This window comes from Nicotiana tabacum, chromosome 20, assembly GCF_000715075.1.
Source record: "Nicotiana tabacum cultivar K326 chromosome 20, ASM71507v2, whole genome shotgun sequence".
NCBI lineage: Eukaryota > Viridiplantae > Streptophyta > Magnoliopsida > Solanales > Solanaceae > Nicotiana > Nicotiana tabacum.
Window position 1 is genome coordinate 47,670,640 of NC_134099.1, and position 72,089 is coordinate 47,742,728.

General features: G+C 36.8%; 1 protein-coding gene across 8 annotated transcripts; it reads left to right on the forward strand.

The window, feature by feature from the left end:
* Positions 1-13,672: 13,672 nt before the first annotated feature.
* On the forward strand, positions 13,673-49,648 carry LOC107814353 (uncharacterized). 8 transcript variants are annotated; one of them, XM_075241389.1, is made up of 3 exons: positions 13,673-13,925; positions 14,064-14,154; positions 47,079-48,775. In XM_075241389.1, the coding sequence occupies exons 2-3, from the start codon at positions 14,101-14,103 to the stop codon at positions 48,114-48,116; spliced, it is 1,092 nt and encodes a 363-aa protein (XP_075097490.1). In that variant the 5' UTR covers positions 13,673-13,925; positions 14,064-14,100; the 3' UTR covers positions 48,117-48,775. The 8 variants fall into 8 exon arrangements, 3 of the variants coding, with proteins under 3 accessions (XP_075097490.1, XP_075097491.1, XP_075097489.1); XM_075241390.1 differs by having other exon boundaries at positions 13,673-13,898; positions 14,062-14,154; XR_001654531.2 differs by lacking the exon at positions 47,079-48,775 and adding an exon at positions 15,355-15,865 and having other exon boundaries at positions 13,675-13,925.
* The last annotated feature ends 22,441 nt before the right edge of the window (positions 49,649-72,089 follow it).

Here is a 72,089-nt window from a genome sequence, read left to right on the forward strand (position 1 = left end):
CAAATGGGCTTTTGGTGTGTCAAAGTTCCCAAGGGCCTTAGGGACCCCAGGCAATGCTCACACCAGAACCTTTACAAAGAAACAGTATTGTAACGAGTTTGGAAGGCCAGCCCCAGTGCATCAGAGTTCGGAGGAGTCTCATGGACCCTAGGCAGTGCTCACACTGGGGGGTAAGACCCTAAATAACTAAGAGTAGAAGTTTGAAAATAGTGTATAAGGGTAGGGGACAGTTTCAGAAAGAAAGCAGTTTGATCTTTCAAAAATGAACAGAAATAGAACAGAACCATATTCCAGCAGATTAGTTAAGATATAAATACTAATAATTAACAATCACAACAAAATAGGAACACCTGAGTCACAGACAGAACTGACCACGCATATTCATAATCCCTAAACAACTTCTGAATAGGGACCAGGTAATCAAAACAAAGTTTACATTGCTAGAGTTAACTCGATTTACTGGTTATCCCTAGGTGGAATCATGCAGACATGTATTAAGTAGAGGAAAATATGTTGAAATTAAAATGACTAGCCAAACAACCATACAGAACAGGGTGGGGTAATAGGATTTAAACATGCTCTTTTCAGAAACAAGTAACAAGGGTCAAAGACTAAACAGAGACATGCCAAGGTAAACTAATCACACTAACATGTAGAACATGATAAGTTAACAAGAATTAAGGCATGCTAGTTAAGAGAGCAATAAATAGGAACATAGGATAAACAGAAGCATGTTAAAATTCATAATGAACTAACTACATAGCATATAGAGGAGAGCATGATAACAGAAATTGAGGCATACCAGTTAAGAGGTAGCAAACAGGAAGGTGAAGGAAAGTGGAATCCAAGAGTCTAGCCTTGGCTTTCAGCCGGCGAGTCAGAATAGCAAATAGAAGTAACAGAAAGAACTACAACTGTGAGTGTGTGAGTAAGAGTTTATGTGTGTGTAGGTGTTCCTTTCTGTATCTTTTTGTGTGTTTTAAAAATCAGAATGGGGCAGTTTATATAGCATTCAATAGAGTAAAACAAATAAGGCAAAGAAAATTAAGAGTTCACAAATAAGGTATGCAAAGCAAATCAACCAGTTAATTAAGGCTAAACTCAATTAATTAATATAACAAAATCCGGAAAATATCCCTTAAATTAGAGATAATCAATTAACAGCCAAGTTAGAGGTTTAATAAGGTAAACAAATAAATCAAAGACTATCTAGGGGTCGGTTAAAATAATCAAATCCCATAAATTAGGCTAGTAATATAATTAAGGTAAGTAGTACCAATTATGAGTCACAAATAAGGAAAGAATAAGTAAAATCGCGGAGAAATACCAATTTCAACAGAAAAATATAATTTCGAACCCTAATTAGGCAAATAAGAATCAATTAATCTCTGTTTATTGATAGGGCTAAGGAATAATGGGCAAATATCAAAATAAACAGTGAAATAATTAGAAAAAAAAACTAGGGTTAGAACATAGACACGAAAACCAGTCGAATAAGTAAAGAGAACCAGAGTTAAACACTTAAAATTTTTAGAACTTTTGCAGAAACGTAAAGAGATGAAACCCTAGTTTTAGAGGAATACTAAAATCGATTAATAATAAGAAAACACCATAAGATTTTAAAGAGAAATATCAGATAAATTTAAAATCATCTCAGATCTACAAAGATCTTAACAGACTCGAGTAGAAAGAGACTAGGGTTTTGAAAAATGGACCCAGGTGAGAAAAATCCAGTTTTAAACCAGAGGTTTAAGCCATAAACATGAAGATAACAACACTCACAAACGTAGAGATGAACACAGGCAGGTTCATCGAGAAAATGAAGAGTTGAAGCCAAGTTTGTGTTGAAACTCTTTGAGATTCCATCAAACAATAAAAAAATCGAATAGCCAGTAGAGATAGGAGGCCGGATAAGGCCTAAAATCAAAGAGAAACCCCATGGCCTAAAATCAAAGAGAAACCCCATGGATAGAAGGGTTTCCGGTGAGGGCGGGCTAGGGTTAGGGAAGAGTTTGAGAGAGAAGAGAGGAGGAGGGATTCAATGGCGGCGGGGCGAAAGAAAAATGATTAGGGTTAGGGTGTTAGGGGTTAATTAAAAAAGAAAAATGATCCTAGACCGTTGATCTTTTGAGATCAACGGCCAGGATTTAATTTGAGGGGTTGGGCGGGTTTAAAAATTGGTCAGGGTATTGGGCTTTGATTTTAATTGGGCTAGGAGTAATAACTTTGGCTAAGGTCCAAAATTAAACCAAATTAAAAGAGGCTATTTGTAAAATACCCAATTAATTGATAAAATAATTTGTAAAGATAGTTAATAAATGATAAAAATAATTTTTATGCATAAAATTATTTAAAATAATTACTTAATGTTATAAAAAACATATGGCTATTCATGAAATAATTAAAGCTTAGTATAAATATAAATGATAAAATTAAGCAATAAAATTATCATAAAGCTGTTTGTGATGCAATTAGTAATTGTTTATATAATAAAAATACTGGGATAAATTAATTAAAAATCTTTTAAAAATGCAAAAATATTAATTGATGTTCATGCAGTGTTTTGAAGATATATATGCATTTTGAAAATAATATAGGGAAAAATTGGGTATCAACAGTATGGAATAAAGTATATCTTCTGTTTGAAATATATATGAACTTATCTTTCATAAGTTTAGAACTACCATAAACAAGAGGCAGCTATAAGCGGAACGCAGGTACATATTTAAATCAAGCTCCCATCGAACACAGCAACATCAACAACCAACATCTGCACGCAAGGTACAGAAGTGTAGTATGAGTACAACCGACCCCATGTACTTAATAAGTAACAAACCTAAACTTACGTTAAAAGTAGTGACGAGATGGAACAAAGGTCGGAGTCCAACACAATTAGTCAACAATAGTTCATAACAATTTAATGAAAGTAATAAAAGAAGTAACTTAGAGATAAAATGCTCAGCTCGTTCACAGTTCCAGAAAATAGGTCTGCTTTTCAAGTTTATTAGTGAAAACCCAAATCTTTTACTGAAATCGCCAAATAATATGAGTAAGTTTGAAAACTGTAGTTTTTTTCAAAAGCTTTCAACAATAAATAGGATGTTTCATTTTCAGATAGCGTGAAGAAAGTACATCTCTATGCCCACATGTCACGATACAGGTAAAATCATGATTGTCACCAAAATCGGGTAGTAGAAGGAAATGCATCTCTATGCACGTATCTCAATAATGCATGTCAAATGTTGTGTATCTCAGTGATGAACTCATGTACTCACAATATCAGAGTACTCAATCTCACTGTCTCGCATTCTCTCTCACTATGCTCAACACTCAGCGCACTTAGTCACTCAGCGTTATACAATACCTACTGCAGCGTGCAGCCCGATCCACATATAGCCATAAGGCCCGTTGCGATGTGCAACCCGATCCACATATAGATAGCCATAAGGCTCATTGCATTGTGCAACCTGATCCCCCCCCCCCCCCCACACACACACACATATATATATATATATATATATATATATATATATGATCACTGGGAGTATGTACAGACTCCGGAGGGGCTCCTTCAGCCCAAGTGCTATAATAAGCCAATCATGGAATAACTCAGTAGGACATGCTACGGTGTGCAGCCTGCTCCAATCATAAACCAATAACATATGCTACGATGTGCATCCCCATCCCATAATATCAGTCACACTAAGGCTCTCAGTCTCACTTACTCATCAATCTCTCCAGTCTGTCGGGCTCACAATGCCATGAAACTATCCCAAAATGATGATATGATATGTCAGTAAATAGAAATAGAGACTGAGATATGATATGAAATGAATAAACATGTATGAGTATGAAATTGCAATTTAAACAGATAATTCACCAGCAATATGACCTCAGAATAAGCGTGTAGCCTAGACATGGTTTCTAACATGGATCACATCTCAAAAGCTCTAGTACGTAGATATTTTAGGGTTACAGATAAGATCATGTAACTACACAGTACCATAGAAATCACAGAGTCACAATTCACATGGTGTACGCCTACACGTCCGTCATCTAGTATGTGCGTCACCTCAACACCAAACACATAACACGTAACTCGGGATTTTATACCTTCAGCACCAAGTTTAGAAGTGTTACTTATCTCGAACAAGCCAAATTCAATACTGATCAAGTCCAACGATGCTCCACAAATGCCATCCCGCATGTACTAACCTCTGAATGGCTCGAAACTAGCCAAAAGTAACTCAAATATATCCAATAAGCCCAAGGAAATAATTTCAAATTATAAAGGTTGAATCCATAATCAAAAGCCAAAAATCATCCCAAAAGTCCAACCTTGGACTGAACCTCAGAACCCAACAAAACTCATAAAATTCAACAACACATTCAATTACTAGTCCAACCATACTAATTTCACTCAAATCTAACTCCGAATCGATGTTCAAAACTTAAAAATTCACTATATGAAAATTTAGACAAAAAATCCAATTTTCATCTCAAAATACTAATTAAATGATGAAAACAATGATATATTCATGTATATTAACCAAATCTGAGTTAGAATCACTTACCCCGATGCCAGACTTATTAGTTTCCCCCTTTTTGAGAAATCTTATGTTGGAAATCACAATATTAGGAACTGAGACTGTAACCAATATAATATAATGAGTTCTATGTAAGTGGTTTCAAAGCAAATTCATTAGTAGACATCAAACAATAGTGAACATCAGAAGACCTTCTTGACAAGATCATATAAATAATAAAGTTCAACTAATGTAATTACATTTTCATCATGTTGCAAAGACATGACATGCACTTGTGAATACATGACAAAACCAAACACAATAGAAAAGCTAACAAAGTGAATAGAACTTTTTTCACTTGTGGAGTTAAGAGGGAGGATAATAGCAAGTAGTCACAGAATGTGGGATGCTTTGTGAACCAGACTGCCCTTTATTTTATCCATCTTTGGACATCACAACATGTTAAACACCACTCTATTGCTATACAACATTTACACCTTTGAATAATTAAACAACTCTCAATCACTCCATAAAATAATAAATACGACACGACATCACCCTTTTGTGCTTTTACTCTTCATTTCATCATGAAACAATAAATACGGCATGTCATCACCCTTCATGCTTTAACTCTCTTCCTCACTATGTATTAATCAATAATTGCAGCAACAATCGGCACTGCATCATCCTTCGCGCTTTAACACTCTCCCTTACCATGTACCAATGAACATATAACAATTTGGGAGATAGAATAAGCAAGAATAAACCTTAAGTTAACAACGGTTCCACGATACCAACCTCAACTTCAAAAGCAATACTCAATTATCACAAAAATAGCCCATAAATACAGAAAGAACAATCAATTTAGTAATAAACTAGTCTAAGCATGGATATCATAATCAAAGATGGGAGTAAATTACAAGTAACAAGCCCGCATGCTTTAACCAAACAATAATACATAAATACTCGTCACCTCATATATACTTTGTACCCAACATTTAAACATGTAGCAAATAGGCAAACAAGTCCTAATCCCTCAAGTCAGAGTTAACCACGACACTTACCTCGCTCCAGAAATCAACTCAAAACTCAACCACAACTTTGCCTCTCGAACAAGCCTCTGAGCCCACCAAATCTAGCAAATTATCAACCAGACGATTCAAAATAAGCCTTAGGAACTACCGCGAATGAATAGGGTTCAATTTAGGTCATTATTAAAAAAGTCAACAAAAGTAAACTCCTGGTCTTGCTTGAACCAAACCCGAAATTCGGACTAAAACCCGATTACCCATTCACCCCCAGCCCAGTTATGCAATTTATTTCGATATCTAGCCTCAATTTAATGTCTAAATTCCAATTTTACAAAAATTTCTTATTCTACCCAAATCCCCAATTTCTACCATGGAAGAATAAAGATTAGGGCTAAAAATTAATGGGTGATATTAAAAATGGAAGAAAATGAGTTAAAGTGTATAAACCTATGAATTAGTGTTGAGTTTTCTCTTCAAATCGCCTCTAGGACGAGCTCTAATGGAAGGTTTATGAAAAATGGGAGAAATCCCCTTTTGGGACTGTTTTAAATCACTGGCGTCAGGTGTTTATCGCTTTCGCATGAAACCTGACGTGTTTGCAAAGAGCATTGCCTCACTGGCTTACGCGATCCCAAGAGACTACAAGCATTTGCGAAGGTTTAGCCGCCTCACCTCTATGTTCACGAGACAGGGCTCACGTTTGCATAGAGTCACTTCAAGTTCCAGCCCCCTCATCTCAAAGCTACGCGTTCGCGTGGGTGTGGAAGCATTCGTGAAAGACAGTCCCCACGTTGCTCCGATTCGCGTCCTATTCCTCGCGTTCGCGTAGGGTTATTCCCTGACCTGCCCAGACCACTCTTTGCGATCGCGTGAGTTCCTTTGCAATCGGGAAAAAGGAAATATTAAATGACACCAGCACCTAATGGAAACCAGAATTTTCAAAGGTCACAAGGTTTGTAGGCTATTCGAAACTCACCCGAGCCCTCATGGCTCCAAACCAAATATGCACACAAGTCTAAAAACATTATACAAACCCGCTCGCATGATAAAAGCACCAAAATAATATCTAGAACTACGAATCGAACACCAAAATGAATGAATTTTTTAGTAAAACTTAAGAACTTTCATTTTAACAACTGGACGTCTGAATCACGTCAAAACACTTCCGTTTTGCACCAAATTTTGCAGACAAGTCATAAATATCATAATGGACCTATACCAAGTTTCGAAACAAAAATCTGGACCCGATATCAACAAAATTAAACATTGGTCAAATTTATAAAGTCTTTAAACCTTTGAACTTCAATTTTTCGACAAAATGCGATAACTTGAGGTAGGGACTTCCGAATTAGATTCCAGGCATACACCCAAGTCTCAAATCATGATACGGACCCACCGAGACCGTCAAAACACGGATCTGGGACTGTTTTCTCAAAACATTGACCAAAGTCAACTCAAATGGATTTTTATGGCACGCATTCACATTTAGTTAATTTTCACATAAAAGCTTTCTAAGAAAATGTACGGACTGCGCACACAAATCGAGGAAGGCTAAAAAAGCTATTTGAGCCTAAGAAACACAAAATTAAGATTTAGAACTCTAGATGACCTATTGGATCATCACATTCTCCACCTCTAAAACAAACGTTCATCCTTGAACGGACAAAGAAAAGTACCTGGATTAGTGAAAAGGTGGGCATACCTACTCCGCATGTATGACTCGGACTCCCAATTGGTTGCCTCGACCGGATGAACTCTCTACTGCACTCAAGCTAAAGGATAAATCTTAGACCTCAGCTATCAAACCTGTCGGGCTAGAATAGTCACCTACTCCTCCTCATAAGTCAAATCCTCGTCCAACTAGACTGAATTGAAATCTAACGCATGGGACAGATCACCGTGATATTTTTGGAGCATGGACACATGGAACACTGGATCGACTGTTGACAAACTAGGTGGCAATGCGAGCTTGTAAGCCACCTCACCCACTCTCTCGAGAATCTCAAAGGGTCCGATATGCCTAGGGCTCAACTTGCCCTTCTTTTTGAACCTCATAACACCCTTCATGGGTGAAACCCAGAGCAACACTCTCTCTCCGACCATGAATTCAACATCATGAACTCTACGATCGGCATAACTCTTCTGCCTGGACTGGTTTGTGCAAAGTCGATCCTGGATAATCTTTGCCTTATCCAAAGCATCATGTACCAAATCTATACCTAACAACCAAGCCTCCCCCAGCTCGAACCATCCAACTGGCGATCAACACTGCCTCCCTTATAATGCCTCACAGGGAGTAATCTGAATGCTCGACTGGTAGCTATCATTGTAGGCAAACTCAGCATGGCAAGAACTTATCCCAAGAACCTTCAAAATATATAACACAAGCATGAAATATAGCCTACAATATTTAAATAGTGTGCTCGGACTGTGTGTCCATCTGGGGATGAAACGTTGTGCTCAACTCCACTTGCATACCCAACTCACAATGTACTGCCCTTTAGAAGTGTGAGGTGAATTGCGTACCTCTATAAGAAATGATAGACACGGGCACACCGTGAAGGCAGACAATCTCATAGATGTAAATCTCAGTCAACCGCTCTGAAGAATAGGTAACTGACATAGGAATGAAATGTGCTGACTTGGTCAGCCTATCTACAATGATCCATACCGCATCGAACTTCCTCTAAATCCGTGGGAGTCCAACAACAAAATCTGTAGTGATACGCTCCCACTTCCACTCAGGAATCTCTAACTTCTGAAGCAAACTACCAGATCTATGATGCTCGTACTTAACTTGCTGACAATTTAGATACTGAGCTACATATGTAACTATATCCTTCTTCATCCTTCTCCAATAATAACTGCTGCAAGTCCTTACATATTGGTGGTACCCAGATGAATAGAATACCGGAAACTGTGGGCCTCCTCAAGAATCAACTCATGAAGTCTATCTACATTGGGCACACAAATATGACCCCACATCCTCAAAACTCCATCATCTCCAACAGTAACCTGTTGGGCACCACTGTGCCGCATTGTATCCCTAAGGAGAAGCAGATGAGGGTCATCATACTGCCACTCTCTGATGTGCTCATACAAGGAAGATCGAGCACCCGTACAAGCTAAAACACGTGGGCTTTGAAATATCTAACCTTATGACCTGATTGGCCAAAGCCTATACATCTGATGCAAGTGGTCTCTCGCCGGCTGGAATCTACGCAAGGATGCCTATACTCACTAGCTTTCTATTCAAGGCATCGACCACCACATTGGCCTTCACGGGATGATACACAATGGTGATATCATAATCATTCAATAGCTCTAACCACATCCTCTAACTCAAATTGAGATCCTTTTGTTTGAACAAATAGTGTAGACTTTAATGATCGATGAATACCTTGCACGACACACCGTAAAGATAGTGCCTCCACATCTTCAATACATGAACAATAGATGCCAGCTTTAAGTCATGAATAGGGTAATTCTTCTCATGAACCTTCAACTTTCGCGATGCATATGCTATCACCCTGCCATCCTGCATCAAAACTGCACTGAGCCCAATACGATATGTATCACAATACACCGTGTAAGATCTTGAACCTGTGGGCAACACCAACATTAGCGCCGTAGTCAAAGCAGTCTTGAGCTTCTGAAAGCTCAACTCACACTCATCTGACCATCTGAACGAGGCACCCTTCTATGTCAATCTGGTCAATAGGGCTGCTATGGATGAAACCCCTCCACAAAACGGCGGCAATAACCCGCCAAACCCAGGAAACTCTGGAAAAATATTAGCTTTTTTCTTAAAAGCTTTACGAAAAAATATTAGCTTTTTATATTAGCTTTTAACATAAAAGCTTTATGGAAAAATATCCGGACTGCACACGTAATTCGAGGAAAGCTAAAATGAGGTATTTGAGGCTTCAAAACACAGAATTAGATTCTAAAACTCTTGATGACCTATCGGGTCATCACAAGTGAAAATAACATCAAACCCTCTATTTTTTTTCCATTTTCTGCCCAGCGACTTCCGCATCTGTAGCCTTAAGGTCGCTTCTGCGGTGCCGCACCTGCGGAAAAACTATCGTAAGTGCAGTTTAAACTAAGTCCAGGGCTTCTGCTTCTGTGGATAAGGGCTCGCATCTGCGGGACCGCTTCTACAGGGGAAAGGATCGCACCTGCGGCCACTAGCACTTCTGCGCACCTGCCATTGCAGAAGCAAAGGCGCTTCTGCGAATAATTTTTCACTTCTATGACCACTGCTGGGCAAGACCAGCTTCGCATCTATGACTCAAAGCTCGCTTATGCAATCCAAACCTGCGGCCAACCCCACCACAGGTGCGATGACACCAGAACTAGGAGCTACAACATTTGCACAAGTTCAAAATATGATCCGATCTCAATCCAAATCACACCCGGGGCCCCCAAGACCCCGTATAAATGTACCAACTAGTTCCAAAACACATAACAGACCTACTTGAGGCCAAAACCCACATCAAACTACGCTAAAAATACGATTCACACATCGATTCAAGCCTAAGAACTTATAAACTTTCGAATTTCGGAACCGACGCCGATTTATACTAAAACAACTCCGATTGACACCAAATTTTGCACACAAGTCCTGAATCACATTACGCACCCATTCCAACTTTCAATATTGTAATCTTACCCCAATATAAAAAAAGTTCACTCCCGGTTAAACTTCCCAAAAATTCCACCAATTTCCAACTTTTGCCAACTCGCATCAAAATGACCTACGGACCTCCAAATCAATGTCCAGACACGCTTCTAAGAAGAGCTACTAGAACCATCAAAACTTGTCTTCACACAAATCAACTTACGGTCAATTCATACAACTTAAACTTTCCATTTAGGGACTATGTGTCCCATTTCACTTCGAAACTTTCCCGAACCCGACACCATTCATCCCGGCAAGTCACATAACCACAAAATGAAATAGAAGGAGCAATAAATAGGGGATCGAGGCTAATACTCTCAAAACGATCGGCCGGGTCGTTACATTTTTAGCATTAGTACACCTACAATTTCTTTTCCTCTTTAATATGAGGCCAACACTATTTCTTGCTAAGTGTTACACCCGAATCGGCAACACTATTAATGTTGCTCAACCGCCCAACTCAATTGTCGCACTAAGGTGAGGTGAGACTAGTTGTGAATCATTCGATCATGAACTCGTCTGACTTTGATCACAAAAGCTAATTCATGATGGGAAGAGTTGTGAACCTAGTTATATGCTTATATTCCCGAATTGTTTTGCTTCTTTAGATTTTCCAAAATTGAGCATGTTTGCTCACTATCAAAATATTTTAAAAACTCTATTTGTTAGATTTAGCGGGAACTTTGATAAAAGAAGATTTAAGCAGTTTCTAAAAAAAAAAAGATTTAAGCAGAAACACTAGGAAAGTCCTGTCAAATTCCAAATTTTGGAGCACCAAAGACTGCACCACACATAAAAAATATTGGACAAAATAGCAGAAATTCTAAAAGTTGCACTTCTAACTATGAATAGTTAGTCCTTCGGGATGGACCAGTTGGTTAGGAGAGGGTTATCCATAGTGATGACTTGGGATCGATCCACACACAATGCCTTCTGGGTTTGAGCATGTCGCGCAGGGTTTGCCTAGTGCGGGTTTACATTTCATGTGTGGTTTGCAAGCTATTACATAGTAGGGGTTTACCCGGTGCACACAAAGCTCTCACCACAGAGTGCTCACCCGAAGGACAGAAGCTGTAGCGACTTCGGGTTTTTCTGGGGTTCCGAAAAAAAAAATATGAATAGCTCCCGTTAAATTTTACAACCATAGTTTGTTACTCTCTCCGTTCTATTTTATGTGCGACTCTTTGTTTTTTAATCAATTCTCAAAAAGAATGTCATCTTTTCTTATTTAGAATCAATCTGTCTTTAATATTTTTACTTTATCCTTGAATTGATTTACAACCACATAAATATCGGAAAATGGTCAGCTTTGGCCCTGAATTCTTAGATTTGGTCTAATATTGCCCCCCATTCACCTATTGGGCTAAATATATCTTTCTCGTTAAGGTTTTGGCTCACATATACCCTTTAAGTTAACAGCCTATTTCAAATTAAAAAAAATTATTTTTAATGATGTGGCATTATCCTACTGTTTAATTTAAAACTCACCCCAAATATGTCCAACCCACTCACCCGTTTAAGCCCGACCCTATATAACTCCTAGATTACCCACTAAACCCTCTAACCCATAGGGCCAAATACACTGATACTCCCTCAACTCATTTCCGAAATTCATACGACTGAAACTCCCCCAAACCTAATGCGGCGATAGCGATGGCTGCTTGCTGCAACTGGTTTTCGAAGGATTCAAGTTATCTAACTATTAAATTCAAGTTGAAGATTCAAGTTGACTTTCTCTTCTAAAAATTCTGATATTTCAGTTATGTTTCGGGTTTAAGTCAAAAACTAAAAAAACTGTAACATCTATGAAATCTTTCTTATTCTTTTACACGAACCTTTAACCAAATATTTTTAAAAGTTACCGATAATATCTTATAAAATAATTTTTTTTGTTCAAGAATATGACAATTAGAATTTGCAAATTTAATTGAATCGACCCATTGAAAGCTCTAATAAAGAGGAAAAAACAAAGAAGAAAATATCAAACAGATAAAAACAAAACAAAAAACCAAAACAAGAAATACTGATTGTTGTTTAGTGAAGGTTTAATAAATTGAACGAATAATCAACTCAAAACTGAGTAAACCAAATGAATGTGCATCCCTGTCTTCCAGGTAGTGAAGACATATTTCAGGTCGGGCTCACACGCGTGGATGGGTTTGACATATTTGGGGTGGGTTTTAAATTAACTAATAGGATAATGCCACGTCATTAAAAATAATTTTGATTATTAATTTGAAATGGGATGTTAACTTAATGGGCATGTGTGAGCCAAAACCTTAACGGGAAAGATATATTTAACCCAATAGGTGGATGGAGAGCAATATTAGACCAAATATAATAGTTCATGGGCAAAGCTGACCCTTTTCCGCATAAATATTTATGAGTTATTTTGGACCACAAGTTTTAAAAGTCTTACTTTCTTTTTTGAACTTGGTGACAAGTCAAACACCGCTATATAAAAGAGTATTTATATCAATGATGCTCACTTCTAACAAACTTAAAGAAACTTAGGGTATGTATGGTATGAAGGAAAATGTTTTCACAGAAAATGAGTGATCTTATAACTTATTTTCCCTTGTTTGGTTGGTGGAATTTTTTTTGAAAAAAAATTTACTAGTGTTTGATTAGAGAGTAAAAAAAATATATTTTGGAAAAATAATTTTTTAGCTGCTCCCCTCACCCCCTTCCTCCAACTCCCCATGTTACCTATGCTCCCCCCCCCACCCCACCAAAATATTCAGCATTTTCATGATTCTATTTTTAAGAATTAAATTATTCTTCTAAAAAGTCATGCAAAGCCAAAGGAACTAATGTGTTGCTTTATTTTTTTCACGAAAAAATAACGTTAAAATTTGTGCTCCATAACTAAAAAGAAAATACTTTTTTTAGTTGAAAAAGAAAGTACTCTTTCTACAACATGAGAATAAAATACTCATTTTATTTAAATAAAAGAAAATATTTTTTCTACATCACGAAAAGAAAATACTTTTTACTATGTCATTTTGTTAAAACGAAAGAAAATACTTTTCCTACATCATAAAAAGAAAATACTCATTTGTTGAAATAAAAAAGAAAGTATTATGTTTATAACATGAAAAGAAAATACTATTAATAATATTTTTATTTAGGGCGGATATTGGGGAGCAGGGGTAGGGTAGGTGGGTGGGGGTATGGGTGTGGATTGGTGGTTGTTGGTGGGGATGAGGAATAGGGTGGGGAAGGTTGAAAAATAGTTTTGGAAAATATTTTTTCTTCTCTTGATAGGGAAAACATTTTCCTCGAATTGAAAAAAAATGAATTCATGAGGAAAATGTTTTCCAAAACATTTAAGCTAACCAAACATGAGAAAATTAGAAAATATAACACAGACTATTTCAAAATTGGCATCCAACCATATTTTTGTCATTTTCTAATTTCTACCTAAAATCAAGGATCTGGTCCCCTTACCTCTTCACACGAATTTTCAACTTCTTATCTCAAGTAGTTGGTTTGTTGAAAATGGGAGAATTCATACATTATACATACACAAAAACAAGAGGAGCAACCATTCCATACTCTCTCTTGCCTCATTCTCAAGCCGTATATCTCAGATTGTTCATCTTCAATATCTATTAAAAAGGATAGCCAACCATGATCTTAGTCTTGATCAGCTAAAGGAAGTTTATTTAACTGAATTTTTATGTATGGTTATAGCTGCAAAAATGTTTCCTGCTATGACTTTTTTATGCTTCTTTAATTTCATTAGATCCTTTGTATTATTACTCCTTCTTCTTCTTCTTCTTTCTCCTGATTAGGTATTATGTATACTTTATACATCAGATCTTGAGAAATTGAACGGAAGGGAAGGAAAATTACAATGATGGAAAGAGGAAAAGGAGAAAGCGAGAAAGGGAAAGCAATCAAATTATCGGTATGTCACGATACAATATGTATAGTCATATTTAATTACTAAGACTAATATTAACTTGGAGGGTTATCCAATTAGTCCCCAAAATATAATATGTATGTATTATTTTATATATATATATACTAGTCTCTCTGTATGCGCGTTACGCGTATACCGCTTATTAATATAATATAAATATTTTTAAAGAATTACATAAATGTTATTAAAAATATGTTTGAGAAAATAATTAATTAAAGAAAAAAGTGTACCATCTTGAAAATAAAGCTGACTTAATAGAAGAAGAAACTCATACAAAAAAAATATTAAAACACGATTTTACAAGAGTAAAATAATATTTTGACTTGTATTCACACTGATATTAGTATTTCACCCCTTCCACATATAGTATTTACTTCTTTTTGTAAACCTGGAAATTCTAGGTGTAATATCACAAGCCTTCATAGCTCTAAGAAGACAGAACTGTATTTTTAATATGAGGAATATCACAATTATGATAACATGATATGGTAAATTTAAAATTTCACCGGTTATAGTTATTGTAACAAATATAAAAAAATAAATTAAAAATATATTGTAAATTATATTTTTCAATATATCTCTTTTAAAAAATAAAAAAATATATAGTAATTATCTTATGATTAATATATTGAAAGTAATATTTTATGATTAATATATTGAAAGTAATATCTATCACTCTTGGATTAAAATCATCACACATTTACTGATAAGGCTACATATTATTATTTATTTATTTTTATCCGGAAGGAGGACATATAATATTTTATGCCTCCTCCTGTTGTTTTTGGATGATGGAAACATAATGTTGTATTATGTCTAAGCCTCTAAAGTAAGGTTCAACCCCTTTCATTGCATTTTTTTTTGGAATACAACACCACCCAGACTTATATCTCGGTAAAATTCTGAGAGAAAAAATCGAGTTGCATGTATTATTTTAAATAGTATTGGAAAGTTAAAATAAAATTTTAACCATACTATTTTACACCAGAACAATCTAGGTTACTTAATAAAGTTTTATTGAATATGTAATATGTACCTTGCAAAATAAATTGATACGTTTATAAAATAATTTGCAATTAAATGGTATTCTTCTGCTTAAATAAACTAATAATGGTTCGAAGAATATCTTGCTTAATTGAGTCTCTTCGACTGAAAAAAAAAACTCTTTGATTGGATAAACTTCAGTGTAAATTTTTTCAGCCGAGCTTTAGCGTGGACATGTTTTTCAAGTCCAACTGCAAACACCGAAAATGGTAGTTCCTGACTTCTTGCTTCTTGAGTGCTTATAGCAAGACCGATAGCAATCACATGTAATGCTATATTCGTCTATCTCCGGTTATAATTACACAAGGCTCTTCTCGTCAATGATTTACCTAACGAGGGTTCATCATAGGTGTTGTAGAGTGGTTGGAACAGATATGATTGTTCCAAACTTGTTCATTCTATTAGAATTTTTCAAGTGCTAGAATTTCTAGTGCTGAAATTTCTCAAGTGCCGTAAACTCTTTTGACGTTGGAATTGTTTCAGAATGCTGAAAATTACACAATGATTTAATATTTGTAAGGAGTGAAAAAAATAACTAACACCCCTTTCTATGAAAGGTGCATCCTTAGAAAAGGATGACACCTTTTACCAATATTATTTAGTGTTTTATTTAATTCTTTTTAATATTAAATAAAAAAGTACATTACTAAAAGGGTATTTTAGTCTTTCAATTTTCTTGTTTAGAGCTTCTCACTTTTAAAATAGTGTGTATATATATATATATACATAAATAGTGTTAAACTTGGTTTTCGAAGGTTATTTACTATGCATGCTTGGTAGTAAGGAGTTTACTGTGTCAACCCAATGGGGTTTTGGGTTAAGAACTATATAGACCAGGCAGTTACCATCTTGATAGTAGACCTTGGTTAGGCCAACCTAACCGGTGGGGCTCATAAACCCGTTTAGGCAGGTGGCCGTTGAAGGGTTGTGAGGAGCCTCGTGGTTTAAGGATTACTGTAGAGTTTAGTAGCTGGCTAGGACTGGTGTTCTTGTAATTCATTCCTGAGCCCTATTCGGAAGTGATCCTGTACCCCCTTGGTATCAGAGCCATGTTAGTGGAAAACCTTAGAAGCTAAGTTTAACACTATTTTCTTAATGAATATCATTAGGAAAAAGACTACTGTTAAAAACAATAGAAAAGAAGAATATGAATTGCCTCAACAATTAGATCTGCTTAATAAGTGGACTATACCATTAGTCAAGCCTAAGGTAGTATACCGGTTAGGAACATTCGAAAGGATAGGTTTAAAACAAGTAGTTAAAACTACTGAAGAGACGATCACCGTAGATAGTGATCATGCTACGTTCAGATTATTATCTGAAAGTGATCTAGCCCCTTATAGGGATTCACATAGATTTATACACGTAGGCTTAATATAAGTCGCCTTTAAGCCACTTAGTTTAAGAGGCTTACCTGAACGTTTTATAGCAGCTCTCAGAGATGGCAGAAATCAAAACTGGAAAAAGTCTCTTATAGGGACTGTGCAAACCAGTTTGGCTTATGGCCCGGTTTACTTTAATGCTTACCCCAATTTGCAAATTTCTCTTAATGATGAGAATTTCTTAAATGCTTTAATACTTAGCATTAAATTACATGGTTATGACTATTTGCCTGGTACAGAAGTTATATGTATCTGCTATAGGATTTATTATAAACCATTGTATACTTTGAATCCTATGTGCAAAATCATGGACTTCAAAAATGAAACTATTCTTATAGAAACCAACTTTGGTAAATCCAAAGTAACTACTAGAAGACCTATTAAATGGGATGAAATTGATTTCCCTAAAGAATGGGTCATAGAGGAAGTTGTTGCACCTCAAAACACTGGTAATACTGAGATTACAGAAATAGAACAAACCTCAGATGACACTATAAAAATCAGGTTCAATGAACCAGTACAAACTGATAATATTAGTTTATCATCTAGGTTGACTAGATCAATTTCTTCATACATTTCTCCAATTGATTATGTGGTAGACTTTCCATCTAGAGCATCCATATCTCAAATTAGAGAAAGCAATAGAATAAATGATATTAGCATTAGTAGTGATAATATCATCAAGATTAATACAGATCTTGAACCCACTGCATCCGAAATAGATTTTTCAAATGGTATTAATAATGGTTGAAAACCAAATAGATTCTAGTCCAGGTTCACCGGCAAGAAAAATGATTTTAGAAGAATTTTTAAAACCCACATGGACTGTTTTCAGAAAATGGTTTCATGAAAACATGACTCCTGAATTGGTACAATTTTTTAGACATGACTTTTATACAAACATTAGCAAGAAAAATAGAATTATTGCTTTTGTTCCATGGTTTATGTCTAAGCATGTTTATAACTATATCTCTATGTTAGAAAGAGATTATACGCTCACAAATGGAAATATTGTCAAATCTATTTTTCCACCCCAACAATCTTTTCATATAGGGGAAAAGGATAAAATTATTTACTGCGCTGCTTTTTCAAAAATATTTAAAAATGTTGTTGCTGCAATAATTGCAAAAAACTTGAATACTATGTCTACTCAGAACAATCATACTAACATGTATGTAAGTATTCTGGGTGAACGGGTTATTAAGATCCATGATAAATTGGACAAGCTTATAGCTGAAGTCCAAAAAATCCAACAAAAGGATACTAAAGGTAAAGAGAAGATCGCTACTACTAGTATCCAACCACCTCCTGAGGTAAAAGACCTTAAATTGAAAAGTCTGGATGACGTAAGTCTAGAAAATATTGAAGAACTTCTTGCTAAGAAGTTAGGTGAATTTAGAGTTAGTCCACTAAGTTTAGAGCATGCATCTACCAGCAATCTGAGAATAGATGATGAGATTAATAAAATCTCTGAAAAGTATGCTCGGAAACCATACCAAAGAATGTTTTACTATCCAAGACCAACTCCTCAAGATGTCCTAATAGAGGAACAGGACAATGACCACTACCACCAAGGTTGCAGTGGGTCAGATATCTATGAATGGAACATAGATGATCTTGCTGAAAGACAAATCTATACGACAGTACATAGAATGCTTATGTATAGTACTATCTGTAAAGTTAATAAAAATACAGATAGAGCAATAGCAGAAATGATTATTGTTGGATTTACTGGTCAACTGAAAGGCTGGTGGGATAATTATATCACCCATGACTAGCGCTTTCAAATAATGAATGCAACCAAGACTGAAGATGATAAGACTGTTCAAAACTCAGTCTATTCTTTAGTCATGAATATCATTGAACACTTTTGTAGAAGATGGTCTGATAATAGTGAGACCATTAGAACAATGCTCCAGAATTTGAGGTGTAAAACCCTCACATCTTTTAGATGGTATAAAGATGTTTTCTTATCCAGAGTGATGAAATTACCAGAGTGTAATAGTACTCATTGGAAGTCTAAATTCATAGACGGACTCCCTCCCTTGTTTGTTGAAAGGATTCGAAATGTCCTTAGAGGCACATGGATGAGTATCAATTATGATACTTACTCATATGGTAAACTATTTAGTGTATGCACTCAGGAAGGTTTAGCTCTGTGTAATGAGATCAAGCTAAACCAATAAATTAAGAAACATCGTCTTACTGAGAGACAACAACTAGGTGAATTCTGTGAACAATTCGCCATTGATATACCATCCAAAAGAAAGAAATCCCATAAAAAGGATTTCAAGAAGAAGAAGGGTTCGCCGGAGAAACGACATGAAAAAACCCAAAGAAGAAAGGCTTTTCATAAAGCCAGAAAGGGTTTTATTAAATCTAAAAACCCTCAGACCTGTTATAAATGTAGAAGAGTAGGCCATTATGCAAAAGATTGCAAGATCAAAGATAAGATCAAAGAACTGGATTTAGATGATCATATCAAAGATTCTTTATGTAAGATTCTTTTGAATTCTTCTCCAGAAATATTTGATACTGATGAAGGATCTTCATCAACAAGTGAAGACCTAAGGGTCCTTAATGAAGAAAGTTATACTTCATCTTCTGAAGAAGAGCAAAATTCCTGTAATAAGGGACAATGCTCAAATCATTGTTGTAATACTGACAATGAACTTTTTAATATCTACTCCCAATTTAGGGACTTAAAGATCAATGTTCTGTCTAATGACAATTTGATTGATCTACTAAGGGTTATTAAAGACCCTGAACTAAGGTTCCAACTAATAGATAAAAGTCTTACGAATCCAGAAACAGGAATAGAGGTGGAAGAAATTCCATCTCAAAAAGGACCTCACACCATGTCTGAAATCAGAAAAAATAGTGAAAAATAAGTCCCAGCCTATAAGGCTTGCTACTTTCTATGATTTAAGTACTGAGATAAGTTATCTCAAGAAAGAAATCTCAGAATTAAAAGCTTCAAATGTAGCTTTAGATGAAAGGATTTTCAAATTAGAAAATTTTGGGGTAATTAATACAGATACCAACATTAAGACTACTGAGATAGATAATATTGCTAGTCCTTCAGAAGAAAATACTGCTAGTACTTTATTGGCAGTAATGGATTTTCCTGAAGATGAATTAGAAAAATTACAATATTTTATCACTCAAAAGTTTTTAATAAAAATAACTCTTTTAATTGACTACAATTTCAAAAAAGAGTTTGTTGCTCTATTTTATAGTGTGGAATGTGTAAAAGAAGGAGTTATACCCTCCAGATATTTTCATAAAACCACTCACCGTTTAAAAAATGCTAGTGGTGGTGCAATGGGTATTTCATATAAATTACCTAGAGCTTATATTTGCCAACAAGACACATGCATTCCTGAGAGTTTTGTTTTGGTAAAGACATTCAACAAGAAGTAATACTTAGTGTCCCATTTTTCATCAAATTAATGCCCTTTTTATATTGGGATACAAAAAGTTTCACTGATACTTACAATGGTAAGAGTATCACTTTTGAGTTTATAACTGAGCCTGTCCAAAGATTTTTAAATGAGATTATTTCTAATAATATTTCTTCAAAAGTCAATCAAATTGAGTTTTTGAAAAATGAAATTTGTTCCATTACGATTGACCAGGATTTAAAAAATCCCAAGTTAGCAGAAAAAATCAATTTTCTCAAAAACCAATTTTCTACTTCTATTTGCGGTGACCATCTGAATCAATTTTGGAGTAGAAAAAAGCAAATTATAAGTCTTCCATATGAAGAAGACTTTTCTAAGGATAATATCCCTACCAAGGCTCGACCTTGTCAAATGAACTCTGAATATTTAGAGTTATGCAAAAAGGAAATTGATTCCTTACAACAAAAGGGTTTAATTAGACTCTCAAGATCCAAATGGTCTTGTACTGCTTTTTATGTAAATAAGCATGCTGAGCAGGAACGAGGAGTTCCTAGACTAGTAATTAATTGTAAACCCATTAATAAGGTGTTAAAATAGATTACATATTCTATCCCCAATAAGGAGGTACAAGATCACTTCCGAATAGGGCTCAGGAATGAATTACAAGAACACCAATCCTGGCCAGCTACTAAACTCTACAGTAATCCTTAAACAACGAGGCTCCTCACAACCCTTTAACGGCCACCTGCTTAAATGAGTTTACGAGCCCCACCGGTTAGGTTGGCCTAACCAAGGTCTACGGTCAAGATTGGTAACTGCCTGGTCTATATAGTTCTTAACCTAAAATCCCATCGGGTTGACACAGTAAACTCCTTAATACCAAGCATGCATAGTAAATAACCTTCGAAAACCAAGTTTAACACTTACCTGTTTAGCCTATCATTTAGGCTATCAGTACTTGTAACAATAGAAGCAGGAAAGAGAAGAACAGTACCAGACTAGAGACCCTTAGTTGTGGCCAAGGGTGGCCAAGCAACCTTTTTGATTTTATGTCAAAATAGGAAATATTACAGAAAGGTTCTTTACAAGTGGAGAGAGAAAATAGAGGAAGGCAGAGCTAATGCTTTGGCTAACGCCTGCCTCTAGAGAATGGAAAATGATCCTTATATAATGGATCAGTCTACAAACAAACAAAACTAAAAAGTAGAATTGGTCGACAAAATAATTACAGGTGTGGCCGAAAAGATAAAGTCTATAATTACAAACAGACAGATTGTTTTATAAAAGCAGATTCCCTTCAATAATGGAGGGACCCTTTACTTTATTAAAGTTGTTTTTATTACCCCAATAATTCATTGTATGGAGCCTTCTTATCCTTCATGCCTTATGTCACACCTCCTTTTTCCGTCCCCAGCAGGGGGTGAAGGGGTTTTTCCAATTAAAGGACAATCGAAACGAGATTTGTTTGTTTATTTCAGAGTCGCCACTTGGGAGATTTAGGGTGTCCCAAGTCACCAATTTTAATCCCGAATCGAGGAAAAGAATGACTTTGTATTACAGTCCGCGAACCAGAAATCCGGATAAGGAATTCTGTTAACCCGGGAGAAGTTGTTAGGCATTCCCAAGTTCCGTGGTTCTAGCACGGTCGCTCAACTATCATATTCAGCTTGTTTATTTGATTTTATACAATTATGTGCTCATGAGAAAGTTTTAACTCTTTATCGCTTTTATTATTATATTTTTTAAAAGAATGTGAACATCGTTTAAAACATGTCTTTGGATTACGTCACATGAAATGCACCCACAATCCAGAATACATTTTTATTCGATGTTTTGGGATTTAGATTTGGGTCGCATGAAATGCGCACCCGAGTTTAAGAAGGTAAGATTAATTAAATCGCGCCTAAAGAGTCTAGCGCGTTATTATCTTTGGGGAAGGAAGTGAAATTCACTAAACAGTCCATCCCAAATTCTAAGTATTTATTCTGACCAATTAGTAAGGGCCCCGCAATCTGTGCGTTTTATTTGGCGAGGCTCGTCTCATTTTTATTTAAAAGGATGAACCTATAGTGACTACATTTCTATTAAGTTCGTCTCTAAAATAAAAAAAATCCCTCAATTAATTACATGCTGAAAAAGACGTAACTTATTAGTTATTAGTTTACGGCTAATGCAAATGGAAAACTGCAATCGAGTTTGTACAAAGAGAGATTGCTTTCGTTCTGTATTCTATTATTTAATAACACTAGAACATGAGATTGACACACAATAATATCAAAATAGATTAACTATTCTTTGATTAATTTAAACTAACATTATTAGATGAAGGAGTTATTATACATGCGACCCCATTATTCATTAATCAATCAACTACATTTTTATACAAAGAAAGAAAAAATTATATTCAAACACAAATCTAAACAAGAGGAATTCAACAGGAACAAAGCCTGGTCAATATTTCATTTCGCCTCAAGCCAAAAGTGTAAGAATGTGTACCTGGAAATGGCAATATAAGAAGAAGAGAAGTAGGAGTCAGCAACAGTAATAACACAGCAACGCAACAACAACCCAACATCAGCAATTCGAACCAGATTCAAGGCCCATAAAGATTTGAAGAAAACCAAACAAGCTCAATAGAGCAAACCCAAAAGTTTGTAAACAAACTAAACAGCAACAACCCACGCATGTATTAAATGCGAAACTAGACTCGTTTCTCACTTTGTTTTTGTTTTCTCTTTTTAAACTCTACCACACTCTCTTCAGATTTTCAAAATGTATTTCTCTCTCAAAAATAATCCTCAAAAATCTTTCAAGTTCAAGCCTAAGTCTTCCTCTCTCCAGTCTTAAAGCTTTCCTTTTATTCAAGTCTTAAAGCCCTTTCTCAAGTCTTAAAGCCTTCAAGTGTAAAAATCCTCCTCCCAATAATGTGTCAAATGACCCTATATATAACAAGACTCTTGTCTTAAAACCCCAACCCGAAATATTCCCCCAATTGCATGCTTTGTCCCTACTACTTAATGTTTTCCTTATTTTAAACCCTTGTCCCACATGCCTACATGCTTTGTCCCTCATGCCTAACATAAACAATTACAATATTCCCCCCTACATTATGTCTTGTCCCCCATTATATTAAACAATTATATCAACCTCACCCCATTACATCTTGTCCCCATGCTTAACATAAAGAATTATTCAAAATGTTCAATTCCAAAACTACCCCTCCGACCTTATTGCAAATATCATTTTACTCCTGAACGTACTGCAATTTACCAAACTACCCCATCAGCTATAACCAATTCACCTAATCAATCTCAACCAAAATATAGCCAATATGACCAATTTCTAAACAAATTCAACAACAAATCACATGAACACAAATTGAACAACATCAAATTAATGTGAATAAATTAACCATATTGGGAACCAATCCTGGTTAACTTAGACAAAAAATGAATGAAAAAGAGACAACAATATTAACAACAAAGATACATGATTCCAACTAAATCAACAAGTCAAAAACCAAAACATAAACTCTCATTAGATCACTAGATTAAAAACGAACTTCAAACAAAGATGAACATGAATTAAATCTATTTTAAACAAGAAACATGACGGATTCAAATGATTTAACCAAAATTAACAATTTCTGAAAAATACATAACACATGAAACAAACTGAAGAAATAATTAATTAAACTTCAATTTGAATCTAACAAACATTAAACTAACAATTTCACATGAACAAACTGAAAAAATAACAAAACAATGAACACGAACAAAACAAACATTTATCGATTTTAGATTTGAGAATATCAAAAACAAAATACGGGCAAAAGTGAAACTCAAAACCCACTAACCGGATCGAAACGACGAACAAAGATTGACCAACGGCGAACTCGAACTATGTATGGACTGTTTTGACGACCCCAACCAAAACTCGAACAAACGACGACGAAGACGATCCTAAGAAGCAAATGAAGGAGTTTATTGGGTGTTATTTGAAAACGAAGTAGAAGACATAGCCATGGTAGCAGTGAAGCAGTAGCAGCGGGCGACGAGGGAGCTGGACGCAGAGCAAATGCTCGACGAGCTTGACGCAGCCATGGTAGAAGGAAGAGAAGCAGCAGCGACGAGCATCGTCGATGAAGCTGGAAGAAGCAGCAGCGACAGCATCGTCGATGAAGCTGGAAGAAGCAGCAACGACAGCAGCCATGGCGGACAGTGAAAACGCAGCAGCAACTGGAGATTTTCGGCCTTGGGAGCTCAAGGGTGTTCTCCTGTTTTTTGAAGGAAATGAAGCAATGGTTGTTTGGCGTGAAGAAAAGGGTCGTTCACGAACAGAAACAACAACGACATGGAGGTGAGCTCGCTGGTGGACTGGTTCGTTGGCTGTTATGGAGCAGATGAAGCAGAAGGGTCGTTCATGGTGGTTTGGGGTGGTTCAAGGAGTGAAGGAGAAGCTGCCATGGCTTGGGCTTCGTGGCTTGGGGTGAGGAGACAAAGTTGATGGGGAGGTCATTCATGGCTTGGGCTTCGTGGGTGTTGGGGGACGATGGTGGGCGTGAAGGGGTAGCCATGGTTGGGGAGCTTGGGGAGTTGGAGAAGAAGAAGAGAGGGTGGGGGGCGGATAGTTTAGTTTTAGGGTTTGGTTTTTTTGTTTTGTTTTGTTTTTGGGGAAAAAATGAAAAAATGAAGAGGGGTTAGGTATTGGGGTTATGGGGCGGACCGGGTCAACACGTGTGGAGATGGACCGGGTCATGGGGAAGGTTGGGTATTTTTTGGGCCTGTGGCTTGAATTTGAAGAAGAGGCCCAATTCCGATTTTTTTTATATTTTTGCTCTCTTTTCTTCTTTTATTTTCTAAAACTAAATTCTAAAAATCCTTAAATTATTATATATAACTAAATTAAGTTATAAAAGCGCAAATTAACTCACAATAACGATTAACGCACAATTAAGTAATAATTAAGCATAAAATTGTATATTTGGACATTAAATGCTAAAAATGCAAAAGATGCCTATTTTTGTAATTTTCAATTTTTGTAAAACAAGCTTAATTACTAAAAATTGTAGAATTAAATCCTACATGCAAAATGCGATATATTTTGTATTTTTTTATTATTTTAACAAATAAACATGCACAGACAAATACAAATAATTATCCAAAAATGTCACAAAAATTCTCAAAATTGCACACCAAGGAAAATCATTTTATTTTGAATTTTTTGGGAGTAATTCTCATATAGGGCAAAAATCACGTGCTTACAGCTGCCCCTCTTTGCCCGAAGACACGAAGGGTTTTCGTGCAAAGATAAAGTGAGCGATTTTTGCCCATCCGAGTACTCCGTACGAAGCATTTTTTGAAAAAGATTTAACCTAACCTTTGATTCAAAGGTTTCCTACATATCCCCGGCTAAAGGGGAATCAGGTTAATGTAGTTCGGGAAGTTTTGGTAGCTGGGACTACCCTGGGACTGCAAGGTTACTGCTGTTGCATGCTATTACCACTGCTTACCGATCTCCTTGTTACACCGTGCTTATAAGAAAACAAGAAGCTAGGCTAGACTACGGATCATAAGATCTCATCTATCTTCAACTAGTTCTTGTTGCCTTGCTTTCTTGTCGGCTTGTGTTTCTTCCGGTGCTTTTCTTTCGAGAACTTGGGGATGCCACTGGCCTTTTGCCTTTCTGAATATCAGTTTCATCATTTTGCTCGGTCCGCTAGGGACATGGCTTTCTTCATTATGCTTTTCGGTGGTTCCTCTGGAGATACGACTTTCTTCATCAGATTTGTTATGTTGGGCATAATTTAATGTTCACAGGCCGCTTCTTTCAAAACACGTCTTTTCTTCCTTTTGACTCATGCACTTGAATTTGTGCTAGGACCTCTTGTTGCCACCTTCTGCTTTCCGGTGCTGAGATTTTTATTGTTTCCTGCTGGGGATTCCTGTTGTAACCTTCTGCCTTCCGGTGGGGTTACTGACTTCAAAATCTGCAGTATAAGACTGAAAAGTATTCCTCTCGTTATACAGGTGGGCGCCTGACTTCAACAAACAACTTTGAAAAATAAAACGCCTTTCCTCTCTTCAGGAGGGGGCTCCTGACTTCAACAACTTAGAAAAATAAAACGTCTTTCCTCTCTTCAGGCGGGCTCCTGACTTCAACAAACAACTCTGAAAATAAAATGTCATTCCTTTCTTTAGGCTGGCGAGATTTCAACAACTTTTAAAAATAAAACGCCTTTCCTCTCTTCAGGCGGGCTCCTGACTTCAACAACTTTGAAAAATAAAACGCCTTTCCTCACTTCAGGCGGGCTCCTGACCTCAACAACAACATTGAAAATAAAATGTCATTCCTCTCTTCAGGCGGGCTCCTGACTTCAATAACAACTTTAAAATAAAAATGACATTCCTTTCTTTAGGTTGGTGAAATTTCAACAACTTTTAAAAATAAAACGTTTTTCCTCTCTTCAGGCGGGCTCCTGATTTCAACAACAACCTTGAAAAATAAACGCCTTTCCTCTCTTCAGGCGGGCTCCTGACCTCAACAACAATTTTGAAAAATAAAACGCCTTTCCTCTCTTCAGGCGGGCTTCTGACTTCAACAACTTTGAAAATAAAATGTCATTCCTTTCTTTAGGTTGGCGAGATTTCAACAACTTTTTTAAAAAAATAAAAAAATAAAACGCCTTTCCTCTCTTCAGGCGGGCTCCTGACTTCAACAACTTTGAAAATAAAATGTCATTCCTTTCTTCAGGCGGGCTCCTGACTTCAACACATAACCTTTGAAAATAAAACGCCTTTCCTCTCTTCAGGCGGGCTCCTGACTTCAATAACAACTTTAAAATAAAAATGTCATTCCTTTCTTTAGGCTGGCGAAATTTCAACAACTTTTAAAAATAAAACGCCTTTCCTCTCTTCAGGCGGGCTCCTGATTTCAACAACAACCTTGAAAAATAAACGTCTTTCCTCTCTTCAGGCGGGCTCCTGACCTCAACAACAATTTTGAAAAATAAAATGTCATTCCTCTCTTCAGGCGGGCTCCTGACTTCAACAACAACTTTAAAATAAAAATGTCATTCCTTTCCTTAGGCTGGCGAAATTTCAACAACTTTTAAAAATAAAACGCCTTTCCTCTCTTCAGGCGGGCTCCTGACCTCAACAACAATTTTGAAAAATAAAACGCCTTTCCTCTTTTCAAGCGGGTTCCTGACTTCAACAACTTTGAAAATAAAATTCCATTCCTTTCTTTAGGTTGGCGAGATTTCAACAACTTTTTTAAAAAAATAAAAAATTAAACGCCTTTCCTCTCTTCAGGCGGGCTCCTGACTTCAACAACTTTGAAAATAAAATGTCATTCCTTTCTTCAGGCGGGATCCTGACTTCAACAAACAACTTTGAAAATAAAACGTCTTTCCTCTCTTCAGGCAGGCTCCTGACTTCAATAACAACTTTAAAATAAAAATGCCATTCCTTTCTTTAGGCTGACGAAATTTCAACAACTTTTAAAAATAAAACGCCTTTCCTCTCTTCAGTCGGGCTCCTTATTTCAACAACAACCTTGAAAAATAAACGTCTTTCCTCTCTTCAGGCGGGCTCCTGACCTCAACAACAATTTTGAAAAATAAAACGCCATTCCTCTCTTCAGGCGGGCTCCTGACTTCAACCACAACTTTAAAATAAAAATGTCATTCCTTTCTTTAGGCTGGCGAAATTTCAACAACTTTTAAAAATAAAACGACATTCCTCTCTTCAGGCGGGCTCCTGATTTCAACAACAACCTTGAAAAATAAACGCCTTTCCTCTCTTCAGGCGGGCTCCTGACCTCAACAACAATTTTGAAAAATAAAACGTCATTCCTCTCTTCAAGCGGGCTCCTGACTTCAACAATAACTTTGAAAATAAAACGCCTTTCCTCTGTTCAGGCGGGCTCCTGACTTCTTCAACTTAAAATATAACAACCTCCGTTCTACAGGCGGGTTCTTGACTTCTCCAACTTAAAATTTAACAACCTCTATTCTCCAGGCGGGCTCCTGACTTCTTCAACGTTTCAAAATATATTCAGCCTCCATTCTCCAGGCGGGCTCCTGACTTCAATAACAACTTTAAAATAAAAATGTCATTCCTTTCTTTAGGCTGGCGAAATTTCAACAACTTTTAAAAATAAAACGCCTTTCCTCTCTTCAGGCGGGCTCCTGATTTCAACAACAACCTTGAAAAATAAACGCCTTTCCTCTCTTCAGGCGGGCTCCTGACCTCAACAACAACTTTGAAAATAAAATGTCATTCCTCTCTTCAGGCGGGCTCCTGACTTCAACAACAACTTTAAAATAAAAATGCCATTCCTTTCTTTAGGCTGGCGTAATTTCAACAACTTTTAAAAATAAAACGCCTTTCCTCTCTTCAGGCGGGCTCCTGACCTCAACAACAATTTTGAAAAATAAAACGCCTTTCCTCTCTTCAGGCAGGCTTCTGACTTCAACAACTTTGAAAATAAAATGCCATTCCTTTCTTTAGGTTGGCGAGATTTCAACAACTTTTTAAAAAAAATAAAAAAATAAAACGCCTTTCCTCTCTTCAGGCGGGCTACTGACTTCAACAACTTTGAAAATAAAATGTCATTCCTTTCTTCAGGCGGGCTCCTGATTTCAACAACAACCTTGAAAAATAAACGCCTTTCCTCTCTTCAGGCGGGCTCCTGACCTCAACAACAACTTTGAAAATAAAATGTCATTCCTCTCTTCAGGCGGGCTCCTGACTTCAACAACAACTTTAAAATAAAAATGCCATTCCTTTCTTTAGGCTGGCGTAATTTCAACAACTTTTAAAAATAAAACGCCTTTCCTCTCTTCAGGCGGGCTCCTGACCTCAACAACAATTTTGAAAAATAAAACGCCTTTCCTCTCTTCAGGCAGGCTTCTGACTTCAACAACTTTGAAAATAAAATGCCATTCCTTTCTTTAGGTTGGCGAGATTTCAACAACTTTTTAAAAAAAATAAAAAAATAAAACGCCTTTCCTCTCTTCAGGCGGGCTACTGACTTCAACAACTTTGAAAATAAAATGTCATTCCTTTCTTCAGGCGGGCTCCTGATTTCAACAACAACCTTGAAAAATAAACGCCTTTCCTCTCTTCAGGCGGGCTCCTGACCTCAACAACAACTTTGAAAATAAAATGTCATTCCTCTCTTTAGGCGGGCTCCTGACATCAACAACAACTTTAAAATAAAAATGCCATTCCTTTCTTTAGGCTGGCGTAATTTCAACAACTTTTAAAAATAAAACGCCTTTCCTCTCTTCAGGCGGGCTCCTGACCTCAACAACAATTTTGAAAAATAAAACGCCTTTCCTCTCTTCAGGCGGGCTTCTGACTTCAACAACTTTGAAAATAAAATGTCATTCCTTTCTTTAGGTTGGCGAGATTTCAACAACTTTTTTAAAAAAATAAAAAAATAAAACGCCTTTCCTCTCTTCAGGCGGGCTCCTGACTTCAACAACTTTGAAAATAAAATGTCATTCCTTTCTTCAGGCGGGCTCCTGACTTCAACACATAACTTTGAAAATAAAACGCCTTTCCACTCTTCAGGCGGGCTCCTGACTTCAATAACAACTTTAAAATAAAAATGCCATTCCTTTCTTTAGGCTGACGAAATTTCAACAACTTTTAAAAATAAAACGCCTTTCCTCTCTTCAGGCGGGCTCCTGATTTCAACAACAACCTTGAAAATAAACGTCTTTCCTCTCTTCAGGCGGGCTCCTGACCTCAACAACAATTTTGAAAAATAAAACGCCATTCCTCTCTTCAGGCGGGCTCCTGACTTCAACCACAACTTTAAAATAAAAATGTCATTCCTTTCTTTAGGCTGGCGAAATTTCAACAACTTTTAAAAATAAAACGCATTTCCTCTCTTCAGGCGGGCTCCTGATTTCAACAACAACCTTGAAAAATAAACGCCTTTCCTCTCTTCAGGCGGGCTCCTGACATCAACAACAATTTTGAAAAATAAAATGTCATTCCTCTCTTCAGGCGTGCTCCTGACTTCAACAAACAACTTTGAAAATAAAACGCCTTTTCTCTCTTTAGGCGGGCTCCTGATTTCAACAACATCCTTGAAATATAAACGCCTTTCCTCAATTCAGGCCGGCTCCTGACCTCAACAACAATTTTGAAAAATAAAACGTCATTCCTCTCTTCAGGCGGGCTCCTGACTTCAACAATAACTTTGAAAATAAAACGCCTTTCCTCTCTTCAGGCGGGCTCCTGACTTCTTCAACTTAAAATATAACAACCTCCGTTCTACAGGCGGGCTCCTGACTTCTCCAACTTAAAATTTAACAACCTCTATTCTCCAGGCGGGCTCCTGACTTCTTCAACGTTTCAAAAATATATTCAGCCTCCATTCTCCAGGCGGGCTCCTGACTTCAATAACAACTTTAAAATAAAAATGTCATTCCTTTCTTTAGGCTGGCGAAATTTCAACAACTTTTAAAAATAAAACGCCTTTCCTGTCTTCAGGCGGGCTCCTGATTTCAACAACAACCTTGAAAAATAAACGCCTTTCCTCTCTTCAGGCGGGCTCCTGACCTCAACAACAACTTTGAAAATAAAATGTCATTCCTCTCTTCAGGCGGGCTCCTGACTTCAACAATAACTTTGAAAATAAAACGCCTTTCCTCTCTTCAGGCGGGCTCCTGACTTCTTCAACTTAAAATATAACAACCTCCGTTCTACAGGCGGGCTCCTGACTTCTCCAACTTAAAATTTAACAACCTCTATTCTCCAGGCGGGCTCCTGACTTCTTCAACGTTTCAAAATATATTCAGCCTCCATTCTCCAGGCGGGCTCCTGACTTCAATAACAACTTTAAAATAAAAATGTCATTCCTTTCTTTAGGCTGGCGAAATTTCAACAACTTTTAAAAATAAAACGTCTTTCCTCTCTTCAGGCGGGCTCCTGATTTCAACAACAACCTTGAAAAATAAACGCCTTTCCTCTCTTCAGGCGGGCTCCTGACCTCAACAACAACTTTGAAAATAAAATGTCATTCCTCTCTTCAGGCGGGCTCCTGACTTCAACAACAACTTTAAAATAAAAATGTCATTCCTTTCTTTAGGCTGGCGTAATTTCAACAACTTTTAAAAATAAAACGCCTTTCCTCTCTTCAAGCGGGCTCCTGACCTCAACAACAATTTTGAAAAATAAAACGCCTTTCCTCTCTTTAGGCGTGCTTCTGACTTCAACAACTTTGAAAATAAAATGTCATTCCTTTCTTTAGGTTGGCGAGATTTCAACAACTTTTTTAAAAAAATAAAAAAATAAAACGCCTTTCCTCTCTTCAGGCGGGCTCCTGACTTCAACAACTTTGAAAATAAAATGTCATTCCTTTCTTCAGGCGGGCTCCTGATTTCAACAACAACCTTGAAAAATAAACGCCTTTCCTCTCTTCAGGCGGGCTCCTGACCTCAACAACAACTTTGAAAATAAAATGTCATTCCTCTTTTTAGGCGGGCTCCTGACTTCAACAACAACTTTAATATAAAAATGCCATTCCTTTCTTTAGGCTGGCGTAATTTCAACAACTTTTAAAAATAAAACGCCTTTCCTCTCTTCAGGCGGGCTCCTGACCTCAACAACAATTTTGAAAAATAAAACGCCTTTCCTCTCTTCAAGCGGGCTTCTGACTTCAACAACTTTGAAAATAAAATGTCATTCCTTTCTTTAGGTTGGCGAGATTTCAACAACTTTTTAAAAAAAATAAAAAAATAAAACGCCTTTCCTCTCTTCAGGCGGGCTCTTGATTTCAACAACTTTGAAAATAAAATGTCATTCCTTTCTTCAGGCGGGCTCCTGACTTCAACACACAACTTTGAAAATAAAACGCCTTTCCTCTCTTCAGGCGGGCTCCTGACTTCAATAACAACTTTAAAATAAAAATGTCATTCCTTTCTTTAGGATGACGAAATTTCAACAACTTTTAAAAATAAAACGCCTTTCCTCTCTTCAGGCGGGCTCCTGATTTCAACAACAACCTTGAAAAATAAACGTCTTTCCTCTCTTCAGGCGGGCTCCTGACCTCAACAACAATTTTGAAAAATAAAACGCCATTCCTCTCTTCAGGAGGGCTCCTGACTTCAACCACAACTTTAAAATAAAAATGCCATTCTTTTCTTTAGGCTGGCGAAATTTCAACAACTTTTAAAAATAAAACGCATTTCCTCTCTTCAGGCGGGCTCCTGATTTCAACAACAACCTTGAAAAATAAACGCCTTTCCTCTCTTCAGGCGGGCTCCTGACATCAACAACAATTTTGAAAAATAAAATGCTATTCCTCTCTTCAGGCGTGCTCCTGACTTCAACAAACAACTTTGAAAATAAAACGCCTTTTCTCTCTTTAGGCGGGCTCCTGATTTCAACAACAACCTTTGAAAAATAAACGTCTTTCCTCTCTTCAGGCGGGCTCCTGACCTCAACAACAATTTTGAAAAATAAAACGTCATTCCTCTCTTCAGGCGGGCTCCTGACTTCAACAATAACTTTGAAAATAAAACGCCTTTCCTCTCTTCAGGCGGGCCCCTGACTTCTTCAACTTAAAATATAACAACCTCCGTTCTACAGGCGGGCTCCTGACTTCTCCAACTTAAAATTTAACAACCTCTATTCTCCAGGCGGGCTCCTGACTTCTTCAACGTTTCAAAATATATTCAGCCTCCATTCTCTAGGCGGGCTCCTGACTTCAACAACTTCCTCAAAATTTTAACACCTCCATTCTCCAGGCGGGCTCCTGACTTCAACTCTAATATTTTTAAAAATAAATCTAGCTCCTTTCGAGCTTTGGAGAAAGATTCATTGGACTAAAATTTGATATCTCAGGAGAAAATTTCATCAGACTAGGACTTTTATCCTAGGAGGAAAATGTAAAGATCAAAGGTTTGAGAAACTTACCTTTGTAATTCCTTTTTTTCTTTTCTTTTTCCCTTGCGCTGCTTTGTTCCTGTTGGGGAATAATATTATTGGGGAGTCTCCTTTCTTCCCCTTTTCTCCAAAGCTACTTCCTTCAAAACTTTTCTCTTTCAACATTACTGGGGATAAAATGTTATCAGCCGGGGATAACGCTGTTGAGGATAACACTGTTGGAAGATTTTGATTCCTTCAGAACTAGTGCTTCACTCTTCGGAAGGCTGCTGGGAATGATACTTGCCTTTTGCTTTCTCCGAGCACAAGTTTCATCCTTTTGTTCTGTCCGCTGGGGAACAACTTTATTAAAACTTGTTATGATGCGGTAAAACTGGTTCAAAGACCACTTCCCTTGAGACTGGTGCTATCTTTATTCTTCCCCAAATGGGTATCTGACTTTCAGAAAATTTTCTAAATGAAAGGAAAATTTCTGCCCCAGTTTGATAATCTCCCTTGTGGCATGCATTTCTGTCATCAATGCCATTTCCTTTACCTGTTTCAAATCAAACAAAATTTGTTAGTTTAAAACGCGGTGGTTGGTCATGATACTCCTACTGGGAGGGCTTTTCCCTTTCTCCTTCCCTGCTCTGCGTTCCAAAAAACTTGCGGGGATGATATTATTTGCTGGGAATGATCCCTTTCTGCTGGAGATATCCCTCTTCTTTTGTGGCATAGTTCGGAAACTTTCATTTTTCCGACCTTTTAGTCTCGCATGAATTTCCCAAATCATGCCCATTGCTCTTCTTGATTTGTCCACAGGCCTTGGCCTTGAGGTTTATAACCTTTGATTTCGGCAAGGGTATCCCTCTTGACACTCGTCAATCCTTTTGTCAATTCCCTCTTGCTGGGGATATATTTCTTGACACTGGCCTCGCGCTTGTTCCTTGCTGACTATACCACTTGGATGTACTAGTCAGATCTCATCTTGCATGATTGGAAAGTTGATGGCCTATTTTGAAGTCATTTCTCACTTGTTCTGACCAAACAGACTCTACTGGGAATGTTTCTATGAAAGGAGAAAGATAAACAAAAAGGGAACTAAATAAAAGACAAAGGAAAAAGATGACTCTTTAACAAGAGAAACTATAAATAAAAGTCTATCAAACGCAGATACCGACTCTAATAATCATGACATGCACATGTGGCCTATCCTCCGCCGTCAATCATCTTTCAAGATCTTCATTTGGCGATTTCCCATCTGATTCTCAATCTTATTTGACTTGTAGTGCCCAAAGGGTTTTCACTATCAAGCCTCTCTCATTTTGGTTTTTCTCTCAGCTTTCATCGCCTTATGGTGTCCGTAAAGATTTTCACCGATAAGACTCTCATTTGTATCACTTTCCAGCTGGGGATTTGGAGTGTTGCCGATATGACTCTTTTTGCTGGGGATTAGAGTCCTTTCTATTGTGGAATAGAGTGTTATGTTCACCGGTAAGACTCTCATTTGTCTGACTTGGAATCTTTTGAAGACTGATGTGGGTTTTGGATAGGCTAGAAAGAAAGGTTATTAAAGGCTCAAAAACAAATCAATTTGAGGTTCAAAATTACAACTTTCGGAACCATATTTGTTTACAACAAGCGCAACCCTTGCCCCAATTTCTTGCTTGGGGATTTTTTTTCTTTTTTTTTAACTTTTAACACCATGACCGAGCCGTGAGGCGCCTACGTATCCTCTTTGAGGAATCAGATCGAACGTAGTTCCCAATTCCTCTGTTTTCTTCTGACTTTCTTTTGTTTTTTTTGTTATCATTTTTCTTTTCTTCTTTTTTTTCATTTTTCTTTTGTCGTTTTGTTAATTTTTTTTTCTTTTTTGTGTTTTTCTTTTTCTTTTTCTTTTCTTATCTTTTTACGTTTGTGTTTCTACTATTTGCTACTGATTCCGAAAGAGGGGTATGAAAGAAAAAAATAAACAAGGCTCAAAAAGGGGTAACGAAGGATAAAGTATTTAGGTAGCAGAACGAAATGCCTTGGTCATTCCAGTCTTCAAAACATGCCAAGTGCAAACAACACAATTGAACATAGATTTATAGTCTCTTCTGATGGTGCTGGACTTGACAATTATATTCAACATTTGCTTTTCATTTGTCATTTCTAAAGCACCGTTGGGCGACACTCTCACTCTCATTATCATGAACGACCCTCATGCCAATTTGGCGAATCTTGCTTTTAAACGGTTTTCTTTGTGTTTTACTTGCCCTAGTTCCACATGACTCGAGCTTCGAATAATCTCAACCGTCCTTATTTCCTTTAAATGTTCTGATCACCTTTCCGGGGTTTTATGATTAACTTTTAAGATTAGTCCCAAACTGTGTGCGCATGTCATGTCACTAGAATCGGCGTTGAATAAAAATGATAAAAGGACTAAACAAAAAGATGACTGGAAATAATAAAAGACCGGATTTGCTTTAGACTACCGGTGGAATGGTTTGAATAACAAGACAAACAAAACAAACCAGAATAAAATCCTAAAACAAACTGGACAAAACTTAAATAAATCGCTATGACAAATGGAAAGATAAGGAAGTTTGACACAAGACAATATCCGGATTACAACCCTAAGAATAATCCGGTCAACAGAAATGACAACAAAATAAGCCACCACAAGCTTCTCTCTTGCTAACCAAAGAACGGAGCATCCTGGCATCTTAGCCACTGAGCCTCGCATCAGTATTGCCCAGACCATTGCCAATTTCAATATTATCAACCTTAGTCAACAAGTCCCCAATAGGATTCGAGTGCTGCTGTTATCAGGCCTGATCCCCGCAAAGTGTGCTTCTGGGTCTTGTATTTCCGGCTTACCACAAACCAACCACCTTAACTTTCTTTGTGATTCAAAGCAAAACAGGTTAGAATGGACTCCGTCGGTCCCCATTATTAACAAAATCTTTTTCTTTCTTTTTCTTTTTCTTTTCTTTTTTTTTCTTTCTTTTTTTTCTTTCTTTTTTTTCATTCATTTTTTTGTTGTGGTCGAATCTTATGGAGATTGCCTACGTATCATGACCCCGCATGAATCAGACCTTGCATAGTTCGGACAATAAAAGATAAACAATAATAAACATTTTTTTTTCACAATTTTCATATTAAAACAAACTGGGTTTCAAAGGTTTGAAGATGACCTACAAACTCGAAAATCAAACAGCCCACATATTCTAATCAAAAGATTTACAAACTCCAAAACAAATGGCCAGCTTCCTTTCTCTGTTTGACAAATGCAACCAAACAGTTATTTTTGCAAATGTGGCCCCTTCCAAATTTCACATGAATTTTGAGGTCGGGGAGCATTATTTTATTACACTTTACAAATTCGTCTGTTCTTTTACGAAAATAGCCTTTCGACAACTGAAAGATACTCTAAGGCTATTTCGGCAAGAACGGTTTAAGACGCGGCCGAAGCTAGCTCGACTTATTTTTGACTAAACATCCAAACGGTATTCATCTGACCGCTGGCTCTTTGTTTTTTTTTCCCCTCAAATTACAATAAAAACCTGGTGTTGCAAACACGGCCCTTCAGCGCCTCGGAGACGAAGATTTTTAAGGCTGTGTGGGTCAACTGGACCAAAATCCTAAACATGACCCAAAAAGTGGCTGTTTATGCAAAGTTAGCCTTCCGGCGTCCCTCTCGGGAACATTTGGCTATTTTTGACAAAACCAGCATCACCCGACTTATTTATGACTCTTTTTATCGTTTTTCAAATTAGAAAACTCAATATTGCAAACACGGCCTTTCAACGTCTCGGGGATGAATATTTTTAAGGTTGTGTGGGTCAACTGGACCAAATCTTAAACATGACCCAAAAGGTGGCTGTTTATGCCAAGTCAGCCCTCCGGCGTCCCTTTCGGGAACATTCGACTATTTATGACAAAACAGCAATCACCCGACTTATTCATGAAAAATTTTGACATGTTTTTTATTTATTTATTTGTTTTTGGCTATTTTAGCAAAAAAGGGGGGGTTGGACCCGATGAGGGTTGCCTACGTATCTCACATCCGGTGAGAATCAAACCCGCGTAGTTCGGGAAGATCATGAATAAGTAAATGAACTAACTTTTTTTTTTGAAGGAAAGACTTATAAAGAAGAAAGGGAGCATTTTTGCAAAGAAGGATTTCTAAGAAAATATTTTTGGAATTTTACTTTCAATGAAAGAAATGCTTCTAAATTTTTTTTTTTGAATTTTGACTTTTCTTTTCAATTTTGAAAGAAGAATGAAAATATTTTCTGATTTTTTGGAAGAAATTAAAAGAAAATATTTTTTTTAAATAATTAAAAAGACTTTCTAAAGAAGTCAATAATGGAAAATATTTTTGGATTTTTTGTTTTGAAAATTGGGGGTCTAAAAAACTTTTCTAGACTTTTTGGCAAGACAAATATTTTTTGCAACAAATAAAGATATATATATATATATTGGACATAAAGAAAAACTTTTTGGATATATATATATTTGCAACAAATAATAAAACTAAATAAAGAAAAACTTTTTGGATTTATATATATATTTGCAACAAATAATAAAACCACTTTCAACGCAAGACCCCTTTTTTTCATTTTTGACATTTTTATAAACAAATAAATAAAAAAAACATTTTAAAAACAAGACTCTTTTTTCATTTTCATTTTTCATGGCAAGACAAACTATTTTTTGTTTTCTTTTTTTTTTTTTTTCATTTTGAAAACAAGACAAAGTGAAGATTTTTTTTCGTTTCAACAAAATGACTAACCTATTCTTCAACCTAAAAATAAGAGACTCTTTTCTTTTTTTTCTTTTGCTTTTTTTTTTGAGTGAAACAAACTATATAAAAAAATATTTTTCTTTTTTTTCATTTTTTTCCAAAATTTCGGCAGAATTTCGCCAGTATTTGGGGCATTGGTTTTTTTTTTCTAAAATAGGCAATTAACTCTCTACACAATTACTTCCTTCTTTTTCGCAATTTTCCAATATTCCCGATTTTTGAAGCCGGTCAGCATGCAAGTCTGAAACAAGTAAATGCATAAAGCCACAGGATGCAGCAGGATGGTCTTTTCATTTCAGGTTGCTAGTCCTAGACGGACCCAACTCCTGTGTTGAGTCCCCTAAGTCAAAAATGCACATGATGCAGATAAGTGTTCCTACTAGGGATCCGTCATGTGGCTTTGTTATACTAGGTTCAGAACTTGGGTGTTTGTTCTAGACCTGGCTTACCCGAGTGGACAGCTCGAGCCGAGGGGGGGGCAGCGTACCGGGAATATAGAAGCTTCACCGGCTTAGCTACTTGTCCAAACCTCGTTCTAAATTGGGATTTGACACTATACGGAAAAGAAGTCGTACGAAGTACACCCTTCTTCATGATTCAGAAGACTCAGAGAGAAGATGAGTTTCGGCACAGTTTATATACAGTTCACGTAATATCAAAGCGGTAAAAGGCAACCAATTAGCACATTGAGCCAAAACATGTAACAAAATCAGATAAAACCAAATATAACAATTTATATAAGCTCGAATTTCTAACCCTGAACCAGTGGTTCTGGGTTATTTGATCCCCAACAGAGTCGCCAGAGCTGTCACACCTACTTTTTCCGTCCCCAGCAGGGGGTGAAGGGGTTTTTCCAATTAAAGGACAATCGAAACGGGATTTGTTTGTTTATTTCATAGTCGTCACTTGGGAGATTTAGGGTGTCCCAAGTCACCAATTTTAATCCCGAATCGAGGAAAAGAATGACTCTGTATTATAATCCGCGAACCAGAAATCCGGATAAGGAATTCTGTTAACCCGGGAGAAGGTGTTAGGCATTCCCGAGTTCTGTGGTTCTAGCACGGTCGCTCAACTGTCATATTCGGCTTGTTTATCTGATTTTATACAATTATGCGCTCATGAGCAAGTTTTAACTCTTTACCGCTTTTATTATTATATTTTTTAAAAGAATGTGAACATCGTTTAAAACATGTCTTTGGAGTTCGTCACATGAAATGCACCCGCAATCCGGAACACATTTTTATTCAATGTTTTGGGATTTAGATTTGGGTCGCATGAAATGCGCACCCGAGTTTAAGAAGGTAAGATTAATTAAATCGCGCCTAAAGAGTCTAGCGCGTTATTATCTTTGGGGAAGGAAGTGAAATTCACTAAACAGTCCATCCCAAATTCTAAGTATTTATTATGACCAATTAGTGAGGGCCCCGCAATCTGTGCATTTTATTTGGCGAGGCTCGTCTCATTTTTATTTAAAAGGATGAACCTATAGTGACTACATTTCTTCTATTAAGTTCGTCTCTAAAATAAAAGAAAATCCCTTAACTAATTACATGCTGAAAAAGACGTAACTTATTAGTTATTAGTTTGCGGCTAATGCAAATGGAAAACTGCAATCGAGTTTGTACAAAGAGAGATTGCTTTCATTCTGTATTCTATTATTTAATAACATTAGAACATTAGATTGACACATAATAATATCAAAACAGATTAACTATTCTTTGATTAATTTAAACTAACATTATTAGATGAAGGAGTTATTATACATGCGACCCCATTATTCATTAATCAAACAACTACATTTTTATACAAAGAAAGAAAAAATTATATTCAAACACAAATCTAAACAGGAGGAATTCAACAGGAACAAAGCATGGTTAATATTTCATTTCGCTTCAAGCCAAAAGTGTACAAATGTGTACCTGGAAATGGCAATACAAGAAGAAGAGAAGTAGGAGTCAGCAACAGTAATAACACAGCAACGCAACAACAACCCAACAGCAGCAATTCGAACCAGATTCAAGGCCCAGAAAGATTTGAAGAAAACCAAACAAGCTCAATAGAGCAAACCCAAAAGTTTGTAAACAAACTAAACAGCAACAACCCACGCGTGTATTAAATCCGAAACTAGACTCGTTTCTCACTTTGTTTTTGTTTTCTCTTTTTAAACTCTACCACACTCTCTTCAGATTTTCAGAATGTATTTCTCTCTCAAAAATAATCCTAAAAAATCTTTCAAGTTCAAGCCTAAGTCTTCCTCTCTCCAGTCTTAAAGCTCTCCTTTTATTCAAGTCTTAAAGCCCTTTCTCAAGTCTTAAAGCCTTCAAGTGTAAAAATCCTCCTCCCAATAATGTGTCAAATGACCCTATATATAACAAGACTCTTGTCTTGAATCCCCAACCCGAAATATTCCCCCAATTGCATGCTTTGTCCCCACTACTTAATGTTTTCCTTATTTTAAACCCTTGTCCCCCATGCCTACATGCTTTGTCCCCCACTACATTAAATAAATATAATATTTCCCTCACTACATTACGTCTTGTCCCCCATTATATTAAACAATTATATCAACCTCACCCCATTACATCTTGTCCCCCATGCTTAACATAAAGAATTATTCAAAATGTTCAATTCCAAAACTACCCCTCCGACCTTATTGCAATTACCATTTTACCCCTGAACGTACTGCAATTTACCAAACTACCGCATCAGCTATAACCAATTCACCTAATCAATCTCAACCAAAATATAGCCAATATGACCAATTTCTAAACAAATTCAACAACAAATCACATGAACACAAATTGAACAACATCAAATTAATGTGAATAAATTAACCATATTGGGAACCAATCCTGGTTAACTTAGACAAAAAATGAATGAAAAAGAGACAACAATATTAACAACAAAGATACATGATTCCAACTAAATCAACAAGTCAAAAACAAAAACATAAACTCTCATTAAATCACTAGATTAAAAACGAACTTCAAACAAAGATGAACATGAATTAAATCTATTTTAAACAACAAACATGACGGATTCAAATGATTTAACCAAAATTAACAATTTCTGAAAAATACATAACACATGAAACAAACTGAAGAAATAATTAATTAAACTTCAATTTGAATCTAACAAACATTAAATTAACAATTTCACATGAACAAACTGAAAAACTAACAAAACAATGAACACGAACAAAACAAACATTTACCGATTTTAGATTTGAGAATATCAAAAACAAAATACGGACAAAAGTGAAACTCAAAACCCACTAACCGGATCGAAACGACGAACAACGACTGACCAACGGCGAACTCAAACTATGTATGGACTATTTTGACGACCCCAACCAAAACTCGAACAAACGACGACGAAGACGATCCTAAGAAGCAACTGAAGGAGGTTATTGGGTGTTATTTGAAAACGAAGCAGAAGACATAGCCATGGTAGCAGTGAAGTAGTAGCAGCGGGCAACGAGGGAGCTGGACGCGGAGCAAATGCTCGACGAGCTTGACGTAGCCATGGTAGAAGGAAGAGAAGCAGCAGCGACGAGCATCGTCGATGAAGCTGGAAGAAGCAGCAACGATAGCATCGTCGATGAAGCTGGAAGAAGCAGCAGCGACAGCAGCCATGGCGGACAGTGAAAACGCAGCAGCAGCTGGAGATTTTCGGCCTTGGTAGCTCAAGGGTGTTCTCCTGTTTTTTGAAGGAAATGAAGCAATGGTTGTTTGTCGTGAAGAAAAGGGTCGTTCACGAACAGAAACAACAACGACATGGAGGTGAGCTCGCTGGTGGACTGGTTCGTTAGCTGCTATGGAGCAGATGAAGCAGAAGGGTCGTTCATGGCTGGTCGTTCATGGTGGTTTGGGGTGGTTCAAGGAGTGAAGGAGAAGCTGCCATGGCTTGGGCTTCGTGGCTTGGGGTGAGGAGACGAAGCTGAAGGGGAGGTCGTTCATGGCTTGGGCTTCGTGGGTGTTGGGGGACGATGGTGGGCGTGAAGGGGTAGCCATGGTTGGGGAGCTTGGGGAGTTGGAGAAGAAGAAGAGAGGGTGGGGGGCAGATAGTTTAGTTTTAGGGTTTGGTTTTTTTGTTTTGTTTTGTTTTTGGGGAAAAAATGAAAAAATGAAGAGGGGTTAGGTATTGGGGTTATGGGGCAGACCGGGTCGACCCGTGTGGAGATGGACCGGTTCATGGGGAAGGTTGGGTATTTTTTGGGCCTGTGGCTTGAATTTGAAGAAGAGGCCCAATTCCGATTTTCTTTATATTTTTGCTCTCTTTTCTTCTTTTATTTTCTAAAACTAAATTTTAAAAATCCTTAAATTATTATATAGAACTAAATTAAGTTATAAAAGCGCAAATTAACTCCCAATAACGATTAACGCACAATTAAGTAATAATTAAGCATAAAATTGTACATTTGGACATTAAATGCTAAAAATGCAAAAGATGCCAATTTTTGTAATTTTCAATTTTTGTAAAACAAACTTAATTACTAAAAATTGTAGAATTAAATCCTACATGCAAAATGCGATATATTTTGTATTTTTTATTATTTTAACAAATAAACATGCACAGACAAATACAAATAATTATCCAAAAATGTCACAAAAATTCTCAAAATGGCACACCAAGGAAAATTATTTTATTTTGATTTTTTTGGGAGTAATTCTCATATAGAGCAAAAATCACGTGCTTACACCTTATCTTTGCCTTTGTCGTTTATCCTTACAGAAGATTCTTCTGTGATTTCCTTCAGTTTTGCAAGAAAATCTTCAATTTTTTCCATGTTTACTTCTGTGTCAGAAGTACTCTGTGCTTCTCCTGCTACACATACTCCTTCATCTAAAGCAGTTGCTAGTGAGGTCATAGATATATCATCCCATATTCTTGCTTCAAATATTTTTGGAAGATTCTTCTTTATTTCCTCGAAGTATGAAGCGAGGATTTATTTTTTGATATGGCTCCCTTCTTCATTTGGAGCTTTTTGGTAACCTGTTGGAAAGGGCTGATTTCTCCTTCATTGATATCTGCCCTTTCTTGTTTGACATACACATCAATTTTGTCTTTAATTTATTGAATTAATTCTTCACCAAATAATTTTCCCTGCTAGTTTGTTTGAACTAACTTTGTCCAGAATTTGTTATAAACAATTCTTTGGAGACAAGAAACTCCTTCGCAGGTATAACCAATTTCTACATCCCATTTCATAATTCAAGGGATGGAAAATTCTATGAAAAAATACATAGAGACAATTCCATCGTAAAAGATATTATCCTTTTGTAATGAAATAATTTTGGGAGATATATCTACCCATTGAGTATATAAACTCTTAAATAGAGGAGGAAGTATTTCTAATGATGGACCATATAATTTTCACCATTTAAAGAACCAATTTGGAATTTGCTGGTTGTTCATATTAGAACATAACTTAACGAACCATGAGTGTTTCCTATTAGGATTCTCATAGAGGAAAGTTTTATTAAAACTTTCAACATAGTCCCAATAATTAAATTTGACTGAGACTTTTTGATTAGGATGAGTATATTCTCGATCCTTAAGGGTACTCATACCCCATTCATCTGCAGGTATAACCTTTTTGATAATAATTGTTGAAAAACTATAAGTTTTCTTGGTATTGGCAGGATAAAAATGTTGAATTTGAGCTGATCCTGTTGTTGAGAGTATAATCTCATAGTGCATCCTGTATTTATAAGCAGGAGTCGCGTATGACGATGTATCAAAGTATATGGTCATTAATTGCCATATGTTATCCTTCCATTTAAGGTCGGATTGTTCCAAAAGAATTATTAACTCTTTTGTATCCTTTCGGTTATAAACCTCAAGGTTTTCGTTGCTATCCTCTGATATAACTGAGGAATAGGTTGGTACATTAGATGATGTACCCTCATCTTTCTTGGATTGTATAAAATTCATGAATTCCTTATATAAAGGATGATCCGTATTACCTCCTGTTATATTAGCAGTAATTAATTTTTGGCTTCCCATTTGGGCGAGAATATTATTCCCTCTGCCTTCGGCAGATGCCCTTCCTCTTCCTCTTCCTCGAAGAGGTCTATATGTAGGCCTCATAACCTGTAGAACAAAATAAAGAACTATTAGTTCAAATATTCTCTTGTAAAAAAGTCAGGAAGGGTATTATCAGACCTTTTTTATATATTATCTCAAAATCAAAAGGGGTTAATAAAGCTTGCCAGCTTGCAAATATTTGTTTAGAAACATCATGTTTAAAGTCTTTATTAAAGGTAAACTTTGCCGCTTGACAATCAGTCTTAATGAGAAATTTTTGATTATATAAATCAGTTTGAAATTTCATAACACATTTGACAAGAGCAAGAATTTCTTTAGCTATAGTCGTATAATCTTTCTGTGAGTTATTCCATTTATCAGAATAAAATTGAAAAAGAAATTCTTGTTTATCTATTGGAGAACTCTGTGTAATGAGATCAAGCTAAACCAACAAATTAAGAAACATCGTCTCACGGAGAGACAACAACTAGGTGAATTCTGTGAACAAGTCGCCATTGATATACCATCCAAAAGAAAGAAATCCCATAAAAAGGATTTCAAGAAGAAGAAGGGTTCGCCGTAGAAACGACATGAAAAAACCCAAAGAAGAAAGGCTTTTCATAAAGCCAGAAAGGGTTTTATTAAATCTAAAAATCCTCAGGCCTGTTATAAATGTGGAATAGTAGGACATTATGCAATATATTGCAAGATCAAAGAACTGGATTTAGATGATCATATCAAAGATTCTTTATGTAAGATTCTTTTGAATTCTTCTCCAGAAATATCTGATACTGATGAAGGATCTTCATCAACAAGTGAAGACCTAAGGGTCCTTCATGAAGAAAGTTATACTTCATCTTCTGAAGAAGAGCAAGATTCCTGTAATAAGGGACAATGCTCAAATCATTGTTGTAATACTGACGATGAACTTTTTAATATCTACTCCCAATTTAGGGACCTAAAGATCAATGTTCTGTCTAATGACAATTTGATTGATCTACTAAGGGTTATTAAAGACTCTGAACTAAGGTCCCAACTAATAGATAAAAGTCTTACGAATCCAGGAACAGGAACAGAGGTGGAAGAAATTCCATCTCAAAAAGGACCTTACACCATGTTTGAAATCAGAAAAAATGGTGAAAAATAAGTCCCAGCCTGAAAGGCTTGCTACTGTCTATGATTTAAGTACCGAGATAAGTTATCTCAAGAAAGAAATCTCGGAATTAAAAGCTTCAAATGTAGCTTTAGATGAAAGGATTTTCAAATTAGAAAATTCTGGGGTAATTAATACAGATACCAGCATTAAAATTACTAAGATAGATAATATTGCTAGTCCTTCAGAAGAAAATACTACTAGTACTTAATTGGCAGTAATGGATTTTCCTGAAGATGAATTTTTAGAAAAATTACAATATTTTATCACTCAAAAGTTTTTAATAAAAATAACTCTTTTAATGGACTACAATTTCAAAAAAGAGTTTGTTGCTCTATTTGATAGTGGAGCAGATTTAAATTGTGTAAAAGAAGGAGTTATACCCTCCAGATATTTTCATAAAACCACTCACCATTTAAAAAATGCTAGTGGTAGTGCAATGGGTATTTCATATAAATTACCTAGAGCTTATATTTGCCAACAAGACACATGCATTTCTGAGAGTTTTGTTTTGGTAAAAGACATTCAATAAGAAGTAATACTTAGTGTCCCATTTTTCATCAAATTAATGCTCTTTTTATATTGGGATACAAAAAGTTTCACTGGTACTTACAATAGTAAGAGTATCACTTTTGAGTTTATAACTGAGCCTGTCCAAAGATTTTTAAATGAGATTATTTCTAATACTATTTTCTTCAAAAGTCAATCAAATTGAGTTTTTGAAAAATGAAATTTGTTCCATTACGATTGAACAGGATTTAAAAAATCCCAAGTTAGCAGAAAAAATCAATTTTCTCAAAAACCAATTTTCTACTTCTATTTGCGGTGACCATCCGAATCAATTTTGGAGTAGAAAAAAGCATATTATAAGTCTTCCATATGAAAAAGACTTTTCTGAGGATAATATCCCTACCAAGGCTCAACCTTGTCAAATGAACTCTGAATATTTGGAGTTATGCAAAAAGGAAATTTATTCCTTACATCAAAAGGGTTTAATTAGACCCTCAAGATCCAAATGGTATTGTACTGCTTTTTATGTAAATAAGCATGCTGAGCAGGAACGAGGAGTTCCTAGACTAGTAATTAATTATAAACCCCTTAATAAGGTGTTAAAATGGATTAGATATCCTATCCCCAATAAAAAGGATTTACTGGATAGACTTCATGATGCCATTATATTTTCAAAATTTGATTTAAAATTAGGTTATTGGCAGATTCAGATATCTCAATCAGATAGATATAAAACTTCTTTCAATGTGCCAATGGGCCAATATGAATGGAATGTTATGCCTTTTAGTTTGAAAAATGCTCCCTCTGAATTTCAAAAAATTATGAATGATATTTTCCTTCCTTATACGGATTTTATAATTGTTTATATTGATGATATTCTAGTATTTTCAAAAAATCTAGAAGCTCATTTCAAATATTTAGACTTATTCAAAAAGATTATTATTCAAAATGGTTTAGTTATATCAAAACCAAAAATGATGATTTTCCAAACTTCTATAAGATTTTTGGGTCATAAAATTGAAAATGGGAGGATTATTCCAATAAATAGAAGTATTGAATTTGCTTCTAAGTTCCCTGATATAACTACGGATAAAACCCAGCTCCAAAGATTTCTAGGAAGCTTAAATTACATTTCTCCTTTTATAAAGGACCTTGCTAAAGATCTGCTCTTCTTTATAAAAGATTAAAGAATAACCCTAAAGTTTGGACTGACAGTCATACTGAAGCAGTCAAGAGAATTAAACAAAAGGTTAATAACCTTCCATGTTTAACTCTCGCCAATCCTGCTTGGGCAAAGGTTGTGGAAACTGATGCCTCTGATATTGGTTATGGAGGAATATTAAAACAATGTTCTCCAATAGATAAACAAGAATATCTTTTTCAATTTTATTATGGTAAATGAAATAACTCCCAGAAAAATTATGCGACTATAGCTAAAGAAATTCTTGTTATTGTCAAATGTGTTATGAAATTTCAAACTGATTTATATAATCAAAAATTTCTTATTAAGACTGATTGTCAAGCGGCAAAGTTTATCTTTAATAAAGATTTTAAACATGATGTTTCTAAACAAATGTTTCCAAGGTGGCAAGCTTTATTATCCCCTTTTGATTTTGAGATAATATATAAAAAATGGTCCGATAATACCTTTCCTGACTTTCTTACAAGAGAATATTTGAACTAATAGTTCTTTATTTTGTTCTACAGGTTATGAGGCCTACATATAGACCTCCTCGAGGAAGAGGAAGAGGAAGGGCATCTGCCGAAGGCAGAGGGAATAATATTCTCGCCCAAATGGGAAGTCAAAAATTAATTGTTGCTAATATAGCAGGAGGTAATACGGATCATCCTTTATATAAGGAGTTCATGGATTTTATACAATCCAAGAAAGTTGAAGGTACATCATCTAATGTACCAATCTATTTCTCAGTTATATCAGAGGATAGCAACGAAAACCTTGAGGTTTATAACCGAAAGGATACAAAAGAGTTAATAATTCTTTGGGAACAATCCGACCTTAAATGGAAGGATAACCCATGGAAATTAATGACCAGATACTTTGATATAGCGTCATACGCTACTCCTGCTTATAAATACAGGATGCACTATGAGATTATACTCTCAACAACAGGATCAGCTGAAATTCAGCATTATTATCCTACCAATACCAAGAAAACTTATAGTTTTTCAAAAATTATTATAAAAAAGATTATACCTGCAGATGAATGGGGTATGAGTACCCTTAAGGATCGAGAATATACTCATCCTGTTCAGAAAGTCTCAGTCAAATTTAATTATTGGGACTATGTTGAAAGTTTTAATAAAACTTTCCTTTATGAGAATCCTAATAGGAAACACTCATGGTTCGTTAAGCTATGTTCTAATATGAACAACCCGCAAATTCCAAATTGGTTCTTTAAATGGTGGAAATTATATGGTCCATCATTAGAAATACTTCCTCCTCTATTTAAGAGTTTATATACTCAATGGGTAGATATATCTCCCAAAATTATTTCATTACAAAAAGATAATATCTTTTACGATGGAATTGCCGCTATGTATTTTTTCATAGAATTTTCCATCCCTTGGATTATGAAATGGGATGTAGAAATTGGTTATACCAGCAAAGGAGTTCCTTGTCTCCAAATAATTGTTTATAACAAATTCTGGACAAAGTTAGTTCAAACAAACCAGCAGGAAAAATTATTTGGTGAAGAATTAATTCAACAAATTAAAGACAATTGATGTGTATGTCAAACAAGAAAGGACAGATGTCAATGAAGGATAAATCAGCCCTTTCCAGTAGGTTACCAAAAAGCTCCAAATGAAGAAGGGAGCCATATCCAAAAAAGAAATCTTCGCTTCATACTTCGAGGAAATAAAGATGGATATTGCAAAATATTTTGAAGCAAGAATAGGGGATGATATATCTATGACCTCACTAGCAACTGCTTCAGATGAAAGAGTATGTGTAGCAGGAGAAGCACAGAGTACTTCTGACACAGAAGTAAACATGGAAGAAATTGAAGATTTTCTTGCAAAACTGAAGGAAATCACAGAAGAATCTTCTGTAAGGATAAACGACAAAGGGAAAGATAAGGGATGAATGATAAGAAGGCCCCATACAATGAATTTTTGGGGTAATAAAAATAATTTTAATAAAGTAAAGGGTCCCTCCATTATTGAAGGGAATCTGCTTTTATAAAGCAATCTGTCCGTTTGTAATTATATACTTTATCTTTTCGGCCACACCTGTAATTATTTTGTCGGCCAATTCTACTTTTTAGTTTTGTTTGTTTGTAGACTGATCCATTATATAAGGATCATTTTCCATTCTCTAGAGGCAGGCGTTAGCCAAAACATTAGCTCTGCCTTCTCTCTAGTTTCTCTCTCCACTTGTAAAGAACCCTTCTGTAATATTTCCTATTTTGAAATAAAATCAAAAAGGTTGCTTGGCCACCCTTGGCCACAACTAAGGGTCTCTGATCTGGTACTGTTCTTCTCCTTCCCTTTTCTATTGTTGCAAATACTGATAGCCTAAATGATAGGCTAAACATGTAAGTGTTAAACTTGGTTTTCGAAGGTTATTTACTGTGCATGCTTGGTAGTAAGGAGTTTACTGTGTCAACCCGATGGGGTTTTGGGTTAAGAACTATATAGATCAGGCAGTTACCAATCTTGACAGTAGACCTTGGTTAGGCCAACCTAACCGGTGGGGCTCGTAAACCCGTTTAGGCAGGTGACCGTTGAAGGGTTATGAGGAGCCTAGCGGTTTAAGGATTACTGTAGAGTTTAGTAGCTGGCCAGGACTGGTGTTCTTTTAATTCGTTCCTGAGCTCTATTACGAAGCGATCCTGTAGCCCTTGGTATATATATATATATATATATATATATAGAAGGGAAGAGACACAACTCTTTAAAGGTTTCTGCAAATTAAGAAGAAACCAATATGTTTTTTCTCCAGTCTATCAAAAGTGATTTTTTTCCTTTCTAATATCAGAAAAGAGAAACTATCTTCAACTACTGTGGAGGATTCCTTGAAGCGGCCTTCTACAGAATACTGGAACTATGTTCTACAACTGATCAGGTACGATTTTAGACTTTAAAACTTTATAGTTACAGTACTGTTGAAAACAAGTGTAACAAATTAAATAAATGGATCTTGGAGGAACTTTGTGTTCTTGATTGTGTTTTCTTTAGAATTATATTTGTATACACATGTTCTTACTCATTGGTAGAATGTGTAAGTAAGACCACCATCCAGATGCGGAGTTAGAAATTGAAGTTTATGGGTTCTGAACTTGCAATCGATCTCATAGCTCATTAGTTACTAGTTTCGCAATTGAGTATTTACACATATTTAATGAATTTTCTAATACAAATTCAAAGTTTAAACAAAAGCTACTGGGTTCATCCGAACCCGTACATAACACTCTCCCTCTGCCCCTGCCACCATCCAACAATATTTCTTAATATTCTCATAAGATGAAGCCTTTGAATTGATTATTGGGACTCTCAGCAGTAATTTCACTTGCCTAAAACACAAGTAATTTAATATATTTACCTAGTTTTAGCTTGTTTTTCTAATTAATTACATAAAGTAACCAAATATTTAACAAAATATATACAAATTCAGTCGAAAGCTACAACTTATATGCAAGTTGAATATAATTTTTTGTTGTACACTGTTGAGATGTTAAGGCATTATGGAAGTTAGGTACAACTGTTAGAAGTTAGTTAGTAGTACAGTTGTCAACATCTGCTACATTTTTTAGAGGTAAGCAGTTAATTAGTGAGTGCTTAGTCAATTGATTATGCATCTTCCTCTGCTTCACTTCTGATCTTTCACGGTTGAGTTTCTTCAACATGGTATCAGAGCTCGGCTTAACTTTACCAATGCTCATTGTCACACCTCCTTTTTACCTATACCCCGTAAATGGTATATAAGGGAGTTTTTCCAATTAAAGGACAATCGAAACGAGATTATTTACATTAAATTCAGAGTCGCCACTTGGGATAATTTATGGTGTCCCAAGTCACCGGTTAGAATCCCGAATCGAGGAAAATATTGACTCTGTATTACAGTCCGCGACCCAGAAATCCAGGTAAGGAATTCTGTTAACCCAGGAGAAGGTGTTAGGCACTCCCGAATTCCGTGGTTCTAGCACGGCCGCTTAACAATTTAGACTTGGCTTAAATTATTTAATTACATATTTAGAAACTACATGCATTTTACCTTTACCGCTTTTAATTACGTGATTTGCTTGTACTTAAAGAATTATCGAGTTACGCATACGTATACTCGTGTGGTTTGGCGTGTCAAGAGTCATGTCACGCGTACGTGTACACAATTCACAACACTTAGTTTATTTAAGAGAAAAAAAAACTTTGTCAAAGTCGCGCGGACGCGTACCTCAATTTGTTTTTGAAAATCGTAATTACGTCACGCGAACATGTACACAATCACAATGATTGGTTTATTAAGATGATATCTAAAAGCATACTATCGATTTGGTTATGATATAAATATGTGAAAGTAAGATTTTCATGGATCAACAGTGAACCTTCCTCATTCTCGCATTTTTGGATTAAAATTTCAAAAATTAAATACTTGTATTCTTAAGAACTATGTTAGCAGAAAACAAAAATATTACCACACAAAACAACAAATTTTGCTAACATAGAAAATTGAGCAAAACATAAAAAAATGAAACTTTATAGTCTTTTGATATTAAAACAAAACTCCAAACAAGCTACCTAAAATACCTTATGAATTATATATCTTAAGCACATAATCTTTCTCTAGCACATAATCTTTCTTCTCCCTTTTTTTTTAAAAAATAAAATATTACTACCAAATTAACACTTAGAAATTTTCAACTTTCATGGCTAGGCAGTTAAAAATTATAAACGTTTATTCAGAGAATAAAAAAAAACTTTTCTTTATGTAAAAGAAACTTACTATAATCTTATAAAGAAAATTTATTATAGTTTATGGTCTATTCATAAGAATAAAATTTTTTTTAACCGATTTATGACTTAGGGGTACTATATAATTATCTCATCCACGATTAACGATGCTCTATTATTATGGAAGTTTAGCCGAAGTTATACGAACGTATACTCTGATTTATTTATAAAGAAATCGTAATCGTGTCATGCGGACGTGTCCACAATCACGATAATATTTTAAACGGCCCTAAAGGTTTCTCTACGAATATTTATTATCTTTTATATCTACATTAATACGAGGGACATGGGAATTCGCTAAATGGCGCGCCTCGATTTCCAAAGAATTACGATTCATCAAGTGATGGCCATAGGTTATATGATTCAAATGTGTGAATGACACACCTCAAAACTATTCAACTAGAAGAATTAAGGAGATACACAATTAAAACTAATTTAAAATTAAATATCACAACCACATCGCAAAAACAGTACCCTTGATTTAATTATATGCCTAAAGCTTGATCACCATATTCATAAGTTGTTTGTTCTCTTCCTATGCTTGAGACCAATTGTATGTGTTTAAAACTTGCAAAATGGTTTACCTGTAAAGTTGGGAGAAACTTTAGCTGATATGCATACCATTTGTTTTATGAAATAGCCATCACCCCATCCAGAGCAAACTCAACTTTGTATATCTTTTTTTTAAAATGCCGAAATCAGTACTCATAAACCCAATCCTCTTCTACACATTCATTTCTAGTCCAAGTCCTAACTATTCTGTTAATTCGCTTATGACGATTGGGTTTTAGATGAACAAAATCAAACTAATTATTGTCCAAACTTATGGAAACTATTTACAACTACCAAATCTATACCTTGTAATAATGTTGACATCATTTTTGTTATAAGAAATGGGCTAATTGCGCTCCTAAACTAAAATAGGCAATTTATTGTTAAGAAAGAAAACTAGTTTACAAATTGATTTGATAGACAAATTCACACTACATATACCACGAATACACAACTGAACCTCTCAAAATACTTCAATACTTTAAACATAATGGACTATATAAATTTACCTCTAACTTATGGTTATCCCAATAGCTGTTATCATACAAGATTACATACAAACAAGAGCACTTATCTCAACTAGAATTGAAACAAAAATTCCAGATGTTTGGCGAAATATACTATTGTGGTTCCTTGATATTTCAATACTACCATACGCTTAGCTAACATGGCTTACACAAAACTTAGCTAATGGTCAACATTCTACCAAGTTCCACATCACAGCAATTCAAAACCAGCTATAACCAATGAGCTTCAGAAGTAAGTAAAATTACTGTAGAGCTATACTAACTTCAACAGAGGCAAGTTGACTAATAGCTCCCATGTTGAGCATATGACATGTCCATTAACTAAAAAAAAACTGAAACTAAACTAATAGATTTGAATGTGCAGAAGACACATTTGGAACTCCGAATTTCATTTCATTGCAATATCAAAACCTTGTGTGAGATAAGTCTAGAGACATGTACCTGAAATATGAAATCGAGAAAACAAATGAGAATCATTAGCCAAGCAGTACAGCAGGAGAAACTCAGCAACTAGTAGAGCCAAGTTGAACAGAAAAGTTATGTGCAGCAGGCCCAAAAAAGTTCGATCGAAAAGTAAACTTCAACACGTCAAAACCAAACTTTCAAACCCATCTTCATCTATTTTAAACCCCCGATGAGTTAAATTCTCTTTCAGAGATTAGAAATATCCAAAATGCAAAAGTGATCGATGAAACAGTAAAAACAGTACAACCTTTTTAATTTTAGATTATTTCTCTTCAATCTCTCTGTTTCCTTTTTCTATCTATCTTCCTCTCTCCTATTTCAGAATACCCGACTGCTGTGTATATCTCAATGCCTATATCTCTCTATCTATTACTCTCCGTTTTCTCTCACCCTCTTCCAATGTTTTTTCTCTCTGTCTGTTCTCTCTGTGTGTGTGTGTGTGTGTCTATATATACTTCATAAAATACCCCTTTCCAGCTCCTCTTTTTCTTTACAGTTGTATTGTTTTCCCTTTTTGAAATGCCCCCCATGTTATCTTATTTTCCAACTCTAAAAAGGGCATTAAGCTAACAACTATCAGTCTCCTTTTCATTTTTAATTCATTCAACTACTTAGTGCTTATAATTTATTAGTTCATCAATGCATTTCCTAGACCCTACCACTGGTTAGCAACCTCTTAAGTGGGTAAACACTTGAATCTATACAATCCCTAGACTACCCTTAAGACACAATGTTATTTAATATCTCCTAAAATTCTGAATACTTATAAACAGAAGACACACGAATCAATATAAATGCACTCCAAAATTAAGAAAGCACCTAGCAACTGAATCATATTAACTTATTTGAAGAATTAATCTGTTATAAGAACTCTAAATGGAACTTTCAAACATGCTAGAAGACTGATGATTTCCAAAACACATTCGAATAAACCTCGACCAATTCAATTTGAGAGCCTTGAATTAAACCTAGACCTTTCTTATATGATTATAAATCCAAAAATGCTATTGGAACAAAATTAACGCAGATGAAGAAAACAGACTTGTGGACAGAAGGATAACTGAGAAAGATGCTGAAGAAAGAAAAGAAGAAGAATAAAAGGCGAAACAAATTCAAAAATGAACAGAAAAATGAAAGGGAACTCACCAAATAGACTTGAATTCGATGCTGGCATTCTGCGCTAGCTCAAAATAATGCTAATCGCTTGCTCTCGGACAAGAACAAGCGAACGTCATTATTTTGTGCCAAAACAACCTTGCATGACTAAGGAATTTGGAGGATTGGTCTTGCTCGTACAGGTCTGGTCTTAGGCTTTTAGGGTCTGAACTCAAATTCCATATCCGATGAGTTCCAGACAGATTCGAGGAAAAATAATTTAAGATTTGGTAAGAAGCGGTCATGGTGGTTCTGAGATGTTATTTTGGGGCTGGTTGGGTAAGTTAGGGTTCGGGGTCTGATCTTCGATCCAAGATTCGAAAAGTCACGGGTGATTCGAGGAAAAAGGAGTGGGGATTTGGCATGAGGGGAGTGAGGGGGTTCTGCGGTGTAATTTTGAAAGGGATTGGACACCGGAGTCGCGGTGAGGCGATTTCCGGTGGGCGGATGGCGGTGGTGTGAGGCAGCGTTGCATTGGGTCTCTGAAGAGATGAGAGATAAAGGAGGGGGGGGGTTCTGAGAGGGTAAAAGGGTTTGGATTTTGGGTATATTAAAATGGGTGATTAATTCGGGCCGTTGGATAATTGGAATCCAACAGCTCAGATTAGCTCATTAAATGAAACGGGGTCGTTTTTGTTTCATGGGGGGCGGACCGGTTCAGGGGCGGGTCAGGGTCGGGTAACGGAAATGGGGCGAAGTTCTGGTTGTTGGATGTAGATGAATGGATGGTTGAGATCTATTGAAATCGAAACGACGTAGTTCTGTCCCTATACTACGTCGTTTCGATGGTTTCAAAGACTGGAAGTTTGGACCGGGTATGGGGCATGTTTTTTTTGGGCTGGGTTAATTGCTTTGGGCCTGAGATTTTAATTAAAACACAGCACAACTTATTCTCTTCTTCTTTTATTTCCTTTTCCTTCTCCATTTTTCAAAAATTAAAACTAAAATCCTAATTAAATTATAAAACCCGAACTAACTTTAAGAATATTAATTAACTCTAAGTAATAATTATCACAAATAATTAAATACTAGATTAAAAGCAAATCACACAATTTGACTAAAAACACACACATGTTATTTTGTGAATTTTTATTTTTGTAAAACATCTAATTATTAATTAATTCCAAGAACGTAAAAAATCAAATCTTAAATGCAAATGCTATATTTTTTTTATATTTTTAATGCATTAATAAAATTAAACATGCACACAAACATATGCAAACAATAAGAAAAATCACACAATATTTCCTAAAAATAACACATAATTAAAGAAAAGACCTAATTTTGGGAATTCTTTTGGAGTAATTCGTATGAGGCAAAAATCACGTGCTCACAGCTGCCCTTCTTTGTCCGGAAACACGAAGAGTTTTCGTGCAAAGATAAAGTGAGCGGATACGAGCGATTTTTGCCTGTTTGAACACTCTGCGGGAAGCATTTTTTGAAAGATTTGACCGAACTTCTGCTTCAAAGGTTTCCTACATATCCTTGGCTATAAGGAATCAGGTCAATGTAGTTCGGGAAGTTTTGGTAGCTGGGACTACCATAAAGTTGCGGTTTTACTGTTACTACTGTTGCTGCTGCTGATACTGCCTACTGACCTCCTTATTACACTATGACAAAATTGAAGAAGCTAGACTAAGCTATAATCTATGCTTTACAAAGATTTATTTCCAAACTTGATCTTGTGACTGATGTTGCCTTGTTGACTTGTATTTTCCTCAGAAGTTCCTTTGTGGCTGATTTGAATGGTATTCTTTGAAATGCTTTCCCTTCTTCTCCAGGCGGGCACCTGACTACTTGAAATTTGAATTGTATTCCCTTGTTCTCCAGGTGGGCTCCTGATTGCTGAAACTTGAATTGTATTCCCTTGTTCTCCAGGTGGGCTCCTGATTACTTGAAATTTGAATTGTATTCCCTTGTTCTCCAGGTGGGCTCCTGATTGCTGAAACTCGAAATGTATTCCCTTGTTCTCCAGGTGGGCTCCTGATTGCTGAAACTTGAACTGTATTCCCTTGTTCTCCAGGTGGACACCTAATTGCTGATATTTCAACTGTTGTTCCTTGTTCTCCAGGTGGACGCCTGATTGCTAATACTTCAACAAAAATAGACAAAACAAAAGAAAATTTTCTGCCCCAGTTTGGTAGTTGGGGACAGATGTGATTTTAAAACTAAATCATATTACCAAATATTATCAAGAATTTGAAAGTTATGTCCCATTATCCAGGGGGGTCCTGACAACTCTTAACTAAACGACAATTTTAAATCTAAGCTATATCTTTTAAAGGTATGACTTCTGCTAAATCTTGTTATCTAAACCAGTTTTAAACTATGTCCCATTATCCAGGAGGGTCCTGGCAACTCTTAATTAACGACAATTTTAAGGCTAAATTATATTACCCTATAACAGAACTTACGCTAAATCTTGTTATTTAATGAAAATCTTAAAGCTAGGTCCCATTATTCAGGAGGGTCCTGAAAACTCCTAATTGAATTCTATCTTAAACATGCAAACTTTGAAATCAACTTATATTCCTTGGGGTACATTTATGCTAGATTTTGCTACTTATGATTGTTTTGATTTTTAAACTATGTCCCATTTGCCAGGAGGGTCCTGAAAATTTATACAATCAAACCTGCATGGTACTTGCTTCCCTCATAGGGTGCTTCCTGAACCAAATGCCATCTTTGTCCCTGCTTCAAATCAAAGAAAATATTGTCAGTTTAAAACGCGGTAGTTAGTTGTGGCATTCCTGCTGGGGAGGGTTTTCTCTATGCTCTGCTTTTCTTCAACAGACAGCCTTGAGCTCGTCGAAAGGACCGTTTTGACCTCATGACTGATCCTTAACTGCAGGATCCCCCAACTGTTATTTTTTACTTCTGACCCTTTTATTTGTAACCATACATCTCTCATGACATTACTGAACCATTCCACCGATTTAACCTTTGCTTACACCCAAATCTCAATTTTCATCATACCATCTCCAGCATGTCCTAGCCGTATTTTGCTGTGTGCAATTTTGAATCTGGTAGTATACTTTGATATTCCTTCTTATTTGTTGGAACAAGGCTAACCTTGGAAGAGCTTTAGAGGAGTAAAAATTAACAGCAATGAAATGCGACGATTTTGAGAATCAAGAATAAAGAAGAAAATCCAAATTTGGATGACTGTTGGAGATAGGAAAAAGGAACTTATCTGAGTGGAGTCACTGGCACAAATGATCATGGTATGCATTTTGGATTAATCAGTCCAGTCTATTTAACCAATCTCCTTTCCAATTGCTTTACTTTGTTCTCCAAGATTTCCATAACCCAATTTTACTTTCCGCCAGCTTACGGACCTTGTTCGTCTTGGAGTGTCCTGCAGGTTTTTCACCGACAAACCTCTCTCATTCGTTTGTTCCTCAATTCCTTGTCGCCTTTTGGTGCCCGCGAAGGTTTACACCGATAAGACTCTCTCTATTTTTTTTACTTTCTCTCAGCTTTTGTCGCCTCATGGTGCCCATGAAGGTTTTCACCAATAAGACTCTCTCATTTTCATTACTTTTCCTGCTTGGACCAGAGTGTTATCCTGATATGAATCACCTCTTTTTGCTCAACTCGGCATCTCTCGAAGACTGATCGGAAGGTCTTTCTTTGGACCGTAATGTGGGCTTTTGGATGGGATTAGAAAGAAATGGTATCAAAGGCTCAAAACAATTTGACATGGGTTTAAAATTACAACTCTTGGAATCACATTTCTTATTACAACTTCTGCCCTAGTTTCTCGCTTGGGGATCTTTTGATATTTTTATTTTACTATGACTGAGCCGTGAGGCTGCCTATGTATCCTTAACAGGAATCAGGTCAAACGTAGTTCACTCTTAAATTTCCTTGTTGTTATACTTTCTCTTTTCACTTCTTTTCTTTTCTCTTTTCTCTTTTTCTTTCTTTTCCTTTTCCTTTTGTTATTGATTCCAAAAGAGGGGTATGAAAGAAACAAATGCGGCTCAAAAGGGGGAACAAAGGGTCGAGTGTTTAGGTAACAGAACAAATTGCCTTCGTCATTTTATTCTTTAAAACAATGCCAAGTACAAACAATCAATAATTATAACAAAGAAATCATACATAATATCTCTTGACCGCATCGGAATTGATGGCCATGTCTATGCATTTTCCTTCGATATTTGTTAAACATAGAGCGCCATTGGATAATACTCTGGTCACAATGAATGGCCCTTGCCAATTCGGGGCAAACTTGCCTTTTGCTTCAACCTGATGTGGAAGAATACGTTTCAGTACTTGCTGACCCACTTCAAACTTTCGGGGACGCACCCTTTTGTTGTATGCTCTTGCCATTCTCTTTTGATATAACTGGCCATGATATACTACTGCCAATCTTTTTTCATCAATCAAGTTTAACTGCTCCAAACGGGTTTTGACCCACTCATCATCATCAATCTTAGCCTCAGCGACAATCCGAAGGGAAGGGATTTCAACTTCTGCAGGTATTACTACTTCAGTTCCATATACTAACAAATAAGGAATTGCACCTACCGAAGTACGAACAGTAGTGCGATATCCCAACAACGCAAATGTTAATTTTTCGTGCCATTGCCTCGAACCTTCTACGATTTTCCGAAGTATCTTTTTTATGTTTTTGTTGGCTGCCTCGACTGCTCCATTCGCGTTGGGACGATATGGGATAGAATTGCGATGTGTAATATTAAAATGTTGACATACCTCTTCCATCAAGTTGCTGTTAACATTAGCACCATTATCTGTGATGGTCACCTTTGGGATTCCGAATCGACAGATGATATTTGAGTGAACAAAACTGACCACTTCTTTCTTGGTCACTGATTTGAAAGTTTTGGCCTCAACCTACTTGGTGAAATAATCAATGGCTACCAGAATGAACCTGTGCCTGTTGGATGCTGCTGGCTCAATTGGTCCAATGACATCCATGCCCCAGGCAATGAAGGGCCATGGTGCCGACATCGTGTGTAATTTCGATGGTGGAGAATGAATCAAATCTCCGTGTATCTGGCACTAATGACATTTGCGCACAAAATTGATACAATCTCGCTCCATGGTAATCCAATAATAACCTGCTCGGAGAATTTTTTTTGCCAACGCATATCTGCTCATATGTGGTCCGCAGACTCCTGAATGTACTTCGGACATGACAGCCGTAGCTTGTCTAGCATCTATGCATATTAATAATCCAAGGTCTGGTGTTCTCTTATACAAAACTCCTCCACTTAAGAAGAATCCATTTGCCAATCGTTGAATTGTTCTCTTTTGATCCCCCGTGGCTTGCATCGGATATATCCCCATTCTGATGTACTCCTTGATATCGTGGAACCATGGTTCGCCATCAAGTTCTTCTTCAATCATGTAACAATAAGCATGCTATTCTCGGACTTGAATATGCAGAGGATCGACATAAGCTTTGTCCGGATGGTGCAACATTGATGCCAGGGTAGCCAAAGCATCGGCGACCTCATTATGGACCCATGGAATATGCATGAACTCCACTTATTGAAACCGTTGACAAAGATCATGTAAACATTGTCGGTACGGTATGAGCTTCAAGTCTCGCATTTCCCATTCTCCTTGAATTTGATGTACCAGAAGATCCGAGTCTCCCAAGACCAAGATTTCCTGGATATCTATGTCTGCAGCTAGCCTTAGACCCAAAATACAGGCTTCATACTCAGCCATATTGTTGGTGCAATAGAACCGAAGTTGAGCCGTAACAGGATAGTGATGCCCTATTTCAGAAATAAGCACAGCTCCTGTTCCGACTCCTTTCATGTTGGCAGCCCCATCAAAGAAAAGTTTCCAGCCTGGTTTTTCAATTTGCTCCAGTTCATCGATATGCATCACTTCTTCATCGGGAAAATAAGTTCTCAATGGCTCGTAATCTTCATCGACCGGGTTTTCGGCCAAATGATCGGCCAACGCTTGGGCTTTCATCGCAGTCCGAGTCACATAGATGATGTCAAACTCTGTGAGCAAGATTTTCCACTTCGCAAGTCTTCCTGTCGGCATAGGCTTTTGAAAGATATACTTCAACGGATCCAAGCGCGAAATGAGGTAAGTAGTGTAGGATGACAAATAATGTTTCAATTTCTGAGCCACCCAAGTTAGGGCACAACATGTCCTTTCCAGATGAGTGTACTTAACCTCATAAGCCATGAACTTCTTGCTAAGATAATAAATGGCCTGTTCTTTTCTACCGGTGATGTCATGCTGCCCCAGTACACAACCAAATGAATTTTCCAAGACTGTCAGGTAAAGATTCAAAGGTCTTCCTAGTTCTGGCGGAACCAGCACGGATGGGTTTGACAAGTATCCTTTTATCTTATCAAATGCTTCTTGACACTCATCAATCCACTTGACCACAACATCCTTCTTTAGCAATTTGAAAATAGGCTCACAAGTTGTCGTGAGCTGAGCAATAAACCTGCTGATGTAGTTCAACCTCCCTAACAGACTCATCACTTCAGTCTTGTTCCTCGGAGGTGGAAATTCTTGGATGGCTTTGATATTTGATGGGTCCAACTCGATGCCTCGCCGGCTGACTATGAATCCTAACAGCTTTCTGGATGGAACACCAAATGCGCACGTGGCAGGGTTAAGCTTGAGGTTGTACCTGCGAAGTCTCAAGAAGAATTTCCTCAAATCCCCAACGTGGTTGGCCTGATGCTTTGATTTTATGATTACATCATCCACGTATACCTCAATCTCCTTATGTATCATGTCATGAAACACCGTAGTCATTGCTGTCATGTAAGTTGCCCCGACGTTCTTCAAACCAAATGGCATTACCTGGTAGCAATAAGTTCCCCACGGCGTGATGAATGCCGTCTTTTCTGCATCTTCTTCATCCATTAGAATCTGATGATACTCGGCATAGCAATCCACAAAAGATCCTATCTCATGCTTGGCACAATTATCGATCAAAATGTGGATATTGGGTAGTGGGAAGTTATCCTTCGGACTTGCTTTGTTGAGATTGCGGTAATCGACGCATACTCTGATCTTGCCATATTTCTTTGGCACAGGCACGACATTAGCCAACCAAACAGGATATCGAGTGACCCGAATGACCTTTGCATCTAACTATTTGGTGATTTCTTCTTTAATTTTCACACTCATATCAGTTTTGAATTTCCTCAACTTTTGCTTGACGGGAGGAAACACTGGATCGGTGGGCAATTTGTGGACCACTAAATTAGTGCTCAAACCCAGCATGTCGTCATATGACCATGCAAAAACATCTTTGTACTCGATGAGTGCTTTGATTAACTCTTCCCGGATTTCTAGCTCGAGGTGGACACTTATTTTAGTTTCTCGGACATTATCTGTGTCCCCTAAATTGACGACTTCTGTATCATTCAGGTTGGGTTTGGGTTTTTCTTCGAAGTGAATTAAGTCCTTACTAATCTCTTCGAAGGCCTCATCCTCATCATATTCTGATTCGTAATCACACTCTACTTCTTGAATTATTATTTCGGAATCAGATTGATTTTTAAGACCGGGCTAAGGATTCCTTATGCATGCCATATCACTAGAGCCAGCGTAAAAAGAACTGTATAGAAAAGAAAAACAAAAGAAAAACTATCAGGAATGATAAAGAAGGGGAAATTGCATTTCATTGAATGATGAAAGATAACAAGGTTTGCACACTTCACACAGACTGAAAGATAAAAATCTGGATTACTACCCTGGAATGATCCAGACAATCTGAAGAAAAATCAAAATAAACTACCAAGACTCCTTTCGAGTGGGGAGAGGAGTGGCTTTCTAATTATTAAGCTTTGTTTCTGGCCCAACGAATTGAATTTCTGTGTTGCTAGGACCTTCACCACTTTCCACCATGTTCACACCGTCAAACAACTTTTCAAATCTTTCAATTAACTCCTCATCAGGATTAATCATAGAACTAGGAATTGTTGTTACTGGGCGACTTCTGGTACCGGACTTAACAAATGATTTGGAAAGACATGGGACTGGCTTTGGAAGGACCCATGCCTTCTGTTTTATCTTTATGGCCCTTCTTATGTCTGCGGCAGTGGGCTTGAATCCCAAACTAAATGTTCCCAAGTTTTCGGGAAGAGACACCGGCTGTATGATTCCTTGCAAAGACGAGCCCAAACCTTTACCGAGTACAAAACCATTCTTCAACATCTCATAGGCTACCATGACTAATGCGACGATTATCTTTGGATTTGGAATGTATTTCCCCTCCGGAACTTTCTCTACCAACATCGTGTCAGAAACCTGGTAGACCCATGGTCCCTGGTCATCTTCCACCTCAATGACTGGTACAATGGCATTGCTGCGAGCACATAAACTGTCTTCCCCATCCCCATGCACAACTATTTTTTGTCTATCCCATTCAAATTTGACTACCTGGTGTAGTGTTGATGGGACTGCTCTAGCGGCGTGGATCCATGGTCGGCCCAACAGTAAATTATAGGAAACAGCTATATCCAGCACTTGAAACTCCATTGTGAACTCAACTGGCCCTATCATTAGTTCTAGCACTATGTCCCTAACTGAATCTTTACCTCTGCCGTCAAATCCCCGCACGCAAATACTGTTCTTATGGATCCTCTCGTCTTCTATTTTCAACTTGCTTAGAGTGGAGAGAGGACAGATGTTTGCGCTTGACCCGTTGTCAACCAATACCCGAGTCACCACAGAGTTTTCACATTTTAATGTGAGGTAAAGAGCTTTGTTGTGCTCAGTACCTTCTACAGGCAATTCATCATCGGAAAATATGACTTTGTTTACTTCGAAGATTTTGTTGGCTATTTTTTCCAAGTGGTTCACGGAGATCTTATCGGGAACATGTGCCTCATTCAAGATCTTCATTAAAGCTTGATGGTGCTCGTCCGAATGGATCAATAATGACAATAGGGAAATTTTAGCGGGCATCTTTTTTAATTGTTCCACGATAGAGTAGTCATGCAGCTTCATTTTCCTCAAGAATTCTTCTGCTTCTTCTTCAGTTATGGCTTTATTTATTAGTGCTGGATTATTTTTAGCTCTTCTTAACTCCTCGGGAGTAAAACACCTTCCCGAGCGAGTCAAACCCTGTACTTCATAGATTTCTTTCTTGACTTCCTTCCCTTTGTACATCATCGTTACCCGTTCGTAATTCCATGGAATAGCCTTGATGTTGATTATTGGTAACTGGGTTACTGGCTTGATAAAACCTGATTTGTGCGGGCTCCTTCCACGATTATGATGGGTTTGCTGGCCGCTCCCGGTACAATCACCTTCACCCCTTCCTGTTTCGTTGCAACTTTGCTTAAAGACACCTTCTTAACTGCCACAGATGGCTCAACACTCTTTTTGCTCTGCTTGAGAACCAACTTCTCATCTGCTAATTGTTCATCTGTCTTGACTCCACTAGACCGAATCATGATGACGGTCTGTGATGACTTCTTTGGTTCTCCCTCCGCATGCACTATTTCGATCATATTTGCCTCCTGATGGGCTGGCATAAGATTCCTGTTGATATTGGGTGCTTCGGGAGCTTGAACTTCAATTCTATTGGTCTCAATAAGCTCCTGTATCGCATTTTTCAAGTGCTAGCACTTTTCTGTATCATGACCCAGAGTACCAGAACAATACTCACTGCTGACAGTATAGTCAAGATTCTTTGGAGGAGGATTTGGCAGTTTTGGACTGTATCGGCCTTAGCATATCTAGCTGTTTTAGCCTGTGGAATAGACTAGTGTATGATTCTCCCAACGGAGTAAAGGTTTTCTTTCTCTGCAACCTTTCACCCTTGAGTGCTTGACTAGGCCTGAAACTTGGTCCGGGAGTGTTTTGGTAGGCTCGTGGATGTGGATAAGTATTTGGTAGGACAGGAGCACGCCATTGAGTGTGGGCAGGAGGTTGGTTGTATGCTTGTGCATGGTGGACGGAAATATGAGGTTCTGGTGGGGGATAGTAGTGTTGGGGTGGATTGCGGTGATAAGTTTGTTGGTGGGGTCGAGGTTGATTGTAGTGGTAAGGTGAACCTCTGGATCCGGACCAAGTTCCTAAATCAACCATTGCTACTTCCTCTCTCTTCTTCTTCCCAATCCCTCCTATGCCGCCTTGAATAGCCTGAGTAGTTGCTTTGATAGCCGAATAGCTCATGATTTTATTCGACTTGAGGCCTTCTTCTACCATGCCCTCCATCTTTACTACTTCGTTGAATGACTTTCCCACAGCTGAGACCAAATGGCCATAGTAAGTAGGTTCCAAAGCCTGTAGGAAGTAATCTACCATCTCACTTTCCTTTATTGGGGGATCTACTCTTGCTGCTTGCTCCCTCCATCGGAAACCATATTCTCTGAAGCTTTCACTATTCTTCTTCTCAAGTTTAGTCAAGGACAGTCGATCTGGAATGATCTCAAGATTGTATTGGAAGTGACAAGCAAATGTTTGCGCCAGATCATCCCATGTGTACCATCTCTCATGGTCTTGGCGGGTATACCATTCTAATGTTGATCCACTCAAACTCTAACTTAAGTAAGACATTAACAATTCATCTTTTCCTTCAACTCCCCTCATCTTGCTGCAAAAACCTCTCAAGTGGGCTACTGGATCGCCGTACCCGTTGTATAGATCAAACTTGGGCATCTTGAAACCTGCCGGTAATTGCACATTCGGGAATAGACATAGGTCCTTGTAGGCCACGCTGACTTGCCCTCCCAACCCCCGCATGTCTCTGAATGATTGTTCTAAGCTTTTAACTTTCCTGAACATCTCCTCCTGTTCGGTATTTTTGACTGGTCTATCAGCTTCTATCGGGAGGTCAAAGCGAGGAGTATATGAATGGGTTTCTGGAGCTTTGAAAGTGGGCTCCGAAGGGTAGTATTGGTTGTCCTGGGCCTAGAACATAGGCTCGCTAGGAGATTTGTGGAGTGTAGCTGGTGGAGGTGCTACGAAGATAGGAGTTACTGGTGGAGGAGGGTATGGAATAGGTTTAGGGGGCGGAGATTGTAGTGTATGAGAAGTGGTGCCCCGGTAGTGCTGGTAAATGGGAAAGCTCAGGGATAGATTAGTGGCAGAATGATCCTGAGTTTGAGCCGGTGGTGGAGTGAAAGCAGGGTTAGCAGGGTAAGCTGGGGTTGATTGTCCTCTAGACCAGGTCTGATACATCTTGGCCATCTGTTGCTTAAGTTTGAGCATCTCCTCTTTCATTTTACTGACGTCCAACTCCTTTACCTCAACACTTGTGTCGACATCCGGGATAGACATGATTTTTGGTATTGGTCCTTTTGATGTGGTTTGGTAATGATAATGTGCCAGTATACTCTAGATAAACTAACTACTTGAATTCTGAAATAATGACAACCAACTTGTTAGTGATCAGAGTTTTAACAAATAAACAACCACACATAGGGATGCAATGCACCTAGGCAATTAGCCATTTCTACCATGTATTTGCTCGGTTGCTTGTATCATCCCAGCTTTTCCTGACCTTTCCCTTTTATTGTCACTCACGCCTATTTTTATTTCCCTCCCATTTTTTTCATTTTATTCTTTTCTTTTGGTTGTGGTCGAATCTTATGAAGATTGCCTACGTATCATGATCCTTCATGAATCAGACCGAGCGTAGTTCTGGTGGACACAATCATTTATTATTTTTAACAAATGAAACAGTACAAAGACAGAAATGACATTACATTTGGACAACACTTTAATAAAATGGTTTAAAAGACTCAACATGGACTTAAACTAAAACATGACTATTATATGAAAAGTTCCAACAACTATGACTACGCTTCACTCCACAATCTTTTGCTTTTAACCACTGGAACATCTGCTCACGGTGGGGCTTGACCCGGCTGACCTCCTAGTGTACGGTACATCCTCTCTAACTCTATTGCAAGATGATGGGCAAAAGTAGGTGCGTGCTCTAGAAACCTTTCATAATCCATCCCTTGACAGTTTACGTAACTTTGAGAAGTATAAACGGCCAAATCATGGATTTGTGCTCTGAAATCTTGGATATTTTGGTCTTGGTTTTGTAATTGCCGTTGGCGAGTGGTGGCTATATCTCTTATGTGGTCTTCGCGATCTAAAGCTGACTCCAATTGAGCTCGAAGTCTGGCCTGATCGAGTCTTGCCTGTGCTCTCTCTCTTTTAATATCTGTGTGCTGATGTTCTCTATTGTACATTCTCATTTCTTCCAACTGTGCATGGAGTTGAGCATCTGAATGTATCCAATGGTCCTTATCTCTCTTGAATTGAGCCATTTCTTCTTCGAATCTCATTACTTGGCGTTCCTTACTAGATTTGGCCTCCTCATTTAACTGTAAGATTTTTTCCTTAGCTTTGTCTAAGGCTTTTTCAGTCTTTGTCAAGATGGAATCATAATCTTGCATTTTTTCTATCAGATTGGCAATGATTTTCTGATCTTTCCAACTTCTCACTGGCGCTTTAGAGGCTTTCTTCATCAGTTGAAACTGAGCGTGAAGAGTTTTATTCTTGCTAATCAGACTCTTCTTTTCACCTTCTGCTTCCTATGCTTGTAAGTCTTTCTCCAAATTGAGGTTCCTCAGGCTTTCTTCTAAGGCATGAATAGTTGCTTTGTACCCCTTTTCCTTTTCTCCCCAAGCCAACCGTTCTTGGATTTTGTCATCAAAGGCTTGAACATGCGGTCTTTTTATGGGCCTTCTAGGATCAGGTTCTGGTGCATCATCCACGCGGGATCTTTTCTCAAACCACCTAGCATAACCTGGATTTATCTCGCCTTTCGCAGGATCTGGAATTTGGGTATCATCTTTCAAGTATCGACAACCATTCCAAATCTGCTGGATTAAAGCCTTAGGGAGAGGGGCTTCGGAGTGTAGCTCAATCACTTGCACACTCAAATCTTCATCATCAGGCACCACTTGGTATCTCCCTAGCTGTCTTAGAACTCTCTATGGCGCATACGGCTGGATGCTTCTTAAACCCAATAGCAACAAATAACTCTTCAAGGTTGACATGTGTATCACCTCTCTTACCGGGAGCCATCCAAAAGTCCACTCAATTTGACTCGCCATTAAAGATCTTAAATGGGATATCCAGGCTTCCACCCCTTCTGGAGATTTATAATCTTTTATTCTTTCTTCATAACTCTCGATGAAATTGTCCTTGCTTGGACCATACTGTATGAACTTGGGGTATTGTCGGAGATGTTCAGTCAACCATATTTGCAACAAAATATTGCACCCTTCGAAGAATTTTGCCCCGGATTTACACAAAGTCAACGCCCGATAAATGTCTGAGAGAATGATTGGGGCAAGAGTGTGATGTTCCTTGGTAGTGAGGACTTGTACGACTCTAGCTATACGTATATCAATCTTCCGCTCTTTGTTTGGGAAGACCATGATTCCCAGAAAAGCCACCATGAAAGCGAAGCATTGGTGAATCTGCCAGGTGTCCTTGTTTTGTTTGTTATTGAGGCCCTTTTCATGAATTTCAAATCCATCCGGCTTTCCGAACCTTGAATATAAGAAATTGAAAGAACAACACCCTTTGACAATGTTGCTTTTTCTGATTTGATTACTGATATTCAGAAGACCAAATAATCGGTGTACTGAGGGAGCCTTTGGGAAGATAAGATTCTGGTTTCTCAAATCTTTGTCAAAACCGGAATATCCAGCTATTTCTTCTAATGTGGGAGTAAGCACGAAATCAGAGAAGCGAAAGACATTGTGACCAGGGTCCCAAAAAGTCACGAGTGCCATAATCAAATCATCGCGTGGTTTAACTTTCATAATATCTGTGAGATCTCCCAAATACTTAATGACCCATTTCTGACCATCTCCTCCTAACTCATACCACCACATCTGAAGCCGAAATAGAAACTCATCTACATCTGTGAACGGTGGGTTTTGGATGATGCTCATTTTGTACCTGTGAGTGATTTTAATTTAAAAACCCAAAATCAAGACTCATTTTGAAAAAATCATTAATATTTCTAAAAAAAAATTCATAAAAAGAAAACACTTTGATGAAGAAGATTTAAAGGCTGTGTTTGCTAACCGAAAAATCTTTTTTTTTTAAAAGAAACGACCAAAGGCGGTTGTTCTTGCAAAAACAGCCTTCCAGCGCCCTTTTGGGAACATTCGGTATATTTTGGACAAGAATGACATCACTTTACTTATGACAACACAATGACATTTATGTACCCACATTTTTAATTATTTATTATCTATTTATTTTTATTTATTTATTTCTTAATTAAAATAGTTGGGCCCGATGTGGGTTGCCTACGTATCTCACATCCGGCGAGAATCAAACTTACGTAGTTCGTAATAATAAAACTATTTTTAAAAGAAACATGACATTTTCTTTTCTTTTCAAAATTTCGACAGAATTACAAAATATTTTGGAATTTGTTTTTCCCGAAAACAGCCAATTTTCTTTCTCGGTTCTCACATTGATTTTCCTTTTCTAACTTTTTCCTATAAGCTGGTCAACATGCAAATCCGAATCAAATGAATGCACAAGTAGCAAGTAAGATGCATCAGGATGGTCTATTCATTTCGGGTACACCTGTCCTAGACAGACCCAACCCCTGTGTTGAGTCTCCGAAGTCAAATGCACGTGATGCAAACAAACATTCCTACTAGGGATCCGGCATGAAGCTGAGTTATTCTAAGTGTAAAACCTGGGGTATACTGTTATAGACCTGGCTTACCCAAGCGGACAGCTTGAGCCGAAGTGGGGGCAACGTACCGGGAGCACGAAAGTCTATCCGGCCTAGTTACTTGGCCCAACTTCGTTCTATTTGGTATGACTTATAACAGAAAGGTGGGCCACGCGCACGTGTGCACCATAAATTCTGAAGACTCAGAAAGAAGAAGGGTTTCGTAACAGTTTATATATATAGTTCAGATAATATCAAAGCGGCAAAAAGCAACATTTAGCAAATTAAGCCCAAACATGTGAATAAACCAGATAATAAATAAAGCCAAATATAACAATTATTCTAAGCTCAAATTCTTGAACCCTGAACCAGAGATTCTGGGTTCGGTCTCCAGCAGAGTCGCCAGAGCTGTCACACCTCCTTTTTACCTATACCCCGTAAAGGGTATATAACGGAGTTTTTCCAATTAAAGGACAATCGAAATGGGATTATTTACATTAAATTCAGAGTCGCTACTTGGGATAATTTATGGTGTCCCAAGTCACCGGTTATAATCCCGAATTGAGGAAAATGTTGACTGTGTATTACAGTCCGCGAGCCAGAAATCTAGGTAAGGAATTCTGTTAACCCGGGAGAAGGTGTTAGGCACTCCTGAATTCCGTGGTTCTAGCACGGTCGCTTAACAATTTATACTTGGCTTAAATTATTTAATTACGTGTTTAGAAACTACATGCATTTTACCTTTACCGCTTTTAATTACGTGATTTGGTTGTACTTAAAGAATTATCGAGTTACGCATACGTATACTCGTGTGGTTTGGCATGTCAAGAGTCATGTCACGCGTACGTGTACACAATTCACAACACTTAGTTTATTTAAGAGAAAAAAAACTTATTCAAAGTCGTGCGGACGCGTACCTCAATTTATTTTTGAAAATCGTAATTACGTTACGCGAACATGTACACAATCACGATGATTGATTTATTAAGATCATATCTAAAAGCATACTATCGATTTGGTTTTGATATAAATATGTGAAAGTAAGATTTTCATGGATCAACAGTGAACCTTCCTCATTCTCGCATTTTAGGATTAAAATTTCAAAAATTAAATACTTGCATTCTTAAGAACTATGTTAGCAGAAAATAAAAATATTACCACACAAAACAATAAATTTTGCTAACATAGAAAACTGCGCAAAACATAAAAAAATGAAACTTTATAGTCCTTTGATATTAAAACAAAACTCCAAGCAAGCTACCTAAAATACTTTATGAAATATATATCTTAAGCACATAATCTTTCTCTAGCACATAATCTTTCTTCTCCCCTTTTTTTTTAAAAAATAAAATATTCCTACCAAAATAACACTTAGAAATTTTCAGCTTTCATGGCTAGGCAGTTAAAAATTATAAACGTTTATTCAGAGAATACAAAAAACTTTTCTTTATGTAAAAGAAACTTACTATAATTTTATAAAGAAAATTTATTATAGTTTATGGTCTATTCATAAGAATAAATTTTTTTTAACCGATTTATGACTTAGAGGTACTATATAATTATCTCATCCACGATTAACGATGCTCTATTATTATGGAAGTTTAGCCGAAGTTACGTGAACGTATACTCTGATTTATTTCTAAAGAAATCGTAATCGTGTCACGCGAACGTGTCCACAATCATGATAATATTTTAAACGACCCTAAAGGTTTCTCTACGAATATTTATTATCTTTTATATCTACATTAATACGAGGGCCATGGGAATTCGCTAAATGGCGCGCCTCGATTTCCAAAGAATTAAGATTCATCAAGTAATGACCATAGGTTATATGATTCAAATGTGTGAATGGCACGCCTCAAAACTATTCAACTAGAAGAATTAAGGAGATACATAATTAAAACTAATTTGAAATTAAATATCACAACCACACTGCGAAAACAGTACCCTTGATTTAATTATATGCCTAAAGCTTGATCACCATATTCATAAGTTGTTTGTTCTCTTCCTATGCTTGAGACCAATTGTATGTGTTTAAAACTTGCAAAATGGTTTACGTGTAAAGTTGGGAGAAACTTTAGCTGATATGCATACCATTTGTTTTATGAAATAGCCATCACCCCATCTAGAGCAAACTCAACTTTGTATATCTTTTTTTTTTAAATGCCAAAATCAGTACTCATAAACCCAATCCTCTTCTACACATTCATTTCTAGTCCAAGTCCTAACTATTCTGTTAATTCGCTTATGACGATTGGGTTTTAGATGAACAAAATCAAACCAATTATTGTCCAAACTTGTGAAAACTAATTTACAACTACCAAATCTATACCTTGTAATAATGTTGACATCATTTTGTTATAAGAAATGGGCTAATTGCGCTCCTAAACTAAAATAGGCAATTAATTGTTAAGAAAGAAAATTAGTTTACAAATTAATTTGATAGACAAATTCACACTACATATACCACGAATACACAACTGAACCTCTCAGAATACTCCAATACTTTAAACATAATGGACTATATCAATTTACCTCTAACTTATGGTTATCCCAATAACTGTTATCATACAAGATTACATACAAACAAGAGCACTTATCTCAACCAGAATTGAAACAAAAATTCCAGATGTTTGACGAAATATACTATTGTGGTTCCTTGATATTTACATACTACCATACGCTTAGCTAACATGGCTTACACAAAACATAGCTAATGGTCAACATTCTACCAAGTTCCCCATCTCAGCAATTCAAAACCAACTATAACCAATGAGCTTCAGAAGTAAGTAAAATTACTGTAGAGCTATACTAACTTCAACAGAGGCAAGTTGACTAATAGCTACCATGTTGAGCATATGACATGTCCATTAACTAAAAAAAACAAACTAAAACTATCCTAATAGATTTGAATGTGCAGAAGACACATTTGGATCTCCGGATTTCATTTCATTGCAATATCAAAACCTTGTGTAAGATAAGCCTAGAAATATGTACCTGAAATATGAAATCGAGAAAACAAATGAGAATCAGTAGCCAAGCAGTATAGCAGCAGAAACTCTGCAACCAGTAGAGCCAAGTTGAACAGAAAAGTTAGGTGCAACAGGCCCAGAAAAAGTTCGATCGAAACGTAAACTTCAACACGTCAAAACCAAACTTTCAAACCCATCTTCATCTATTTTAAACCCCCGATGAGTTAAATTCTCTTTCAGAGATTAGAAATATCCAAAATGTAAAAGTGATCGATGAAACAGTAAAAATAGTACAACCTTTTTAATTTCAGATTATTTCTCTTCAATCTCTCTGTTTCCTTTTTCTATCGATCTTCCTCTCTCCTATTTCAGAATACCTGGCTGCTGTGTATATCTCAATGCCTATATATCTCTATCTATTCCTCTCCGTTTTCTCTAACCC

What these genes read in the sequence shown, in the direction of transcription:
- LOC107814353 (XM_075241388.1), top strand. Translation starts at nt 14,101, where the DNA reads ATGATGGAAAGAGGAAAAGGAGAAAGCGAGAAAGGGAAAGCAATCAAA. An exon ending in GGAAAGCAATCAAATTATCG is followed by an intron (nt 14,155 to 47,078) that starts GTATGTCACGAT and finishes TTTGTTCTACAG; the next exon opens with GTTATGAGGCCTACATATAG.